The sequence below is a fragment of the Miscanthus floridulus genome, chromosome 19 (assembly GCF_019320115.1).
Source record: "Miscanthus floridulus cultivar M001 chromosome 19, ASM1932011v1, whole genome shotgun sequence".
Taxonomy (NCBI): Eukaryota; Viridiplantae; Streptophyta; class Magnoliopsida; order Poales; family Poaceae; genus Miscanthus; species Miscanthus floridulus.
The window spans coordinates 21714705-21785325 of NC_089598.1; the positions used below are offsets into that span (position 1 = coordinate 21714705).

Sequence of the window (70621 nt, forward strand, 5' to 3'; positions counted from 1 at the left end):
GAAGTCTCAGTTCAAGGGATCTGCTACCCGTGGACGTCTCAACCATCTGGACGCCGAGGAAGCACAGGCTGCCCCTGACGTTGTGTATGGTATGTTTTTAGTTAATGGCAATACTACATCAGTTCTATTTGACTCTGGAGCAACTTGTTCTTACATATCATCCAAATTTGCACGAGAGCATTACTTACCTGTAACCCCACGTGGAAAGCTTATCATCACCAGTTCACCTTTAGGAGACCTAAAGTGCACCCACATCTGTAAGGGAGTGAGCCTTACCATTGGGGGTCTTACCTTTAAAGCCGACCTAACCCTGTTACCTTCCACAAACCTAGATGTTATCTTAGGTATGGATTGGCTGACCATTCACCGAGGTATCATATCATGTTCACCTAGATACATCCAAGTGACCCACCCATCGGGCCAAGTTATTAGATGTGAACCTCAGTCCGAAAAGTCCACTTCTATCCTATGTGCCCTTGAAGCCAGTTTAGAATCACAAAAAGAGGAGAAGACAATTCATGATGTGCCTGTGGTCAGAGACTATCCTGATGTATTCCATGAAGAATTACCGGGTATGCCACCAGACCGTGATGTAGAGTTCATCATTGATCTTTTGCTAGGAACAGGACCCATTGCCAAGAGACCCTATCGCAAGTCAGTTGATGAACTGGCCGAGCTCAAGAAACAGCTAGATGAGCTCATCTCAAAGGGATATATCAGACCTAGTGCTTCACCCTGGGGATCCCCTGTTCTGTTTGTTAAGAAGAAGGATGGCTCAATGAGAATGTGCATTGATTACCGAAACTTGAATGTAGTCACCATTAAGAACAAGTACCCTCTGCCAAGGATTGATGACTTGCTTGATCAGCTTCGAGGTGCCAAGTATTTCTCTAAGATTGTTCATGGTAGTATTCATTGATGACATCCTTGTCTATTCACCCACTGCTGAAGAACACGAACATCATCTGAGAACGGTGCTTAAGAAACTAGCCCAACATCAGCTCTACGCAAAGTTCAGCAAATGTGAATTCTAGCTACAGAAAGTTGGCTTCCTAGGCCATGTACTATCAGCTGAAGGTGTCGTAGTTGACCCAGCCAAGATTGAAGCTATGAAAGAGTGGGATCAACCCCGTAATGTGATAGAAGTTAGAAGTTTCTTGGGATTGGCTGGATATTATCGCCGATTCATTGAGAACTTCTCCAAGATAGCCCGTCCAATGACCAACCTTCTAAAGAAGACTAAGGAGTTTGGATGGATGCCCGAGTGTGAGCAAAGCTTCCAGGAATTGAAACAGAAGCTTACCACAACTCCTGTGCTAGCATTGCCTGATATCAGCAAAGATTTCGTGGTCTATTGTGATGCATCCCGTCAAGGACTTGGTTGTGTATTGATGCAAGGTGGAAGAGTGATTGCATATGCTTCCCGATAGTTGAAAGAACATGAGAACCGTTACCCAACCCATGATCTTGAGTTAGCAGCAGTTGTGCATGCCTTGAAGATCTGGAGACACTACTTGATAGGCAACAAGTGTGATATCTATACGGATCACAATAGCTTGAAGTACTTTTTCACTCAGGAAGATCTAAATATGAGGCAACATCGATGGCTAGAGTTGATCAAGGACTATGACCTGGAAATTTACTATCATCCGGGAAAAGCTAATGTAGTCGCAGATGCTCTCAGTCGCAAGAGTTACTGTCACACTTTGATCACTGAATCCGTACCACCAGAGCTCAAGGAAGAGATTGATGATTTCCAACTTGAGATACTACCGCATGGCTTGTTAAATGAGCTCCACATATAGTATGATCTCACAGATCGTATCCATCAAGCTCAGAAAAATTATGAAGAGATCGAGTATCTCCATGGTCTGATGAAACTAGGCTACAAGACCAACCACCAAGAAGATGAACAAGGAACCATCTGGTTCAAGGACAGAATTTGTGTCCCTTCCGATCCAGCACTACGAGAGGAAATTCTGTCTGAAGCACATAATTCTAAGTACTGTATTCACCCTAGAAATTCAAAGATGTATCAAGACTTGAAGAAACACTTTTGGTGGAAAGGCATGAAGACAGACATTGCAGAACATGTGGCACGATGTGACACCTGTAATAGAGTCAAGGCTGAACATCAAAGGCCTGCAGGATTGCTAAAGCCTCTTGACGTTCCCGAGTGGAAGTGGGAGAGCATATCCATGGATTTCATAGTTGGATTGCCCCGTTCACAGAAAGGCAATGATTCCATCTAGGTGATTGTTGATCGTTTGACCAAGATTGCTCACTTTGTACCAGTTAAGACCAAGACCAATGCTGAAAAATTGGCAGATCTATATGTTGAGCATATTCTCAGACTGCATGGAGCTCCCTCTAGTATTGTATCTGATCGTGGTCCTCAGTTTGTGTCCCGATTCTGGGAAGCCCTGCACAAGTCCATTGGAACCAAACTTGATTTCAGTACCGCTTACCACCCACAGATAGATGGACAAACGGAACGAGTAAATCAGATTTTAGAAGACATGCTTCACGCTAGTGTACTGAATTATGGCTCTGATTGGGAGAAATGCCTACCCTATGCAGAGTTCTCTTACAACAACAGCTACCAAGCCAGTATTAAGATGTCGCCATTTGAAGCTCTGTATGGCAGACCTTGTAAGATACCTTTGTGTGGTCCCAACCAGGAGAAATATCATTCTTTGACTCCGCTAAGATTCAAGATGCCGAAGAAGGAGTTGCTCAAGTGAAGGAGAATTTGAGGATTGCTCAAAGTCGATACAAGAGCTATGCTGACAAAAGAAGAAGAGAACTTGAGTTCAATGTGGGAGACTTCGTCTATCTCAAGGTATCCCCGCTACGTGGAACTGTTAGATTCCATGTGAAAGGAAAGCTAGCCCCTAGATTTGTTGGGCCATACAAGATCCGCAAAAGGATTGGAAAGCTCGCTTACAAACTTGAGCTACCTAAGGAATTGGTGGGTGTACATCCCGTATTCCATGTCTCATAGCTACGCAAGTGTTTGAGAGTGCCTGATGAAGTAGTTCCAACTAATACACTTGACATCCAAGACACTCTCGAGTATAAAGAACATCCTATCAGAATTCTGGGCAGAGATACCAAAGAGACCCAAAGCAAAACTATTCCTATGTGCAAGATCCAATGGAGCAACCACACTGAGAAAGAAGCAACATGGGAAATAGAGTCTGACCTCCGGCTACGATGTCCTTACCTCTTCGAAGAGTACGTTACGCTTTAAATCTCGGGGACGAGATTCTGTTAAGGGGGTAGGACTATAACAACCCAAAAATCCACACACCAAAAATCACAACTACAAAAATTTTGTTGTTACCCCATGCAATGTTGAGTAACATCTATAGGAGCCAACCCTAGGTGTTGCATTAGTTGTAAACCAACTAAACAATTTCATGAGCATGGCATGTCATTTGTTAATTATGTTTATTTAAATACTGACAAATGAAACATAGCATACATTGTTAACTCAAATGGTGATTTGGATTTTCATTTGTTTTATGTAATGCCTAACAACTCCTTTAAAGAAATAAACCATAAAGTAATTATTAATCAAACCAAAGAATTGATGCTTAAAGAGAAAACTATTTCTATTTTTGTATAACAAAACTACACCTATTTTTGTTATACAAAATAGCTAAATAAAGTTCCTAATATATATAAAAGAATATTGTGGGCCTCATACCTAAAACTCCAATGAATAAGGTACACCAACTTTGAATTCAAATTCCAAAAATCAAATTTGAATTTAAACAAAGGAGAAGAAAAATAAAAACAGAAAAAGTAAAGAAAGGGAGAAGACCCGCAGCTGGCTCGGCCTGCTCGGTCTGCTAGCACGCAGCAGCAGCTGGCCCAGCCAGCCAGCCCAGCTTACGCGCGTGGCAGCACCCGGCCCCACGAGCATCCCTGCTTCGCGCGCAGGCCGGCCCAACTCACACGGCCAGCCCAGCAAGCCAGCCCAGCGCACTGCTCACGCCCGTGCGCCTTCCAGCTTCACTTGCTGCCACTGCCACCGGACCCCACGTGTCAGCCACACCCCGGCACAGTGTCGTCTTCCTCCCCACGCCAGCACCGCCTCTGACTGAGACCTGACCAAAATGACAGGCGTGGGCCCGGGGTCACGTGAATCGTCTGGCCCTGCTCCCATGGCGTCGCGATACCGTTCGATGCCAATGGCACATCGCCAGCCGTCCGCCCCGTCCGCCATAGATAGAGCTCGGACCCCAGGGCTATAAAGCAATGCCCAGAGCCCTAGGGATTCCTCAGCCACCGCCGCCGCTTGGTGGCCCAATAGCCCACACCACACCGAGAGAAGAGGGCCAAGAAGGAGTTCGAAAGAGGGGGAGGCGAGCAGAGAGAGCTCGGAGGCCTACATAAAGTGCGGAATTACATAAATTACTCAGTCGATAGGCCAACTCCCTCTCGGCACTGTCTCAAGGCCCGTAGCCCCTAGCTACGACCGACACTCTCTCACGGGGAAAGAAGAGGACTCATCTCTCTATCTAGTTTAAGCAAAGCCCAGGAAAGGTCCATAGCCGACAAGTCGGCACATGTATCGATCGATCAACTATACACTCTGTAGAGGTTTTACATAACCACAAGATCTGCCTTCTTCGCTGACCATCGTCAACTGGGCTGATTCTGGCCGCTTGCTAGCCTAGGATAATGCCACTCTACCATTCAGCCCTGGTACACCCCAAGTCTAGTCTGGGGTGGCTGAAACTGTGAGTCATGAGCCGGGTCCACAAGGTCTCCATGAAGTCTCGGAAGGGTGTAGGGGAATCCTCCGCATCCCGTACCTCCTTACATTGTCCGCTATCAACCTAGCAGTAGTGGCAATATCCTACCAAGTAGTCCGGCCGTCCCGCACCATATAGGGCGAGTGGTACGTAAGGCTTCCCGGTGAATCTAAGTACTAGTAAGTCCTTAGGGATGACCAAGCCAGAATGTCTTCATCAGGGTTTCCATTTACCGTGCCACCACAGCACCTCCACCCTAGGCTCCTCCCATTACAGGTTCACACCCAGGGCCACCTCATATACCATTTACCCACCATAGGTATCCATTCCAGGGGTGCCCAGGTAGCACCCCATGGCAAGACTTGCCCCAGGCTCGTCGTATACTCCAACTTGGTCGACACAACCCTCACCCTCCACACACCCATGTCACACACGTAGCACTATCCCCATAGTCCAGATAACACTAGTTTCCACCACGCATTAATGTAGTATAAGCATAGTAGAAGTGTAAGCAATGATATATAGCAGTAAGCGTGTGTCTAGCCTAATAGCAGGGTATGCAGGGGTAAGGTTGCGTCAAGGTAAAGGCCATCAAGTAAGCATACTACCATGCAAGTCCTATCATTGTATGATTATAACAGTAAGTAAAGCAATAGCAGTTCTATATTAGCCATGCGTAATAGGTGCTACGAGATTGGGTGGGATGTGGCACCTTCAGTGTAGTCGTCTCCGTACTCCTCATGGTACTCTCGGTCCTCGTCCGTCTGGTTCTCCTCCGAGTCTGCAAACGATCGCATTATAGTCGCGTTAGCGATGTCTATAAAATTGCACAAAGAAGCAATGAAAATTCAAAAGAGCCAAATGCACTCAAACATGGGTTCATTGCGTAAAGCTCGATTTTAGATGAATTTTGGTCCTAGTTTCGTATTTTTCTAAGGTCGTATGAATTAGTTATGAATTTCTGAAGTTTTAATCATTTCTGAAAATGGGAAAAGGCTAAATTAATCCTAGGCTGTCACGTGTCACGCTATGGCTGGTCCACGTGGCATGCTGACGTCAGCGTGACGTCAGCATGACATCATCGGCTCGGCTCTGAGCTAACAAGTGGGGTCCTGCTGACATCATCTTGACGTCAGCATGACGTCACTTACTGACAAGTGGGTCCAGAGTCTCTGTGTCGCTGACATGTGGGGCCAGGTCAACCGTCAACGTTGACCGGTCAACAGTCAACTAGGTTGGGCCTCGATTGGGCTTTGGTGGGCCTGGACGGGGCTGGATTTGGGCCAGGCCGGCCTAGACACGTGGCATGCTGTGGCGCTGCCATGTCGTAGCCATGGGCCCCCACTAGGCTTCATTCACAGCTCAGCCCACACTACGTGGTTCATGGTGGACTCATGTTCATGATCCACGGACCGTTGGCTGGTCTTCAGTGGACCGAGTCCACCCTTCTTCCCTCTGGCCTGGTCCATGTGCACCGGGTGCAGGTGTGTGCGGCCAGCGAGGGGAGTCCTCTGCTTCCATCCCCGGCGCGCTCCTGCCGGTGGTGCGCTCACCAGCAAGCTCTTACGGCGGCACTGGCGTCCAATTATGGTGGGGAAAAGCTTCACCAGGCCTCAGCGAACACGGTGGTGGGGTCTAGGTGGTGGCCAGGGCTTCCCAGGGCGTTGGCCACGGTGGTCGGTGGCTTGGTCGTGGCGGTGCTCGCCGGCAGGGTAGCTAGGGGCTGTTCCAGGGGTCCTGGTGCCCCGTTCCCTTTCATACGGCTAGCGGGCGACAGGGTAAAGTGTCGACGGTGACCAAAAGGCATGGCGGAGTCCACACGCGGTGATGGTGCACGGCAGAACTCCGGCCGAGGTCCGGTGCTCGTGGCCAGGACGCTGTGGCCAGCTAACGAGGTCTCGGTCTACGCGGCTACCCTCCGGGTGTCGCGGTGGTGCTACGACTACATCCTAGTCTGGCGAGGCGGCCGGGTGCGCAAGTGGTGGCCACGCCATGACGGCGGCGTCGTGAGCGTGGCGTGCGCATGCTCTGCTATGGCATCCAAGGGCTAGGAGGAGGTCTCAGCCAAAAGACTCATCGAGCGATGCTGGCGGCGTTCGGTGGTGGTGCGGTGGCGAGGCACGTTGTCGGGGTAGGCGCTTAGGGCGGCGCTCTGGCTTCGGTGATCGGTGCCTCCGAGCTCTCTCTGCTCACCTCCCCCTCTTCCGAACTCCTTCTCGGCCCTCTTCTCTCGGTGCGGTGCGGGCTGTTGGGCCACCAAGCGGCGGTGGTGGCTGAGGAATCCCTAGGGCTCTAGGCGTTGCTTTATAGCCCTGGGGTCCGAGCTCTATCTATGGCGGACGGGGCGGACGCCTGGCGATGCGCCATTAGCATCGAACGGTATCGCGGGCGTGGGTGTTTGGCGCGGAGGTTACGTGGGCGCGATGCCAAGGGAGTAGGGCCAGATGATTCGCGTGACCCTGGGCCCACGCCTGTCATTTTGGTTGGGTCTCGGTCAGAGGTGGTGCCGACGTGGGGAGGAAGACGACACTGTGCCGGGGTGTGGCTGACGTGTGGGGTCCGGTGGCAGTGGCAGCAAGCGAAGCAGGAAGGCGTGCGGGCGTGAGCAGCACGCTGGGCTGGCTTGCTGGGCCGGCTGCGCGAGTTGGGCCGGCCTGCGCGCGAAGCAGGGCTGCTCGCGGGGCCAGGTGCTGCCACGCACGTAAGCTAGGCTGGCTGGCTGGGCCGGCTACTGCTGCGCGCTAGCGGGCCGAGCAGGCCGAGCCAGCTGCGGGTCTTCTCCCTTTCTTTCCTTTTTCTATTTTTATTTTTCTTCTCCTTTGTTTAAATTCAAATTTGATTTTTGGAATTTGAATTCAAAGTTGGTGTACCTTATTCATTGGAGTTTTAGGTATGAGGCCCACAACATTCTTTTATATATATTAGGAACTTTATTTAGCTATTTTATATAACAAAAATAGGTGTAGTTTTGTTATACAAAAATAGAAATAGTTTTCTCTTTAAGCATCAATTCTTTGGTTTGATTAATAATTACTTTATGGTTTATTTCTTTAAAGGAGTTGTTAGGCATTACATAAAACAAATGAAAATCCAAATCACCATTTGAGTTAACAATGTATGCTATGTTTCATTTGTCAGTATTTAAATAAACATAATTAACAAATGACATGACATGCTCATGAAATTGTTTAGTTGGTTTACAACTAATGCAACACCTAGGGTTGGCTCCTACAGATGTTACTCAACATTGCATGGGGTAACAACAAAAATTTTGTAGTTGTGATTTTTGGTGTGTGGATTTTTGGGTTGTTATAGTCCTACCCCCTTAACAGAATCTTGTCCCCGAGATTTAAAGCGTAATGTACTCTTCGAAGAGGTAAGGATATCATAGCCGGAGGTCAGACTCTATTTCCCATGTTGCTTCTTTCTCAGTGTGGTTGCTCCATTGGATCTTGCACATAGGAATAGTTTTGCTTTGGGTCTCTTTGGTATCTCTGCCCAGAATTCTGATAGGATGTTCTTTATACTCGAGAGTGTCTTGGATGTCAAGTGTATTAGTTGGAACTACTTCATCAGGCACTCTCAAACACTTGCGTAGATATGAGACATGGAATGCGGGATGTACACCCACCAATTCCTCAGGTAGCTCAAGTTTGTAAGCGAGCTTTCCAATCCTTTTGCGGATCTTGTATGGCCCAACAAATCTAGGGGCTAGCTTTCCTTTCACATGGAATCTAACAGTTCCACGTAGCGGGGATACCTTGAGATAGACGAAGTCTCCCACATTGAACTCAAGTTCTCTTCTTCTTTTGTCAGTATAGCTCTTGTATCGACTTTGAGCAATCCTCAAATTCTCCTTCACTTGAGCAACTCCTTCGGCATCTTGAATCTTAGCGGAGTCAAAGAACGATATTTCTCCTAGTTGGGACCACATCAAAGGTATCTTACAAGGTCTGCCATACAGAGCTTCAAATGGCGACATCTTAATACTGGCTTGGTAGCTGTTGTTGTAAGAGAACTCTGCATAGGGTAGGCATTTCTCCCAATCAGAGCCATAATTCAGTACACTAGTGTGAAGCATGTCTTCTAAAATCTGATTTACTCGTTCCGTTTGTCCATCTATCTGTGGGTGGTAAGCGGTACTGAAATCAAGTTTGGTTCCAATGGACTTGTGCAGGGCTTCCCAGAATCGGGACACAAACTGAGGACCACGATCAGATACAATACTAGAGGGAGCTCCATGCAGTCTGAGAATATGCTCAACATATAGATCTGCCAATTTTTCAGCATTGGTCTTGGTCTTAACTGGTACAAAGTGAGCAATCTTGGTCAAACGATCAACAATCACCTAGATGGAATCATTGCCTTTCTGTGAACGGGGCAATCCAACTATGAAATCCATGGATATGCTCTCCCACTTCCACTCGGGAACGTCAAGAGGCTTTAGCAATCCTGCAGGCCTTTGATGTTCAGCCTTGACTCTATTATAGGTGTCACATCGTGCCACATGTTCTGCAATGTCTGTCTTCATGCCTTTCCACCAAAAGTGTTTCTTCAAGTCTTGATACATCTTTGAATTTCCAGGGTGAATACAGTACTTAGAATTATGTGCTTCAGACAGAATTTCCTCTCGTAGTGCTGGATCGGAAGGGACACAAATTCTGTCCTTGAACCAGATGGTTCCTTGTTCATCTTCTTGGTGGTTGGTCTTGTAGCCTAGTTTCATCAGACCATGGAGATACTCGATCTCTTCATAACTTTTCTGAGCTTGATGGATACGATCTGTGAGATCATACTGTATGCGGAGCTCATTTAACAAGCCATGCGGTAGTATCTCAAGTTGGAAATCATCAATCTCTTCCTTGAGCTCTGGTGGTATGGATTCAGTGATCAAAGTGTGACAGTAACTCTTGCGACTGAGAGCATCTGCGACTACATTAGCTTTTCCCAGATGATAGTGAATTTCCAGGTCATAGTCCTTGATCAACTCTAGCCATCGGCATTGCCTTATATTTAGATCTTCCTGAGTGAAAAAGTACTTCAAGCTCTTGTGATCCGTATAGATATCACACTTGTTGCCTATCAAGTAGTGTCTCCAGATCTTCAAGGCATGCACAACTGCTGCTAACTCAAGATCATGGGTTGGGTAACGGTTCTCATGTTCTTTCAACTATCGGGAAGCATATGCAATCACTCTTCCACCTTGCATCAATACACAACCAAGTCCTTGATGGGATGCATCACAATAGACCATGAAATCTTTGCTGATATCAGGCAATGCTAGCATAGGAGTTGTGGTAAGCTTCTATTTCAATTCCTAGAAGCTTTGCTCACACTCGGGCATCCATTCAAACTCCTTAGTCTTCTTCAGAAGGTTGGTCATTGGACGGGCTATCTTGGAGAAGTTCTCAATGAATCGGCGATAATATCTAGCCAATCCCAATAAACTTCTGACTTCTGTCACATTACGGGGTTGATCCCACTCTTTCATAGCTTCAATCTTGGCTGGGTCAACTGTGACACCTTCAGCTAATAATACATGGCCTAGGAAGGCAACTTTCTGTAGCCAGAATTCGCATTTGCTGAACTTTGCGTAGAGCTGATGTTGGGCTAGTTTCTCAAGCACCGTTCTCAGATGATGTTCGTGTTCTTCAGCAGTGGGTGAATAGACAAGGATGTCATCAATGACTACTACCACAAACTTATCCAGTTCATTCATGAAAACCTTATTCATCATGTTCATGAAGTATGTGGGAGCATTCGTGAGTCCAAAGGATACCACGGTGAACTCAAACTGCCCATACCTAGTCACAAAAGCTGTCTTCAGGATGTCACTCTCTCGAATCTTCATCTGATGATAGCTTGATCTAAGATCAATCTTGGAGAAATACTTGGCACCTCGAAGCTGATCAAGCAAGTCATCAATCCTTAGCAGAGGGTACTTGTTCTTAATGGTGACTACGTTCAGGTTTCGGTAATCAATGCACAATCTCATCAAGCCATCCTTCTTCTTAACAAACAGAATAGTGGATCCCCAGGGTGAAGCACTGGGTCTAATATATCCCTTCGAGATGAGCTCATCCAGCTGTTTCTTGAGCTTGACCAGTTCATCAACTAACATGCGATAGGGTCTCTTGGTAATGGGTCCTATTCCCAGCAAAAGATCAATGATGAACTCTACATCACAGTCTGGTGGCATACCCGGTAATTCTTTAGGGAATACATCGGGATAGTCTCTGACCACAGGCACATCATGAACTGTCTTCTCCTGTTTTTGTGATTCTGAACTAGCTTCAAGGGCACACAGGATAGAAGTGGACTTTCTGGACTGAGGTTCACATCTAATAACTTGGCCCGATGGGTGGATCACTTGGACGTATCTAGGTGAACATGATATGATACCTCGGTGAATGGTCAGCCAATCCATACCTAAGATGACATCTAGGTTTGTGGAACGTAATAGGGTTAGGTCGGCTTTAAAGGTAAGACCATCAATGGTAAGACTCACTCCCTTACAGATGTGGGTGCACTTTAGGTCTCCTAAAGGTGAACTGGTGATGATAAGCTTTCCACATGGGGTTACAGGTAAGTCATGCTCTCGTGCAAATTTGGATGATATGTAAGAACAAGTTGCTCCAGAGTCAAATAGAACTGATGTAGTGTTGCCATTAACTAAAAACATACCATACACAACATCAGGGGCAGCCTGTGCTTCCTCGGCGTCTAGATGGTTGAGACGTCCATGGGTAGCAGATCCCTTGAACTGAGACTTCTGAGCAGCTGAGTTCTATGGGCACTCAGTGGCTTTGTGACCTGGTTGGCCACAAGCAAAGTAGGTGAACAGCGTACCGCCTATAGGGGTTGGCGCGGGTGCCTTCCAGTTTCCAGTGCTTGGTGCGGAGCGGTTCTGTGCTGGGCGTTCATTCACAGAGCGGGAACGGTTGAAATGGTCCTGAGTATAACAGTCCCGAGTGTATCGATCCTGAGCAGGGCAGGAGTATTTGGTGGTGTAGCCTTCACTACCCCTACTCGATCTAGGGTTGTCATCCCTGTTGTGGTGAGAGCGTTCCCTTGGTGGTGCATCTCTGTGGAACCTCTTGCGATCACGACCACGGAAGGACTCCTCAGGCTTACGCTTCCTCTCCCTGTACTCCTCTCTAGCTTCAGCACAGTCCTTCTCGATCTGAATGCAGCGATCCACCAACGCACGTAGGGTGCTACTCTCAATACCGCCAAACTTTAGCTTGATGTGCGGGTTAAGTCCCTTGCGGTAATAGTACAGCTTCTCCTTCTCTGAGTTCACAACATAGGAAGGTGCATAGCGTAGAAGGTTGGTGAAACGAGTAGTGTACTCGGTCACCCTATCTTTTCCCATCTTGATGTTGTGGAACTCCTCAGCTTTAGCCTCCATGATACCCTTGGGAATGTGATACTCAGTGAATGCTTTGGCAAACTCTTCCCACGAGATGTTGGCAGGGTCCTCATGGGAATCACTGAAACTATCCCACCAGGCGCGTGCTGCACCTGTGAGCTGGTGTGCGGCAGCTCTGACACACTCACCGTCGGTGAAAGTAGTGAGATCAAGCTTCTTCTCCATCTCCTTGAGCCAGTCATCGGCTACAAGCGGGTCAGGGTCGGTGCCATCATAGGTAGGTGGCCTTAGCTTTAGAAATCCTTCCAGCTTCCTTTGGAAGCCATTCTGTTGACCTCCCTGGCGATGGTTTGCTCCGTTAACAAGAGCTGCCAGAAGTTGGGTCTGTTATGCCATCACCTCTGCCAGGTTCGGTGGTGGTGGTAGCAGAATGTTCTCCTCGGGTGGTGGGGTATTCTCCAGGTTGAAGGGTATCCCTCCACGTCCACGGCCACGGCCACGGCCACGGTTGTTGCCACCATGCCCCCCATTTGGTTTGGCTGGTTCGGGGGTGGGCGCATGTCCACGGTTCATTAGATGATTAGATCGGCGATTTGGCATCTGCAACACGGATCATAGAAATTTTAGTGTTTGTGTCATAAGTGCTTATAATTTAGTATGATTACGTGATTTTGACGATTTAAAGAAAAACATTTATTCTATCCAACATGGATTCCTAAAGCGGAGGCCTAGGATGCGGCTGAAGGTGGACGCGGGCGCTAGCCCTTCAACGCTGGTGAACTCATAGTTTTCACAGCGGATGTGGCCACCATGGGCCATTCCACTAGCGAGTCCACCAACGGTGTGAGGATCCATCGCTTCCTTCTCAACAGTCGAGAGTGCGTGACTGTCCCCTACCTAGCGCGACAATTGTTGGTGTTTTGTAAATCGGACTAGTAAATTTATACGATTGACGCGCTGCTCTAGGAAGACAATGGTAGCATCCAAAAGATATGAGGATTTATACTGGTTTAGGCCAAAGCCTTACGTCTAGTCTCAAAGATGATCGAGTTCATGTTCCTCGCTTGAATGCTCTAAAGTTCTTACAATGGGGGTGCAAGAATGGTGGAAGAGGTAGGAGACCTAAAGCTAGGAGATGGGCTGCCCGAAGGGAAGCATCAGGAGCCCTTCTATGGTGTAAGAATGAGTGAATGAGAGTTTGATCCCCATGAGGGGTGCCCTTGCTACCCTTATATAGAGTTCAGGGCCATGGCATACACAAAGACGAATGTTCTCCCAACCGAAGGGTCGTGAGCCTAAGGGAGGTCCTAGGTATCTTGGCTTGCAAGTTACACCGTCTTATGGAGTATGTATGGGTGTGGTTGTCATCATGGTCTTGTGGCCACGTCATGGCATGGAGTGACGTGGTGCTACTGTGCCGATTGTGGTGGCACTGTAGGCACAGTGGTGGTTCACCAGCCATCCCGTGCAACGTGATCCATACTATGGTCTTCGTCATTGCTCCCTAGTTTCCTAAGGAGTTGGTAGCCACCCCTAGGTCATCGATCACCTTGTTGGTTTGAAGAACTGAGGGACATGATCCCGATCATCGGGGTTATGGCTTCTGTCGGTCTAGATGGCCTCTAAGTCAAGGACTTCATCGTAGATCCCGTCCTGTGATGGGCAGAATCGTACATGCATCCTGTCGGACCGTATTTGGATGGTGGATCACCATACTGGTCATCACCGCCGTGCATTATTGCCTTGTCTACACAGGGATGGCGTTTGACCGAACCAAGGTGATTGTCGTCCCCTTGGTCCTTGCGGAGTCAGAGTAGCGTGCCTAACTTTGCCGGCCAAAGCGAGCAAGTTTGGCTAGGCTTGACCTCTCCCCGTTACTCCAAGGGGTCAGGACGGTGGAGAGGTCATGCATCTCTCATGCGTCATGCAGCAAAGTCCGCTGAAGGGGTCGTGGCCAACCTCTGCCTTAGCGCTTGGCCTAGTTTTCTTGGATCAGCTGGGCCTCGGTCGTTCGGGCCTTTGCTAGCTGATATATTGTGGGCTACGTGGCCCACTAACTAATTGATGTCCTAAGACACCCCGGGGTTGTAACCCCGACACATTCCCTACACTAGCATTCACGGTGAACTCCCCGAGGAAGAGAAGGAATCATCCCCCGAACAAGAAGAGAAAGTTTTGATAGCCAAATCAGAACCACTCCAATCCCAAGATTTAGCTATCAATCCTGAAGCATCAATACCCCAAAATCCTTCATGGAAAGAAGAAATTCAACCTTTGGAATTCTCTTTTGAAATTAAGGATGACCTCTTTGATGCTGATTTTGGGAGAACATTAAATGGTCATCTACATAAAAGACCTTCGAGTGAATATAATTCAAATCCTCTCAAGAAGGGATCTCTTAGAAAGCATCCTTATTCCCATGTAGGACATTGAGAAGAACTCAAGGATGGCATGTCTAGTGAACCCATAGAATGAGAGCCAAGCCATTTAGAAATCACTCCTATCCTCTCCCCTTCTATACCCCCAATAAATGTCTCATCCGAACCCATCTATAAACCCATCCTTGACCCCGATGATCCCTCTTATGCTATTTCTCCTGAGTCTCATGATGATCCTAGAAATTCACTAAGACACCCAAAGCATAGGAGTCATGGAGGCCACAAGGAAGACCAAGAAGAGCAACAACAACGGATGGAGGATATTAAGAATCTATATGCCATTGAAATGATGGACAAGGCCAAATCATTAAAGGTAGAATCTAACCCTAGTTTAGATACGAACGATGAGCTCAAGTCAATCTCCTTAACAAACATGACTCATCCAAGTTTGGAAAAGGCCTTAGATAAGATCAACCCGAGAGTCACCAATCCAAGGGAAATTTTGGACATTCATGAAGAATCAACCTTAGAGCTTGAAAAGGAAGATGACATCAATGAGTAAGGAAGCTACTTCATAAAAACCCATCGAATCCATGCTCGTATGAGAAATCTCCTGAATCAATCGGTCTCTCTAACATTGTCACACATGAGATCTTCAACCCCCTCATGCTTCTTGTTCACAAAAATTTTGAAAGGGTGGTTGTAGACGCGTTTGTTTATCATAAATATTGTAGATCTTGTTGTATGTTGGCATGAATCTTGAGATAGGTACATAAAGGTTGGTGTTGGAGGAGAAACCACTTCACTAATTTGAAGCGCAATTCAAAGGTTTCCCAAGGACGAGCATTTTGTCCTAAAACAAGCACTTTCAGGAGATAACATGAGTTTTCACCTTTTGCTATAATGTCCTTGTGAAATGAGCATAGAAATATAATTGTGAAAAATATTCATTCGGGCATTTTTGCCACTAACCATTGCTGGTTTGAACCAAACCAAACGAAGGATGACGACGCAATGTATGTCCAACCAATCATCATGCAACATTGAATCACATTCACACATGAGAGTTCTATCATTCAAACTTGATTTTGTTGCAAAATTCAAGCGGGGGATAGACTTCTCCAAAAACAATTCGTGCCTTGTAACTAAATTATCTTGTTTATCTCTACCTTCAAGTCATGCTCAATTTGCTAAATAACAACCATGCTCTTTCATCTCTATTTGAATAAATCTTTATAATGCTTTCATGCTATCTTTGTTTGCTATAGTATGCTTAAGGTTTAAAGTATGTTCTTAGTTTAGGGGTGCTGATTTTACTTTCAAAGGTTTTTAAATTAAGCATGGTGCTTAGGTTAAAATGTCTTTCTAAATCAAATTAGACATGGTATCTAGGTTAGTTTTTGAGCCGATAGTATGCTTTAGTATATGCTAGATATTTTGTTAGACTAACCCCTACAGGAAACTCTCAATTCAATTTGTGTAAGTCACGAGATGAATTCAAATTGGATTTGAAGCAAGACACAGCTCATGAAGAACTGGATGAATTAATATAAGCTACGCATGTCCATGGTTTGGCATAAATCTGCAAACCCAGCCACCATTGTAGCTATGGAACAAAGATGAAGAAGACAAGTGCCATAAAACAAGATCTACAATAAAAGCACTCACTCATAGGAAGTGGACAAACAAATTAATAGACCCAAAAGCCCTCACCAACAGGGGATCATTTATGGAAGCAAAATCAAGATCTGAGACATAAACAATGAATGGGTGAGGTAGAAGGTCCAATGAAATGTCAAGGATCAAAGAGCAAAAAGATGACATGACAAAAGAATGAGAAAGGGGTATAATCTAGGAGACAAGAAGCTCATGACCAGCTCAAGATGCGAGGCTAGCCGAACAAGGAAAACTTCAAGCAAAAGGGAAGGACCATCACGAGTCATCTACCCATCGTCATATGGTGTCATCACGCTCTAATAACAAAGGTAACATCCTAAGGTAAATGGTCATTATTTAAAGAATTTTCCTTGATTCTGGTAGGCACATAAATAAGAAACAAACATGTTCAGAGTTACAACTTACTTGATCCAACCTGATTAACTCAACATGTTTAGTTCTTTAAGCTTGTTCCTAGCACCACTTTCTTGGTCTCATAGTCTTAATCAAATGAGCTAAAAAGTGCACATCTTATCTCTAGAAGATGATGGTCATAATTATATAAAGATTGATACATTATGTAGAGATAGACAATTCTTCCATGAGTTAAGCAATTCAACCCTTTTTGCCAAATGTACTTAAACGCTACATTCATGCTCAATCTTCTGATCTTATCACTCATGTTATAGTTGAAAAAAGCACATAACATCAACTTCATCTTGTTCAATGTGCCTAAGGATAGAGAAGAATAAATAAAGTTTTTGACTCTATTGGTGTTTTCCCACCAACAGAGCCCATGCACTTGATCTTTACCTTGTCTTATGAGCAGGACACACTTCAAAGTGTGGGGGAGTTAGTCGATTCCCCAAATTTCTACAAGTTCTGAACCTATCAAACCATAATCAAACTCAGAACCAAGATGGGTTTGGTAGAAGAAGGTGAAATCACCACTAGAGGCGCCACCACAAGAATCTTCATTTTCAAAGCAAACCAAGGTGCACAGTAATGAACTTCACAAGGAGAAGTCCGGTTCGAAGGACTTACAACATCGAACCCTCACCGAAAGAGCTAGTTTGGGGAAGAAGCACTCCCGTATATCCAGGTAAGTATTCTTTCTCCTTTTATTTTTAGTTTTTTTAAATAGTTAAAAAATGATGAATGAAAACAAAATAAATAGTTATCCCTGTAGTAGTAAAATAAAAAAAGAGTGTGTATGGTAGTTTATTTTAAGAGTTGTTAAACAAATAAAGAGGACTCTGAATAATCTCTTAAATAGAAATGATGAATAGTTGCTCTATTATAATTCCTTTCAAGTACCAAGTTTTCAGCCTTAAATTCTCCCAAGTTTTGGATAAGATTGTTTTGATATAAAGATTTACTCTAAACTTGAAACTCGTGGGTAGCACATGCTTGATTTAAGTCTAGGTAATTGACGGATATGATATGAGAAGGTCTGAGCTGTTGTTTATCTTATTCCAAGTGACACTAAAGTTCTAGAGATTTATCTTTTGAAAAATACAAAAAAAATACTACATGATAAGTTCCTATATGACAAAGCTTGAATTCCCACCAGAGCCATACATGTTATTTAGGCTACAAAAACTTCCACATATATGCTGCTTGCTTTTGCATTGAGTTTTGTCAAGTTTTGTGACCCTTATGAGAGATTTGTCATGCTCTTAAAATCAAGATCACGTACACACCACCCAAATATCCACTACTGCTACACTGGGGGTAGGCACAAAAATATGCTTTTCATCTAGATCCACCCAAAAATGTTCTACCCCTACACTGGGGGTGAACACAAAAACATGCTGTTAGGTTTCTACTCAAAATAAATGCTCCAAGTTCTTGTTGCTATCTCTCTAAAGTTTTATTGCAGAAAAGAGACATGGGGCTATATAAAAGTTATTCATAAAAAAGAGAAGAAAAGAAAAGAGTTGAGAAACAAATGGACACAAAAGTGTTCGAGACATGCACATCTTAATTTGATTGTATGACTCAACTCTTTTTGGATCCGTTGTTTGACTTTACAATATCTGCATTGCAAGTATGCCCTAGATTTCTCCCTACCTCTGTACTCCACATAAAGCCTTAGTGGTAGGAAGAGAAAAGGCACAACATCATTTTTATGCCTTAGTGAGAATCCACAAATACCACATATATTAAAAGACTTGAGAGTGTCATACAAAGGAATCTCTGAGTTTTATTTTAAAAACTTATAAAAACTCTAGAACAATAGTTGAACAAAGAACTTGAGACATATTGTTTGGCTTGATCGTTCTGTCTTTCAATTGCTCAAGATCCAAGTGAATGCTAAGAAGCCCCATGGTTGAAGGTAATATGTGTAAGTTTGAAAGTCAGATCGGTTTATTCTAATCCGGAGGAGAATTCTTGTTTGAACGCATGTGTACTTTTGACGAGTGAAAACATTGTAGCAACTCCTAATTCATTGCTGAGTTTAGCTTTGCTCAGGGACTGGCAAAGGGTAAGCTTGGGGGAGCTTGTTGACGGTCATTAACATCAATTATAAAGCATCAATATAACCTGCATATATATTTAATTCCATCACTAAACATAGGTCTAAGGGTTTAAACTAATAAATTCCACGAGTTTTGGTGAATCTATGTTTTTAGCAGGGTTTAATCAGAAAACCATTAAGGAGGACCTATTCGTCAAAGCAAATCACGTTAATCTACGACGAAACTGACTTGGGAAGACTCTAGAACACTCTAGAAGGCAACCCATCGAAGATCAAGGCAAGAGGCTGACAGGTGGGGCCAGCCAACCCCACCACTAGGGTGACCAGCCTGTGGGCCCCACCTGTCAGGCTCTCCTTCGTATGTCGGTTTTCCACCACCTTGGAGATCACATCTACGCCGTTGTTTTAAGTCAGTTTGATCCGAGGGTCCAGAATTGACGTTGCCCCCTATATATAGCAGCCCCTACCTCCCTCCCTGAATCCATCCTGAAACCCTAATTCATATCCTCCTCATTAGGATCAGAGCCAGCTATCAAGAGAAGATTAGTGCTCTATAGGATCTAATCTTGTAATTAGAAATAGTGAAATAGAGAGTGAAGGAAGAGTTTGGAGGTAGTACCGGTCAGTCGGTGCTTTCTCTATGGCTTTTACCTTGGCGGATTCAAGTTCTACCTGAGCTTACGTCTGAGATTTCTCTGGTAATCAACTTCTGATTCAAGTAAGTACCATGTTTATATTGTTCTTCAGGTTTGCGACTCTTTTGAGTGCTTTTATCTATTGGTCATAGGTTAAAGTAGTATTTGTAGTGTAAGCGTGGTGTTTAGACTCGATTACTCGTGGATGTACCCTACATTTCGGATTGGTGGTAGCTCGCGAGGATGACTCATATAGCCTCATTAAATCATTTGTAGTCCACCTCCCGTTTGTAGGCCGAGCAAGACCTAGTTACTATAGGAAACATACTCTGCCTGTGTTTCTCTTGGTAACATCCCTAGAATTGAACAATACAAGACACAGCTTACCAACATTAGAATTAGAAGACCTTTGTGATCTCCTCTATACTCCTATTATCTTAAGTCGTGTTGCTACTCCTGGTTAAGTTAGATTATAGTTAATCTCACATGTTTCCCTGTGGATACGATACTTGGAATACTTCCAGATAAAAGCTACAGCGGTATCCGTGCGCTTACGGATCTTTTCTGTGTGCGTTAATAAATACCAACAGTGGCCTAATTTGTCCCCCAGTTTTTAAGTGGCCTAATTCATCCCCTCTTAGGCATCATGTTCCCTTCACTATGAACTAGAAAAAAAATAGTACCTTGCATGGACAAACAAATCAGGTCCCACCGTGGACAATTGGGTATAACCCACGGATCCATCAAATTATAGGACCATCAGTGGACAATTGGGTATAACCCACGGAATGTGTCCAAGTTCAATGGAGCATTTGACCCTCGGCAACTTGTCATGAGCTTTGAAGCAGTTGTCACTTCAGCTGGATGGGATGAATGTGCAAATTCATTTTTTATAACTGAAGGATCATTGTATAAAAATTTACAAGGTTTCAAAAAATTGTCGCTTAGAATCATAGGTATGTTTAACTGTAAGTAACAAGATAAAGATCCATTAGAAGATTATGTCTAGAGATTTGTTAAGATCAAAGCCCAAGCTCTAGATGTTGGTGATGAAACAATTATTTCAATAGTAGTTAACGGTCTTGGCATTGGACAGTGTGCTTTGCACTTCTCAAGAGAACCTCAATAATGAAACAATCTCAGAACTCTTCAGTCATAGAAAAGTGTTGTTGGTCATACAACAATTACTAAAAATAACATAAGAGAAAATCGTTTTGAGGCAATCAACGAAGCAGCTAAACAATGATGTGCAGTCGAAGCCTCAGTAAGGAAGAAACAACCAGCCTCAATAACCGTTTATGAATGTTAACAGCATTATTGATAATGAAACACCCTACTACGGCACTACCACCGCCATTGCCACCACCAAACATCAAGAACTCAAGAAAAAAATCAAATTGCAGAGGTCTTTCAAACGATAGAGGTCACCAAGACCGAGGATCGAACAACAGTGCATATTTGCAAGAGGAAAAAAGGAAAAAAAAAGGGAAAGAACTGGAATTACAATAGATGGTGTACCTATTCTGGAATTCTAGGGAGGTACTTTCTTTGCTCTATGGAATAGCGTAAGCAGATTTTTTTTCTCTGTTTTTTTTTTTTTTTTGCAAAGAGGTTATGGTTTATTTTGAAGTAATAATGATGGTGATTATAGCTGTTTTACATTGTGAACTGACAAGGTTTTAAAATCAGTAGTATTATTTCGGTGAAAATACAGGGATAGATGTTTTAGTGAACAATCAAAGTGAATTTCAAATAAGCACAAGTATCACAGATTCATTCACAGTGACGGGTACACAAACGACAAATACACAAACATTCAAACCAGACACCGTTTTACGTTCAAGTTCTACTAAGAAGGAATTGGAGAACACACATACAACTATACAAGAGGGGAAGCAGACACCTAGCTCGATGTCAGGCTCTCTTCAACGATGGCATCCACACAGGCATCGCCTCGGACCTCATCATGTTCGACAGCTCCGGCGGCCCCGTCATCCTCGTCCCCAGGACCACCTCCTGTTCCTGCTGCGCGCTGTTGGCTTAGGCCCCGGCCCCGCTGCCGGCGGCCAGGGTAACGCCGGCGGCGGCGACCCATGCCTTCATCCCAACTAGAGCTGAATCTCAGATATGTACCACAGATCGATTTGCTGCTGCTTGCATGATTAAGCTGCAGTAGTAGAAACTAGAAATTCAAATTCAAAATAAACTAATTATGCAAGTGAGCTTGTCAGGGTGTACCGAGAGTGCGCGTGGAGCAGATTGGGGATCCGGAAGCACATGAAACCGGCCTTGAGGAAGACGACCACGAGAACCCATGCGACGACTTTGCGATACATGACGGCAGCTGGTTACGTTAGCTAAGGAATGAATTTGGGAGGTTGGAAATATGCCGAGCCTGCTGTATAGTACTAGTATAGTACATGTGTACATATGCATGCCAACGGATCGATGCAAGGGTGTCGAAGTGACAAAACAATTCTCTAGCTAAGCAGCTAGCAGGTAAGGGGTAGTTCATACTTCACATGCTTTGCTGATGCTGCTGAACTGCTGGTGCAATGTACTGGTACATATGGACAATAGCTCGTGTATAGATTTTTAATCGAGACCACAGCTCGACACGGTCTCATGGAGAACTACGTGCTGTCCGTCGACCGTTGTCGGAGGTTGACAACGCACGGCAACAGGCTACAGGTGCAAGTTTGTGTAAGTTTTAATCGGGGTTGTCAATCAGTTACAAAAAGAAAAGAGATTAGAGTGCATTATTTAACCTATTTTGATGAGACTATGTTTGGGTGCATGCACCTTCTTATTGTAGACCATTCTTGCAGTCGATTTTATTTGCTTGACATTTGCTTCACATGAGTCTAAATACATAAATCATATTGAGACTAAACATATATAGATAGTCTCATCAAAATAGGTTAATTCTTTAATCGTGTTGTCATGGCAAATTAGTGCATATAAGGTACAAACATAGCTAATATGGTAGGTACTCACTAGTTAGACGCTATAATTAATGGATAATCCAACCAGTATGAACATCCCAAAACAAACTTGAACAATAATAGATTGGTTGCAATCTACAAAAGATGATCACACTTGCACTAGAAATTTTGAACCTTCTATTTCTGGACAAAGAAGATATAATATTTTCATCTAGCCTACTTATTAACAAAAGAGTAGCAATATCCGACAACAAATTATTGGTCACCTTGATTTAGTGAAAACACAAACTTATACGAACACAATATTGGACAAGAACATAGTAGTTGCTGCAAAAATAGAGAAACAACATGGTACCAGAGTCCTAAAAAGTTTATGAACTAACACTAGTAAAATCATATTCATGTTGCAACCCATTAATCATCCTCATGTGAAAAAACCACCTTGGCATGATTAGAATAGAGGGTTAAAATTCAAGAACAATAGACACTAGCTAGCTATATTCACAAGGAGCGACGACATCAACTTCTCAGTGATTCGGTTCCATCACTAGTGGCTTAGGTGATGGATGTTGTGAAGCTCCTGCTTCATGATAGCCACCTTATAGTGCCAAAAATGTCTTAAACAATTCACCATGCATGCCGCAAATCCTAGAATATAAGTACATATTTTATCACAATTGGAAGGTTTGTCCCATACATGCATTAATTTTCCAAGTAATTATAACTATTTGAGCATTTTACAATTTATTAGACTAAATCACATCCACCTGCCAAGTTGTTCTCTGTTGAATGTATTTTATTTTACCTTAAATTAAATTTTAGACTAATATAATAGGTGCTGTGCGAATGTGTACCTCATCTATCATAAATTACGACGTCCACTCTCCTACTCGAGGAGATGGTAGACAACACATCCACCATGTGCAATGTGGACCATTGATCTAGGACATGGGCCTTTTCGATCACCCATAGACCACGTCCAGGTAAGTAGGTTTTCAAGGTAGCCTAACCTCTGATTTTATATCGACGCCCACGGCTCGCATCATGTTAAAGTTTTCGTTTGGGACTAAATCCAAGTTGAAGCGTCTCAATCACGGCCTTCTAACGGGCTCCATATGGCACTATGGCAGCAGCTAGGCAGATATGGATGGCCCATCGGCATATTCGTTCCGGGGCCCATGGCCCAGTAACAACAACTGGTCACGCCGTGGTGCAGGGCCTGAAATTTTCTTCAAAATCGAGCGAACAGGTCGAAGAACTGCCGCTCCGTGGTGCAGGGCACGTCGCTCCGTGATGCAGGGCACGTGATTACACGTACGCGCTCCCTGGGGGCCACGCCAGATGGATTATTGCACGGACATGGAAGAGCCAAAACCATCTGGCGTGCCTCCGGCTTGTCAATGCCAGCGTTCAGACTTCAGAGTCGTGCGGCCTGTGGTAGAGGAAGGACCGGTCGCAGTGGAAGTGGAACGCTGAGTTCGCCTGGCTTCTGGCCTGCGCTCCTGCAGGACCAGAGTCCCCGGAGCCCGGGGATGCCTAGGTCAGCAGTCAGTCTGTGGGAGGACTGGCACTCAGTCTGCACTCTGCAGACCCCAAGTATGGTAGTGCAGACCCGCAACCTTGCCCCGTCCGATTTGTTCGGCTTTTTTTTTCAATCGGAACTGTGTTTCTCTCACCACCATTCAACCAGAACGGTGTTTTTTAATCAGTTTCAGTTAAAATTCAGCAAGCCGAACGGGGACAGAACTTGGAATCCTTTGGGAAGCATAAATTCCGCGAGAATTAATACTGCAGGAATTTTAACAGAAAAATCAGTTCTAACTTGGAATCCTGTGTGATTAGCGGGGAACAAGATCCTAAAGGGACGCGGAACAGAACTGCGTTATCTTGAACCGAGCAAACATACAATTATTAAGTTCAAAGTAACTCTGTACACAGAGGCGATTGATGTCCAAATCACACTTCTTTTTTCCTAGTTCGTCCAAACCACAGTTCTTTTTTCCTAGATCAGATGACCATTTTCACATGCGTTAGACTGACTCCAACAACGTGACCTAAATCGAATACCCATTTCACCGTTTAGGTAACGCACAGTAACGAAAGCTACGGCACCCATTCCTTGACCCTCCAACGGATGACCGAGCAGGAAGCCCCAAATCCCGCTGCCCTCTCCTCTCTCCTGCTCTGCTCTTCTTTTTTTTTCCCCTCTGCCTTCTCTTCCCCGTCCTGCTCAGCTCCTCCCGAGGACCGTCGCCGCCCAGCTGCCTCGGCCAGTTCGCGCTGGAACACCGGCCAGCCACCGGCGACCAGGAGCCTCCGCTCTGCCTCCCTGCCCTCTTCCCCTCTCTTCTCTTTCTCTCCCTTCCTCTCTTTTCTCTCTGTCTTGCTCGACTCGTGGTGGCGCCTCTCGGCGCGGCGGCGCAGAGGCGTGGTGGCGCAGAGGCGCTGATGGGCCCGGGCGCGGGCGCCCCTCGGCGTGGCGGCGCACCAGAGCAGGGCGTGCGCCGGCGGGGAGGTGGGCCGCAGCGAGGGCGCGGGCGTGGCGCAGGGCGAGGGCTGCCCCTGCTGCGGCGACGCACCGGCGCAGGGCGAGGGCTGCCCCTGCTGCGGTGGCGCACCTGCTGCCCCGCCCCTATGCCGGGCCCCACACCTGCTCCCTCTCTCTCTCTCGTTTTGCGTCGTCGAGAACGAAGACGCTTTTTTGCCTTGCGCGTCGGATGCTACGCAAAATGGCTGCCGTGTTTGCCTTCTCCCTTTGAAGCATGATTTTTGGAGACAGTCTTACGTACTGGAACCGCCAACACCAAAAACACAAGTGTGCGGCGGCGGCGCCCCAGCCGCCACAACAAAAACGCTCTTCAGTTCCTCGCGATCGAGGAGAGGACACGGCAAAGTGCAGACGGCACAACCAATGCCGAACTCTGCCTTGTGTGCGCCCAAAGCGTGCAAATCCGTCGGAGGCGCCCACGGGTTCTTCGTGCGCGTTTCGCCGTCCTCCGCTCTGCGCCACACAAGGCCAGTCACCACTCCACTAGCGTGGCAATGGCATGGCCGCATGGCTGGCGTGGGTCGACAGCGACGACTAGGCGCTCTCTTCTGGGTCGCCCCGGCGGCCCCGCGGGCAAGAGCCCCCGCCCGAGCCTCTGTCTATGCGGAGGTGCCGTGGGGATTATTACTAGCGGCGGCGGCGTCGACGGCGGCGCGGCAGAAGGGGCAGCGGGAGGTGCCTTCGAGCCAGGGCAGCGCGCAGGCCCAGTGGAAGCGGTGGCCGCAGGGCAGGTGCGCCAGGACGTCGCCTGCGCGGAACTCGTCCAGGCACACCGCGCACTCCGCCTGCTCCGCCGCCGCCCACCGCGGCCGGCTCCACCGCATCAGGCGCCGCATCACGCCCTTCTTCGAATACACCTCCCGCTGCACGCCGGACATCGCCGGAGCCAGCGCCGACCTCTCGCCGCGTTCGTCCGCGCCCGCGCCGCCGCTGGTGCTTCGGTGCGGCGGTCTGCTCAGCTTTATGCTCCCCGTGCTGTGATGCCTGCAAAGATGAGATCTTTAGGAACCTGCTGTTGTTCAGGCTGGCACGGAACAAACGACGACCTCTGGATGGATGGATATGAATGCATCGACCGACGTGTCGTGTCGGGTGGCAGGTCTACCTCTTGATGGCGGCCTCCCTCTTGCTCCTCAGCTTCTGGTCCAGCCGCTCCTTGGCCTCCCGGGCATTGCTGTCCAGCGTCCACCCGTGGATCATCTCCATCACGCCGCCCCGCTGCTGCAAACAAAAGCTCCCAATTAAGAAACCAATCACCCCGGTCTCATGCTTATCATCGTGACAACACAGGCCAATCACCAACCTTGCCAGAATTGCCGCCGGCGCCAAGGGCAGCACCTCCGTGGCCGGCCGCGTACAGGCAGGAGGAGGACCGCCTCGTGCCTCCGGCCGCCTCCGCCCCCGCCCCCGCCCCCGCCCCGGCCCCGGCCTGCCGGAGCCGCCGCCGCCGCGCGCACTCCACGCCGGGGAGCATCCCGGCCATGATGACCATTCACGCAGCACGCCTCCGGTCCTCAGTAGTCCTCTCTACCACAAGCCGCCGCTGCCGCAGCAACGATCGATTGACGACACCAGGCGGGCGCCTGTGTGTGTAATACACGCGCGGGGACGCGACGAGCCGGGGGCCCACGACGACGTGGGGTGCCGGGGGAAGGGATCGAATCATGGCATGGGTTGGGTCTGGTGCGGCGGGCCCCGCGTCGTAATGGCGAGGAAATCCACTGGTGAGTGAGACCGCGAGAATTATTGGGGTCGGATCAGCTCGGGTCAGGCCACACCACACTGATGTGATCGCCGGCCGACCCGCACTGCATCTATCTCGCGGTGAAAGAACTCACTGCCACCTCTGGAAAGATCTCGTTCTGCCGACCTGTAGGTGTTGCTGCATCTGAAAACTACTGCGTGGGATATCTATTTTGTCGACAGAAATTTGCAGTGAAACGCCATGGATGGATTTGCCGTGAGACTCGTCCATCGAGTATAACAGAGTAAACGATGGTATCAGCGATGAACAATGGAATGACACTGAAAAATGGTCCGAATAATTTCGATAGTAGTTCCATGAACGCCGGATTGGAATGTCATAAAGCGTAAACCAACATCCGTATCAAAAACCAAAATCAGAATGAACAGAAGCACGAGAAGAGCAGCGCTTTCGAGTTTCGCGTGCGTTTAGTTCGCGAAAAGTGTGAAATTTGGCTACCGTAGTAATTTCGTTTTTATTTGGCAATTAGTGTTCAATCATGGACTAATTAGGCTCAAAACGTTCGTCTCGCAATTTCCAACCAAACTGTGCAATTAGTTTTTATTTTCGTCTACATTTAATGCTCCATGCACTTTTTGAAAAAACTTTTCGCGAACTAAACAAGCGCTTGGATCTGGTGGTCAGTGCAACCGCAACAGGTAAGTTGAAAGGGGCTGGTCCTCCCACAAGACGAATGAATGGGCCAACCTGACAGGACAAAGTAGCGGACATGAGTGATGAGATGAGAGAGAGAGGGCCGGAGCGGAGCGTGTCGTCGTCCGTTCCGGCCTTCCGGGCGGGCGCCCCCGGACGGGCAGCTAGCTGGTGAGAGGGACCTTCGTCGAAGCTTCCGGGTAGCAGCGGCCGGACAGCCAGCCCAGACAGGGCATGCATGGCACCCCGCCATTATTTCCTGGCTGGTCGCACGCACCGGGCTGCCCCACGTCTCGTCGATATCGGCGCAGGCAGGACTACAGCGGTGTGCACTAGTGTTGATATCAGCGCTCGCGTTTCGCTATTTAAACGTCCCGTGCAACTCGCTTGAAAGGAACGAACGAGTTCATTTAGAGTCACACATGGTCAGTTTATTTGATACCTTTGATCTCAATGCGCTGGAAGACGAAGACGGCAATGGTGGGTTCGACATCAACGAGTTTCCGTTGGAAACTGGCAACGGTAATGTCTCATAGCATCCTGGCCAGTAAACACCCCCTTAGTTTCATGTGTCACATGGCCACTTTATTTTTTACTAGTTCAATGCTTTCTTTTTTATAGAATTTGATTTGAACTTGCCACTGGACGAATATGGTGCAGTTCATTTTGATTTTGTACAAAACCTTGCTGGTAAGATAAACCCCCCTTACTTTTTTAAAGTAAACTTTGCTCGTAATCAAAATCGTTGGATTTAGTGTGTTTATTTTTTTTTTACAACTAGAACATGTTATTGAGGCTTCCGTTCAAGTCAACCAGAGAAGGAAAGACATGACAGAAGAAGTCACAACACAAGTTTATCAAGCTTTGTTGGCTAGAAGCAAGAATGGCAAACTAGACAAGAAAGATACGAGAATTGTTGCTGATCATTTTGGACTACACATTCGGTCAGTTCAGCGCTTGTGGAAGCGAGGTAAAATACCACTTGCTCATAGCATTCCGGTTGTAAGAACAAGAATGAAAGATACAAAGGTATTTGAAAAAATGTTTTCTTAGGCGCCACTCTAGTAGCATCAACACATACCTCACAGATGCTAACAAGAAGTCTCGGTTAAAGTGGTATGTTCACATGATTGAGAAGGGTTTGCTTGGTGATCCAAGATTTAAGGGGGTTTTTTGACTTTGTGTTTATTGATGAAAAATGATTTTATCTCTCTCAAAAATCTAAGAAATATTACTTGCTACCCGAGGAAGATGAGCCCCATCGCACTTGTAAGAATAAGAATTACATCCCTAGGCTCATGTTTTTGTGTGTTTGTACTCGGCCGAGGTTTAGGGATGCGGAGTGTATTTTTTATGGAAAAATTGGTTGCTTTCCATTGATCACTTATGGAAATGCTGTAAGAAGAAGTCAGAACCGTCTTCGTGGAGCCCAAGTTATCAAGCCCATAACTTCAATCACAAGAGATGTGATTAGAGATTTCAGGGTAAACAAAGTATTACCTGCCATCCGAGCCAAAATGGCCAAGAAAAGATGTGAACAAACCAATTTTCATACAACAAGATAATGCAACTTCTCATTTACCTGTGAATGATCCGGTTTTTTGTGAGGCTGCTAAGCAACAAGGATTTGACATTCGTCTAATTTGTCAACCACCCAATTCTCCGGCTTTCAATATTCTAGACTTGGGGTTTTTTCAAGCTATTCAATCTATTCAATACAAGAAGAATGCAAAAACAGTAGAAGATCTAGTTCCAGCAGTGCAATAGGTAAATGGATCAATTGTTCACTTGTTTCATTGTTTTTTGAACAACTAATTTACCCATTGATTGATTTCTTCAACATATGTTTTGTAGGCATTCATAGAGTATTGTCCACACAAAGCAAACAAAATTTTTCTAACACTTAAGAGTGTTTTGAAGGAAGCCATGACGGTTAAAGGATGCAACAAGTTCAAGATTCCTCACATGCAAAAAGAAAAAAAAACTAGAGAAAGAAGATCGACTACCATTGCAAATCTCCTGTGAAGCGTCCTTGCTAGCTGAAGCCATTGCTAGTCTTCCTGCATGAAACCATTATCTTTGCAAATTAGTAGAAACAAATGCATATTAGCTTGAATGAATGGGACATGTAACCTTACTGTTTTTTCTTTGCATCATGCTTCATCTTCCTATGCTCCTCCAACTTCTTCAAAACGTTCTTAGGCACAAGTATGGTGTAGCCATCCATTTGAAGCTTCTTGACATCAGGAATATAGATCTCGCAATCAAATTTTTCTATGTCATCCATTATCCTTGCTGCGAGATCGTAGTCGCGGTGAACAAGACCGCAACGGGCACACCTGCTAGCGAGGCGACGAGCTAGGCGGCAGCCTTCATCGTCGTTGTCATCACGGGTCGTGTCGCAGCGAACACAGAGAGAAGGCTTGGACTCCGGCAGCAAGGAGTATGGCACGAAGGACTCTGAAGTCATCTCCATGGCGCCAGCAACGATCGTGGGTTCCTGCTCGAGGTCATCCTCCGTCGTTATCTCCATGGAGTCCGCCAGCGCTAACTCCTCTGACGTCACAGAGTCCGCCGCTGCATCCATGGAGCGATGAAGCGGCGAGCGCGGCGTCGGCGAGGAAGCGGCGAGCACGGCATAGGCGAGGAAGCAGCGAGCGCATCATCGGCGAGGAAGCGGCCAGGCCAGGATAGACGAGCGGTTGAGGACGAAGGGAGGCGAGCGGGGCAGCGCGGCATGCGAAGCGAGGCTGCGCTATTATTAGTACGTGGTGATTAAATGAGCGATAAACGGGCGACGCAGCATGCGAAGTAAGGCTGCGCTATTATTAGTACGCGGCAGGGGCAAAGCTGTCCCAAATCACGCAGGCAAGCGCTCGGCGACATCCTTTACGCAAACGAGTAGAAGTCCGAGAACGCCTTCCTTTTCCTATACGGAGGGAGTACAAAGTTTCATAATGTTTTGAGACCTACAACTTTCATTTTGGTACTTTCTCCATCCGATGTCGTTTACAAAATTTAAATTTCAAATTTGAGAAATTCAAACGTAGTTTTCCTTAACAAGATGATTTCAAATCAAAAAGTTGCAACTACAAAGTTTCATAACTTTTCGAGATCTATAACTTTCATTTTTTTTTTGTCCATCAGAGGTCGTTTAAAAATTCAAATTTTAAATTTTTAGAAATTCAAACGTAGTTTTCCTTGACAAGATCATTTCAAATCAAAAAGTTATCAACTATAAAGTTGTATAACTTTTTGGGAAATACAACTTTAGTTTTGGTTGTTTCTCCATCCGAGGTCGTTTAAAAAATTCGAATTTTAGTGCTTAATTTTTACTATTCAGCGTCTATTTGTAGGGGCGGCTGGATATAAAGCCGCCCCTACAAATTGAGCCATTTATAGCGGCGTCTGATAACACCAGCAGCCCCTACAAATGAATTTGTAAGGACGACTTGTTTGGTCACCATTTGTAGGGGCGGCTCAATATAGAGTCTTCCCTAAAAAAAGAGCGTTGCTACAAATTCTTTTTGTAGTAGTACATGTTTAGTATTTTAAGGACTAAAAATAACTAAGAGGTGGTGACTAAACTTTAGTCACACCAAACCCAACATGCTCGAGCTAGTCCTGCTTGCTAATGCAGCTGGCCTGGTGCGATGTACCGTGTGCAATAATGGTAGCTCGCGTGCACACTTACTTCAAAACTACATCCGAGTTTAGGACTCTGGCTTATGCTTGTTACAATTATATTTAGACTCTGTTTGATAGGATATCTTTTCGAACGGCTTCTCCTGTAAATCTAGAGAAACTATGTGTTTAGGTGATTTTGTCCTTCTAGAAGCAAGAGAAATCAAAGCTATAAAGTCTGTTGAGAAGCACAGTCAAAGAGAGACTTAGGTCCTGTTTACAGTGCTCTCAGAGCTGATTCTTTGTTGAATACGGTTGGAGCTCTGCCAAATAGTTTTTCAGAGCAAAGTGGTTCTTGCTAATTTTGTGAAGTGATTCTCTGAAATGATAAGAGGCTGAGAGCTAAAAAAAAGTAGCTTCTCCTAATTCTCAATTTTGTAAAGTGATTCTCCATCGTGATTTTGATAGTTTATGCTAAAGAATCAAATAGAATTACTTTCAGCCACAAAATCACTTCTTTTTCAAAGAATTAGCTTATACAGAGAATTAAAATAAAATGAAGCCTCTATTAAACAGGCCCTTACACTCCTTTGGTAACGCTTCACTCAGCTTCAGTGAAATAAAAAAATAGTGACTTCAGCCGCTTCTACTTTTTAATAAAGAGAGAAAAGAAGACTATTCATAAATAGTCATGCTATGTTGACGCGAACAGTGCACCGTTCAGTGAAACAGAAGCCCTAAAACTCTAGCAGAGAGTCTTTAGATTCATCGTATGGCCGGCCAGCCTCCTGATGCCGACTTTTATTGATAGTAGATAGATATATCACTACTACACAAACGATTTATAGCAACGGCATCTTTTTTTTTTTAAGGGCGGCTCACTCTGCAGCCATCCCTACACAGGGTCCCATGAGGTCAGCCGCCCCTATAAATGACACAGTAGGGGCGGCCGGTGATGAGCCGCCCCTACAAATATTTTCATATTTTTGAAATTTTTTAAATGTTAGTTCTGCATATTTTTTTTATAAATGTATTAAAAACAATTTACTATATTTTCCCATACACATAAAAAACAACTTGCATATATATAATGATACATTTTATTTTTTAAAAAATAAAAAAATTAAAAATTGAAAATTTGAATTTGTGAAATTTGAATTAAATTTTAAGTTAGAAAATGACCTAAAATGAAAATGTTGTAAACATAAAAGTTGTAAAACGCATCAAGATTTACAACTTTTATTTTGGTCATCTTTTCATGTGACTTAGTTTGGAAAGTTCAAATTTTGAATTTCATAAAATGGCAACTTCAAACAATATTTTCAAAGAGTAAATGATTTCAGCTAGAAAAGTCATGAATATAAAAGTTGTATAATTCATTAAGATCTAAAACTTTTATTTTGATCATTTATTCATCCGATAAAGTGGTAAGAATATTGTTCACAAATTTTACATATCTCTCATATGGTTTCATAAACTATACGAGGGTTAGTACATTAAATGGTGAAATACAATTTTGCTCTATCACTACGAGGGTTACAAGCTATCTATTCAATAATTCTAGTTGTTATGATCACTAGGCACAAACAATGGCTACGTCACTACTCACTAAGTGCTCTCAACAAGTCTACACTAAAGAGCTCCACTAGGTGATACTAAACTAGCAAGCAAGACAAGCTCTCAAAACTAATTACACTAAAGAGATTGACAACTAGTTTGTAAGGAATATAAAAAAGTAAGTAGGATGATTATACCGCAGCGTAGAGGAGTGAACCAATCACAAGATGAACACCAATTCAATCACCGGGAGAATACTAGAGGGCAAGATACAACCAATTTTTATCCCGAGATTTACCTGCTTGCCAGCACGCTAGTCCCCATTATGTCAACCATCACTTGGTGGTTCGGTGGCTAAGAGGTGTTGCAAAACCTCGTCCACACAATTGGATACCGTAAGAACCTACCCACAAGTGAGGTAACTCAATGACACGAGTAATTTACTAGAGTTGCCTTTAGCGCTCTGTCCGAAAAGGCACAAGACCCCTCACAAGCAGCCGATCGAGGCCAGAGACAATCACCAACTCCGCTCAACGACCCTCCAATCACCAGGCCATCTAAGTATCGGCAAACACCAAGAGTAACAAGCTTATAAACAGCTCAAATCATCCAACTAGTACCATAAGATGATGCAACCCAATGCAATGCACTAGAAGATCTCTAATCTCACTTAAGATGATGAAATTAAGTGAACAAATGAGTGAAGTGTATTACTCAGCTTTTAAAGAATGTGCACAAGTGTATAAGGTGCCCAGAGAGTGGCCAAAGCTCACCACACCCTCTGTTTATTAACCGCCCGGGCCCTGCCCGTCGTTTCCCATCTCGATTGTTCAGGCATTTGGCATTTCTCTATCGTTCTCTAGTCTCCACGCATGATCACGCTCACAACTTGTGGTGGCAATAGGACAGACACTGATGAGCGATGGGCCTGCACTGCGTTGAAAATGAGATTGGAATGCCGCCTCTGCCATGTTAGCGTGACCTGCCACCATTGGGAGCCTCTGCCTCTCCGTCTTTTGCTTCTATCTTTTCGCCAGACCACGTGAAATTTTTGTATTTTGGTCCCTTTTGAAAACAATTTTTACAAAAAGACCTACGCCAAAACGTTTTCTAAAAATAGACCATTTTTAGGCGTCTTAGAACATAACGCCGAGGTACGAGGGTCGGCGTCGACTGACACGACGCCGAGGTATTGCCACGTCACGGACGACCGGGGTCGTCGGCGACACAGTGGCGCGTGGGGTCCGAGATGTCGGCGTCGTGTCAGCAGACGCCAAGGGCCCAACCTCGGCGCGGCTAGACTGCGCGCCGAGCTATTGGCACCATCCGTCGCGCGGCCCAGGCGGCCCAACAACGCACGGTGGCCCAGTAGCTCAGCGCGGGGTCACTTAACGCCGAGCCACCAGACCTCAACGTGGCCCGACTCAACGCCGAGGTATGGTCCCTTGAGGCCGCGCCGAGGCCCCCTTCTTCTTCCTCCCTCCATTCTGAAACCATCGGTCTCCTCTCTTTCTCTTCTCCCCCACGCCACCACCAAACGATAGCTTCCAAAATCGACCCTAGGTGCCATGATCTCGGCTCCCGAAGCTTTCTCGAGGTAAAGGTCCCTCCCCTCCTCCAATCTATCTGCGTAGATGTGCTTACATTGTCCCTAATCATGTGGAATCATGGGTGTATGATGTTTTGGTATATTTGTGTTTGCATTTGCAAAATGTATGGCTTAGGATGATTGAGTGCATTGTTGTTTAACTGTTTTATGTGCTGAACATGTTAGGTTAGTTTGGTTTCTAGTTATTTTGGTCATTAGGGTTTTTTGTTTATTGTAGGTGTCATTAGGGTTAGTTATTTGTTGGTCATTAGGGTTAGTATGTATTTTATTTATTTGTTGGTCATTACATTTCAATTTTTTATGACTAGAAATGATTATGTTGTTGGGATTGAAAAAGATGAAATGATATATTTTAGTTTCTACTTATTGGATTGAAACTCGCATGATATATTGATATGTGACACTACTTGTTGTGTGATGGCTGTAGATGGATAAATTAGTGAGGTTGCATCATGGAGGCCGTATTGTTAGGACAAGAGATGATAGTTTGGAATTTCTGGACATGTGTGAGGAGTTGTTGATTTTTTCTGAAACGCCATCTTTGACCCGGTTAGTGGAGCGAGTGAAGGTTAAGTTAGGCTGGAATGAAGGAGACGTGCATGTTCAGTTTGAAGGTGTCATAGATGTTGAGTCATCGAAGGGTCCTCGGATCAAGCGGTTGCTCAAAATTACAAGCGAGACTGAATGGAATGATTACAAGGTAGTTGTATTAGCCTCAGAAGTGCGATCTTTGGATTTAGTAGTAAGTAAGGAGTCCGGCTTAGGAAATAATAACTTCGAAGCATGGCCATCTTCCCCCGGTCACATAGGTTATGGTCCTTTGTCTGAAGAAGAAATACTTGTCACACAACTAGGCTACGGTGGAGATGAGGAAGAGAATCCGGTTGCCGATGGTGAGGGCAATCATGATAGTGATGAAAAGGATGATGATTATGTAATTGGTGATGCAGAAGAAGGTTTAGACGACGCTAGCGGAGACTTTTCTATTGAGGATGAGCTTAGCGACGAAGATGATCTTAGTGGTGAAGAATACTTTGGTGATGCTAGGGCTACGAACCGTTTTGACATGGAGATAGCTGGAGATGATGAATCCTTCGTAGAGGAGATAGCCAAAGACTCTAATGATGATCGCCTTATTAGTTGTCTCAATTTTAGGGAAATAGATATATTATCTAGGGTCTTGCCTTGGAGAGATCCACTAGTTGGTGATTTCGAGGACCTTAGCCACGGTCATAGGACAGTAGCTGATGGTGGGCCAAGTGATACAACTGTGCCTGATGTTAGTGGTTGCCTCATCATACGAAAGGGCATATTGTTTGCTACCATGGATGAGTTGAAATCATGGTTGCAAGAGTACTCCATTGTACACAACCGACCTTTTAGGGTCATCAATTCATTCAAGGAGAAGAGGTACACTGTTGCTTATGAAGAACAACAGTGTGGTTGGAGAGTATGTGCTAGGAAGACGAAGGCAGGCAAATGGAAGATTACCTCAGTGAAGCAACCACATGTTTGTACCACTGCTGAGGCAGAAGAGAACCATCTGCAGCTCAATTCTAGGTTCATTGCAAGGCAGTTATGCCCCATGGTGAAGCATATGCCAACCATTATGGTGTCTGCGTTGGTTGAGATCATCTTCCAACGGTACAATTACTATGTCAAGTATGGGAAAGTATGGAGGGCAAAGCAGCGTGCACTGGAAATAATATTTGGAAATTGGGAAGAAGCTTATGAGCGCCTCCCTATAATGTTGAACGCAATGAGGGCTATAAATCCTAGGATGCACTTCGAATATTTACCTAAGGAGGGTGAAACAAGAAATGGTAGCCAGGTATTTGGAATAGCGTTTTGGGCGTTCAGGCAGAGCATCGAAGCATTCAAGCATTGCAGGCCTGTCGTCTCAATTGACGGGACCTTTCTTACAGGGAAATTTGAAGGCACAATGCTTATTTGTATTGGGACAGATGCAGAAGACCAGCTTGTGCCATTGGCCTTTGCGATAGTTCAGAAGGAGGACATGGATAGTTGGTGTTGGTTTCTCAGGCTAGTAAGACAAGTGGTAATTGGTCTAGGACGTGATGTTTGTGTGATATCCGATAGGCATGCTGGCATTCTCAATGCCGTAGAACAAGAGATTCCTGGTTACGGCCAAATACATCACCGGTGGTGCACCAGACACCTTGCTCAAAATCTTATAAGGCGTGATCACACAAATGACAACTTCAAATTATTTGAGGAGGTTTGCAAGCAGCAAGAGGTTCAATTATTCAAAGATAAGTTAGATGCCCTGAAGTTAGCTACAAATGTTGATGGCAGGCAATTCTTGAGCGAGTTGATGGCGTCGAAGGATAAGTGGTCACTTGCATATGACACCGGTGGTTGGAGATGGGGCTTCATGACTAGTAACATGGCAGAGATGTTCAACAGCCTTCTAAGAGGTTGTCGTGGTCTGCCTATGACTGCTATTGCCTCATTCACCTTCTACAAGTTGAATTCTTGGTTCGTTTCGAGGAAGAAGCATGCAAGGTCTCTATGGACAGCAAGCAAAGCTTGGCCACTTTTAGCATCTCAGGAACTAGCTTTCTCAAAGAAAAAGTCTAAACGACAGAAGAGTTCATGTTTTGATTCGATCAACCATGGATATGAGATTCTAGAGGGTGGTGGAACTAACATTGGTGGTGAAGATCGGGGTGCTCGAAAACATAAAGTAGTGATCAATGAGAACAAGTGTACGTGTGGAAAACTGATCATATACCATAGGCATTGCTCCCACATGATTACAGCCTGTTGCCTTAGACGTGTTGATCGGATTGAAACCTGGCGCCGAGGTTCAGCCCAAACCTGGCGCCGGCCGTTGTGATCCCTAGGGTTGGCGTGGGCTGACTCGACGCCGAGCCTCAGCCCAACTCATAAACGGCCAAGCCAAACCCTAGGGTTGGCGTGGGCCGACTCGACGCCGAGCCTCAGCCCAACACGTAAACGGCCGAGCCAAACCCTAGGGTTGGCGTGGTCCGAATCAACGCCTTGGTCATCTACCTCGGTGTCGTCCGACTTGAGGCCGAGCCTATGAATCATAAAATAGAAAGAATAAAGTATTAAAGACAGAGGTCTTCTAAACCTTTGGTATAGGTTGCAATCCTATTTGCATGATTCAAATGAAAAATCTTTCTCAACGATTCCTCTTCTACTAACACGAGTTATACTAATAAGAGTAGACATGCTATGTTTATGTTAGTATGTTTGTTCCTGCAGAAAAAACCGAATGTTGGTTCGATTTCAATCCCCTATTTTTAGAGAGAGTCAAATCTTTTTTCAGTTTGGGAATCAACCATAGTACATGAAACTTAGAGGTAGGTAAACTGCAATTTATGAAATAGCGAATGCACAACGATTACACTCACATCAAAACTAACAATAGCATGTCGCAAACTAAACCTAGCATGCCTTAGGGGATTGAAAGAAACAAGTGATACAGACATTGCAAAGGGTACACACTCACATGAAAACTAACAATGGCATGTTGCAAACTAAACCTAGCATGCCTTAGGAGATTAAAAAGAACAACGCATACAAGCATTCCACATTCGGATTGACTAACAAAGGTTGGTCCTAATAATGCTCTCACATATTGAACTGAGTTGCGCCTTCCCCATAGTATCCTCCAGTTGACGGAGGCGGTGGCGGTGGCGGTGGAGAAGGAGGCCCGTCCTTCTTATGGTACGGGCACTCATAGTACGGATTATTGCATAGTGCCTCCTCTGCATCATTGCTGTTGTCGTCGTCCAACTTGTCCCTGTTACCACTTCCAGGGCCATACTCTAGGTCAAAGATGCATCCCTGTAGATATGTGATGTACTGTTGATGGGGATAGATAGGAGGAGGGTCGACCCATCTAGTGAAGCCACAGTTATCTAGACAGCTTGAATCCTGAAAACCCATCTACCAATAAGTCTACTAGAAACCAAATGCAAATCTAAAAAAGGAGAGAGTTCAAAGGAAATACAAATCCTCGTGGGCATCTGAAGAAACGACGGCCTCCACCATCACAGTCGTTGTACATCTGCACAACGCAATCCAAACCATGGCGGCATTTTGGCCAATCTTCAATGCGCTTGTCGTATGATCTAAGAGGTCTCTCACGGGTGAAGTCACTCTTCCTCTCCAAAGGAAATTCCTCTATTGGTTCTTCAAAAGAATCAGGACCCAGAGAACCCTCCCACACAATCGGAGGTCCCTTCCTCACCCCCTTTCCTCTCCTTTCGCCGAAACCCTTTCCACTCGAGAAACCTCCGCTCGACATTTGCTAAAACTATACTAGAAAACAAGTTGTGTGGATGTGGAGCAAGACATGGACCACTATATATAGAGATGAAGGCAGGTTCACCATGAATGCTACTTGACAAAAAACTTGTGTGCGTACTCATTTATTGAATCTGCAAAGGCTAGATGCTTCATCTGAAAAGCCTACAACCATGACTAGTCATTTCATCTGAAAAGGCTACACCTGTGTTTTGTCACTTCATCTAAATGCAGTATATCACTCTAATATTAATTCACTGCGTATACGGATACAACAGTAAACGAATCTAGGCTTTTCAGTGAGTTTTCAAATAGACTTTTCATTGACTGCAACAGTACTTGTAGCCCTTTCAGTGACTACAACAGCACAAGTAGCCTTTTCAGTGATACAAACAGTAGCACTACAGTCTTAGGATAGTTAACGAAGTACAGGGCATAAGACCATCTGAAATAAAAGCATAGTGTATTACAACATAATAAAAAAAGTCCAGGGAATAAGTTCATCTGAAATAAAAGCAGAGTGCATTACAACATAGTAAAAAAGTCCAGGGCTACATGACATCGCTCGTGAATAAACTAAATACCTACTGAGTGCAACGAGGCTACTTTTCCTTCCTCTGGGCATCGGGATTCTCCTCTATCGCTGCCTTCACTCGGCGCGCACGCTCAAGCTTCTTCTCCCTCTCCACCCTGTACGCAGCAACACGCCTCCTTTCCTCCTCTTCCTTATGCTCCTTTTCTATAGCCTCATGTCTGTGTCTCTACTCAAACCTCTCCTTAACCTCCGCATCCCACTCCTTCAGGCCTTCTAGATGCTGCTTGTCCGACTCCTTGATCTCAGTGTCAATCCACTGCTCAAAGTCACACAGTGGTGGAACGGTCTGCAAGAAAAACAAATTGTTACAAAACAAATAAATAAGCAATACTTAATATCATAAGAAAATTAATTAACACACAATAAAAATTCCTCACAAACGATGCACGACGCTGTTGCTTTGTAGGTTTCCATGCATAATTGGGACACATCCAGTACCTCTGTCTATATGTTTCCTCATCTTCAGAGATGTCTACCTTGCAAGGATCACCATAAAAGCACATTGGTCGAGAAACACCTTCAGGGAGAGGCTTTAGGTCGTAGGGATTTGCCCTCTGGCGACCATAGCTACAATTGAAAGAATTTAGTCATATTAACGGAGAACCAAACCTAAACCTAGGGTTTTCTATTTGTTGCACAAATAATGAATAAACATTGGGATTACCTTGGAATACGAGCTTTACCACGCCTTGGCATCCTAACATTACGTAGAAAAAAATCAATTCAAAGTACCTTGCAACGAATGTAAAGCTACTAACACTAAATCACTATACCTCCCAAATAAGCTTTTTATTACAAACCCTAAGCAAATTTGAATCCCAACAAACACAAAATTTAACTCAATGATTATAAACCAGAACATATACAACAACAACAACCATACATTTAGGTCATTCAATCATTTGAACCACCATACATTGCACGAATGACATGAACATGAACCAAACCTATAATGCCAAGTTCAAAAACAACCGAATCTAAATGGATGAAATGAAAGAGGGGAAAGATGAGTACCTTGACAAAACGCCTTGGTTATAAAAAATTGAAATGTAATGACCAACAAATAAATAAAATACATACTAACCCTAATGACCAACAAATAACTAACCCTAATGACACCTACAATAAACAAAGAACCTTAATGACTAAAATAACTATAAACCAAACTAACCTAACATGTTCAGCACATAAAACAGTTAAACAACAATGCACTCAATCATCCTAAGCCATACATTTTACAAATGCAAACACACATATACCAAAACACCATACACCCATGATTCCACATGATTAGAGACAATGCAAGCACATCTATGCGGATAGATTGGAGGAAGGAGGGACCATTACCTCGAGGAAGCTTCGGGAGATAAGATCCGGACACCTAGAGTCGCATTTGGGGTTAGAGTTTCGTGGGAGCCGTGGGGGATTTGGGAGCCGACGGTCTTCAGAATGGAGGGAGGAAGAAGAAGGGGGCCTTGGCGCGGCCTCAAGGGACCAGACCTCGGCATTGAGTCGGGCCGCGCCGAGGTCTGGTGGCTCGGCGTTAAGTGACCCCGTGCCGAGCTACTGGGCCACCGTGCGTGGTTGGGCCGCCTGGGCATAGCTCGGCGCGCAGTCCAGCCGCGCCGAGGTTGGGCCCTTGGCGTTTGCTGACGCGACGCCGACGTCTCGGACCCCACGCGCCATCGTGTCGCCGACGACCCCGGTCGTCCGTGACGTGGCAATACCTCGGCGTCGTGTCAGTCGACGTCGACCCCCATACCTCGACGTCATGTTCTAAGACGTCTAAAAATGATCTATTTTCAGAAAACGTTTTGACGTAGGTATTTTTATAAAAATTATTTTTTAAAAAGACCAAAATACAAAAATTTCACCCAGACCACGTACTACGTACGCGCGGTGTGTTCCTTCCTGAGCTCTCGAATTGTTTATCCAGACAAGTACTAGTATGCCATGTCGCGATGATTCCCAGGTGTACCGTGATGCATTCTGTTCGTTTCGTGGCAAAGGACGGTGGATTATTTACCGCTGATCAGTTTAGTGTAAGAAAAAAATACTATTCTCGTTTATAATCTATAATCGTATACGAAAAAAAAAACATGCTGATGATCGCTGATCCCGTATTATAATCTGGTTCTGCTCACGGAATCGGAGTTAGACATCAACCGGCCAGCTCTAAACATTCAGTCGATCAGGCATCGATCGGACGGGGCTAGCATAGCATCTGAGATTCCAAAGATGAGCTGTATCGGAAACGAGCAAGCGAGCAGACCTTGGTAACGTCTCACGGAGCCGGCGAGTGCAGTGGCGTCACATGAACGTCTTCTGTGACGTTTGGCACTCTTCAGTTTGGAACTATTTTTTATTTTATAGGAGTTTGGAACTAGTTGACGCCAGAGGGAAGGGACAAATTGCAGCTCCTTTCCAATACCGTCAGAAATTTAGATCCAGATAGGCTATCTTTCTTTTCTTTTCTTTTTTGAGTGGAATCCAGATAGGCTAACTGGCCCGGCCCGTTCATGGCTATCGTACGGCCTCACAGAAGGCCCAAATTTCGGTTCTAAAGTCCACACTCCACATAGGCCACCTCTACGCTAACTGTAGCCTGTGAAAATCAGCGGACGGGCCAACGACGATGGCGCGTTGGCTTCTCTTACGAGCCGTACTATTTCTAAATCAGTGAACAGTAACTTTAGCCGCGGCGAACAGAGCCGATATCCGCAGCACGGCCGGGGGAGATCGAAAGCTCAGACTGGGCTTCTTATCGCGTCGTCGTCGTCCTAGCTATGTGGCAGTGTGGGCCGCACGGAAACCCGCCGGCTGGGCCAGGGCCACGACCACCGCCCACGCACGGGGTCGGCCATCCATGGACTCTGCTCCCCCCGCGCGCACGCCGACTGGCCGAGGCGAGCTGATAAGCTACGTACACGGCACACCGGGCACCAAGCACGCCACGGCGACGCTAGCTCCCCAACTTCCATGCAATTTCGCGCGTGGCAGTGGCACCAAGAGAGCATGTCTCCCCTGTTGGGGCCCAAGTGCAGTAGACCTGCAGTTCAGCAGACTCTCCACGTGGACAACCATGCCGATATGCTTTGGCCTCACGCCGTGCGTCCGCTCGGGTTCGAGCTCTTCCCAAGCAGGTCGGCAGTCCACGGGGCATGGCATGGGCCACCATGGCCAAGCCGAAAGCGCGGTCGGTTTCGTGGATCTTGGTTGCCGAAAGCGGAGCAGCGCATTTGGCGAGTGACGACGACTGGTCCACGAGATTTACCTGATCGGATGCGTAATTTGGACTTGAAATCGTCAGATGATTTGGGCTTGGCTGCACGTAATCTCGGTTCCGGAGAGAGGGACGGACAGGGCGGGGCTGGGGCCCGTTCCCGTCGAATGGAACACGAGTGACAACTGACAGCCTGTTCGGCTGGGGTACGATCATAAATTTTTAGCTGCAACAGTATTTTTCTCTTACACAAATCAGCGAACGAATAAGCCCGGCCAAACAATCAGGCTGTGAGATGTCGGCGGAGCGGTGACGTTATGTCGGCCTACCTATACGTCTCGGTTTTGGGGTGACACCGAACTTTACGGCCTACCTATACTCCTATTCTTTATTTCCGGTACAGTAAACAAGAATATGTTGTTCAGTGACGTCAGCAACGGAGCTCATGTTCGTCTGCTCGGTCTCGTCTGACCAAAGCTCCGCGGCCATGAGCCTATGGCCTTGTTTAGTTGCTAAATTTTGGAGGTGCAAAGTTGAAAAAATATACTGTAGCGATGCTGTAGTATTTCGTTTGTATCTAGTAATAATTGTCCAACCGTTAACTAATTAGGCTCAAAATATTCGTCTCGCAAAGTACAATCAAACTGTGCAATTAGTTTTTAATTTCGTCTACTTTTAGTATTTCATGCATGTACCGCAAATTTGATGTGACAGAAAATCTTCTTTTTTATAGTGCCAAAGTTGAGAGTTAGGAAGAAAAAGGCCCATCCAACATGCAGGATAGCTGGTCAAGGTCGATTATCGCGGAAGGAAAAACGGGCACAAATTCCTCGTCTTCCCCTAGGAACGCCCAGTCCGTCCGAAAGGAGATGTGAAAGGCGGAATTGGGCCTTGTTTACATGCCACTAAAATTCAAGTTTTTTCACTCTCTTTCCATTACATCAATTTTTAGCCGCTTGCATGGAGTATTAAATGTAGGTAAAAAAAATAACTAATTACACAGTTTAGTTGGAAATCACGAGATGAATCTTTTGAGCCTAGTTGGTCCACGATTGAACAATATTTGTCAAATAAGACGAAGGTGATACTATTCATCGGGTTGAAATTTTTTCAGCATCTAAACCAGGCCTTGCTCTGCTCATTTGCCCAGCACTGACGAACCGTCTTGCTGCCGCAGCCGTTGTTGATACCTGGAACCACACACCGGCACACCCTCCACCGACTCCACGAGTTGTCGTCAAGCGCACGTCGGGGAGGCGCGTCATCAGTGACACCCTCGTTGCGCTTGCGCCGACGGCCGAGCCACACGGCGCGCACGGCAGGCGGCACACCATCCAACCTGTCCTCTGCAGCAGCCGGGCCGCGACGCGTAGCGGAGATGGGGGCGGGTGCCGCCGGCTCAGCTTGCCACGCGCCGGCCGCTCCGAGCTTGCCTTCGCGCCGAAGCACTTTTTTCTACTGAAAATGAAAGTAGGAGTAGTGCACTTTCCTTCGATTTTGATTAATGGACGAACGGGAGATGTCCAGGTTCTCGTCTGCGGGTCCGGGGTCACCGAGGCGTGGCAACCTGGCAGCGGCAGGCGTTGGGTAGTGCTGCCGGGAAACGGACGCCTTGTCGCGACGCCCGGCGCCGTCGCGCGCTCCCAGGGCACGCCCTGGTTGGTTCGGGCGTTCCTAGGCGGAGCGGGTTGGTGCAGCCTGTCTGTCTGTCTGTCACCGTCGACCGCATCGGGTTCAGTATGTTTGACCATGGGGAGCAGTCGGTTAATGTGGCACTGAAAGTGCTGCTCGCATAGAAAACAGTCGGATAATGTGGTGTTTAGGAATAGGAAGTTAGGAAATGCTCCTTGACCGATTCCGTCTCTGAGGCTGTGAGCCCAATTCTAAATTCGCATGTTCACGTGTGCAGAACTTACAGATGATGGCAACATTACTCATCTTCCTATGTGTATCTAACGTTTCTCTTGCGATCTGGTATTTTCTTAACTTGCTATTGTTGCTTAAAGCCTCCCTGAAGTCGAGCGTTTTATGTATAGAGTTGATCTTATAACTTGCTTAAGATTCTCCTTTTTTTCTCACATACTAGATGCCGTATGGAGCAGAACGTAACATCCAGCGGTCCCAAGTCCGAACACACTGTGGAGTAGGGGAAAAAAACACAAAAAAGAAAAACAGTGTCGCCGTGTCTGGCCATTGGTTTATCCCATCGTGCTCACGCGCAATGACACGAACCAAACCATGTCGGCCGAATTTGGTTTCCGTACCGTAAATTTGATCGAATTTGTAGAAAATACGTGTAATATTTGTATCTTTAATAAATTTATTATGAAAATAGATTCAACAATCTATCTAATTATAATAATTTTGTACCATAAATATTAATATTTTTCTCCTACAACTAAAAAGAACAAAGTGTGGACATTTTTTTATGCGACATTTGTTTTAGTTCGTCCGTCTGCCCACGCCTGCGATCCCCGCCTGCTTTGAAGGAAAACATATCGATCACCTGAGGCCACATGCATGGAAGGAAACAATAATCATGCACCGCGCGATAGAAAAAGAAACTGTCATCCCTGTGATCCATGCCTGCTTTGAAGGAAACAAATCGATCACCTGAGGCCACATGCATAAATAGAAACAATAATCATGCATGGAAGAAAATAATCATACGGTGCCCCTCTCTCGCTCGGTCAGATATCTTTCATCTCCACGTAAACCGGATCACATGGTATTGTCCATAATTTGGAGGGTATTAAATTTAGGCTGAGTGCATAGTAGGCCACCTAGCTTTATTCTTGCAACTTCTACCTCTTTATGTGTTAGTCTTTGTCAATGGTATAATTTGTCCGCAAAGCTCAAGCAAGACAATTGGCAAAGGTCAAGCAAGACAACTCAAAGCTGTCTAGGAGGTGGCAACCTCCAAGAGTAACAAGCATCACCGGCTTACAACTCGATCACCTAGTGTCACTCGATGCAACCTCACGATGCAATCGCACTAGAATCACTCTCTCACACAATCGGATGATCACTATCATGCATATGTGAGATAAATGGCTCCCAAGCACCACCACATAAGCCACCCAGGCTCTAGTGTGCTCAACTCTTCTAAGCTTATGGCCAAAGACCGACCAACACTTCTATTTATAGCCCCACGGGCTAAAATAGCCGTTACCCCTTCACTGGGTAAAAATCGTAGCGATCGGACGCGCCGATCGAATCGACCGGACGCACCTTGCCAGCGTCCGATCAACGGATGGCTTCCACATCATTCCTGGCTTCAAATACTGAGCGCCTAATCTCAACGGTTAGGTTGCGACCGGGCGCACCGCCAGGATGACCGGACGCTGCTATGCCTGAGTCCGGTCGTTTCCACGGAGCTCCCAGAGCCTCTGTTTTGCGACCGGACGCGTCCGGTGCTGCACAACTGGACGCAGATCAGCGTCCGATCAGTTCTGCACCCGCGCGCCAACTCTAGCGTCGCCTACGTCACCATATTGAAAGCTCTAGTTTGGTTTTGGTGAATTGATGAAACCCTAAGTGCTAACCTAGTTTATCAAGTGATCATGAGATAGGTAGCACACTCTAAGTGGTGAAGCAAATAAAGATCATAGCATGATAAAGATGATGGCATGGTGATGATCAAGTGCTTCGACCTATAAAGAAGAAAGAGAAAAATAAAAAGCTCAAGGCAAAGGTATAATTTGTAGGAGCTATTTTGTTTTGGTGATCAAGACACTTAGAGAGTGTGATCACATTTAGGTTTGATAGCCGTACTATTAAGAGGAGTGAAACTCGTATCGGAATGCGGTTATCAAAGTGTCACTAGATGCTCTAACTCATTGTATATGCATTTAGGATCTAGTGAAGTGCTAACACCCTTGAAAACATTTGTGAAAATATACTAACACATGTGCACAAGATAATACACTTGGTGGTTGGCACATTTAAGCAAGGGTGAAGAAAACAGAGGAGATGCCAGCGTCGATCAAGTGACCGGACGCTGGATCTGAATGCACCGGACGCTGACTACCTGCGTCCGGTCACGCTGACCTGGCGGTACAGTAGCTTGGGTAATCCACCGGACGCTGGGCTATGTTCGGTCGAGGTGGACCGGACGCATCCGGTTGAGGAAAAACGGATTTGAACCCTTACTGTACTCGATCGGACGCTGGGGTTTCAGTGTCCGGTCAATTTTGTTGGAGCGTCCGGTCAACACTTAGCCGTTGTGATCTGGCGATTCTGTTTTAACTCAAAGTGACACATGGCAAAGATCAGTGGACCGGACGCTGAGTCCAGGGTCCGGTCAGTATGACCGGAGCGTCCGGTCAGAGCGTGTTTTGCCCAGTGAAGGGGTATAACGGCTCTATTTTGTGGGGGCTTCTATTTACGCCCCATTACCGGTTTAAACTCACTCTCTTGGCCATTTACATTGACATAGTAACCTTGTGAGCTTAGCCAAAGCCCTTCCACTCATCTCCATCATTGATTCATCATCATAGTGAGATTGGGAGTGATCCAAGTGCATTGCTTGAGTGATTGCATCTAGAGGCACTTGGTGTTCGTGTTTCGTTGTGGATTTCGCTTGTTACTCTTGGTGGTTGCCGCCACCTAGATGGCTTGGAGCAGCGAGGATCGTTGAGCGGAGGGTGGTGATTGTCTCCGGCTCCGATCATGGTGATTGTGAGGGGTTCTTGACCTTTTCCCGGTGAAGCGCCACAAGGTACTCTAGTGGATTGCTCATGGCTTGTGTGATCCTCATCTTGTGTTGGTTGTGCGGCACCCTATTGAGGGTTTGGCGTGTGATGCCAATTAGCGTGTGAACCTCCAAGTGAGTGAATCGCCACAACGAGGACTAGCTTGCCGGCAAGCAAGTGAACCTCGGTAAAAATCATTGTGTTCATCATTGATTCCGAGATGATTGGTCTTCATTGTTATTCATCTTTGTGATTGATTGGTTCTTCATCTACACGGCGGTATAACTTTCTTGATCACTCTCTTTACTTTACCGCAAACTAGTTGACAAGCTCTTTAGTGTAGCTAGTTGTGAGAGATTGCTTGGTTAGTTGGTGTGGCTCTTTAGTTAGCTTTTGAGAGCACACTAATATAGGGTAGTATCATAGCTATTGTGTGAATAGACACTATCTAAACTAGAACTATGGTAGGTGACTTGCATTTTGAGTAGGCTAGCGCAACACTTGCTTCGCCTCATAATTGTCTAATCATTTTGTTAAGTGTTGTTATAGAAATTTTATTAGGCTATTCACCTCCCCCTCTAGCCATTAGGACCTTTCACATACGTCACACGTGACCAGACGCATCTGCTCCTGCACGATCGGACGCAGACAAGCTAGAGTCCGGTCATTTCCAGAGAGCTCCTCGAGCCTCTGATTTACGACCGGACGCGTCAGGTTGGTCACGATCGGACGCAGCACTAGAGTCTGGTCCTTCCCCGCCTACCACGTGTTAGAGCTCCTCCTCGTGCCACGACGTTAGTGTACGTCAGCACTGACCGGATGCACTGTCGTTGAGTCCGGTCACCACTTGGACTAGAGTCTGGTCAGTCAACTCGCGCCCAACAGCTGCCACTGACCGGACGCGTCGGTCCTGCCGAGACCAGCGTCCGGTCACTCACAGTGACCTCCTTTTGCCTCCGTTTCTTCACCGAGTTGATCCTCATCAACTCTAACTTCTTCTCCTTTATAAATGTACCAACACCACCAAGTGTACACCACTATGTGTATGTGTGTTAGCTTTTCACAAAAATTTTCTAAAGGATTAGCCACTCAACTTGCCACACTACTCGATCCTAGCAATGATGCAAAGTTAGATCACTCAAGTGGCACTTGATGACCGATATGCAAACAAGTTTGCCCCTATTGATAGCACGGTCATCTATCCTAAACTCGGTCATCAACTTCTCTACACACCTATGATCGGTGAAAAGAAATGCCCTAGGTTATACCTCTGCCTTGCGTATTCCATTCCATCTCCTCCAATGTCGATGCAACACATGCACCAACACGATCAATAATGATGTGATCCACTCTATATAATCACGTGATCATATTGGTTCATCGATCTTGACTTCACTTGCTTTTCATCGTTGCCTTCGTCCATCGGTGCCAAGTCTTGCTCAAGCTTCACCACCATGCGGTCCATCGCTCCAAAACCTCCAACTTGCCCTTCACGCTTGCAACCGGTCCATCAAGCCAAGTCATGTCTTGATCTTCTCCACCTTGATCGCATGACTCAATGTCATGTCTCATGTGCAATGAGCTCCTTCAACATCACATATGTGAGCTTTGCAATATCTCCGAACCATTTCTACCTTCATGGCATATGTTGCTCACACGCATGTATCTGTGGACTAATCACTTGTGTATCTCATATAAACACAATTAGTCTACCTAGGTTGTCACTCAATTATCATAAACCACACAATGACCTTTCACTCGCCCATGCCGCTCGCGGTGGCTGGTCCAGAGTTTGCACGTGGCCGGACCGGAGCTCGCACACGTTGCTCGGGCCGCCTCCTCGCATCATGACTGCTTGTCACCGAGGACCAGCTACGGCAGGCGTGGCCCTGTTCTGACCTCGCCCGCCTCGACAACCCCTCCCGATGCATCCATGGTGGGGACGGTGCAGGTGAAGGCAAGGGAAAGGGGATTACTGCACGCTGCTGTTGCTGCAGTAGCTTGCTGTGGTGACGGAGGTGGCGAGGTGCAGGTGCTCTCAAGGGCGGCGACAGCCGGCCCCAGGGTTTCGCCTTCGTCGAGTACCTCGACGACGAGATGGCCCTTAGCACCTGCCGCTACCTGCACGTCCAGGTCCTCCGTGGCCACGACCTCCATGTGGACCTGACGCAGCGCCCGCCGCCGCCCTCCGACCAAGGGCGTGGGCGTCGACGGCTCCATGCACGCCACGTCGCTCCTCACACCTGGCGTCCGCCCCTACGGCGCCATCACGTCGTACCTGGCCAGGCTGAGCCACCGGTAACTACGCGAGCTGCTGGACGCTCTAGACTAGGAAGACGCAACGCTCATGGAGCATGACAAGCGAGAGTTCGCCGGGCTGAACACGCTGATTGAGCAGGCGTGGGTGCTGCTCGACATGGCTTCGGTGCTTGGCGTCGCCGTGGGGTGCTCTTCTCCCTAGATCTTGTGCGCCCGCCCTTCCGAGAAGTTCACGCACAGCCCGCGGAGCTCGCCATGGCCGTGCAGCGCTGCCACGCTCACCATGGCCGCCCAGCTCGCACGTGGCCGCCAAGCGCCATGGAGCTCGCCGTGCGCCGACAGCCCGTAGACCGTGCACGTCGCTGCTCGAGCCGACTGCCACCCACGCGTGCTCTAGTGGAGCTCGCCGCGGCCGCCCTGCGCGCGTGGATTTGTTCCCGCACATTCCTACACGCTCCAGGCGATGGAGTCCCACGCGTCGTCGTCGTGTCGAGTGCGCCTGACTGCCCTCCTCGCCAGCGACATCGGCGGCGGCGAGAGCATGGCTCTTGTGCTCGGTCACGCTGGTGGAGGAGCTCAAGAGCTACCAGCGACTCTCTCTATGGTGGACACCATCACTACTCCATCAGTGTCATCGTTTGGATCGTCGTCTAGGACCGCGTCATTGTGCCCTCCTATATCGGGCGACCCCATGGGTTCACGCAGCTGCAGCGGATGGGCATCGGCCTTGTCGTTTCCATCTTCTCCATGGTCGCGGTGGGCATGCTGGACATCGTTCAGCCGTGCGACATCACGCGGCATGGCTTGTATGCCGAGGACAACACCGTGTCCATCTCCATCTTCTGGCAGATACCGGCATTCGCCCATGCAGCCGGGCTAGCTGCGCTGGGGAGGCGCGACATCGGTGTCGTGTGGCACGATGCAGACTTGGAAAGCCTGGAGTGGGTCAACGACCTCGGATCACGCTCGTGCTCGTGCTCGCCGCATCGGTCCTTGGCTACGCAGCCGCCGCCAACCCCTTCGCGCTGGTGCACATGGGGTTAACTGTCCCTATACATGTCCGATGGTGGTGGTGTGGACATGCAGTAGTCTGGAGTTAGCTTGTGCATGCGCTGCTGGCCCGTGTGTGTGAACTTTCAGTGGCACTAGAGAAACAAGAAAATTTAACATGGCGTTCAAACATAAAGGGTATTCTAGATTTTTTTCAGCGCAGTTTGATACCGTTAGGGGCAAAAGTGAACGGAATGGCACAGAGGGCAGAGAAGTTCCGACCGGTGGTACCTGCGACCGCTTAAACTTTTTAATGGCATATGAGTAATTACAATATTTTATAATGCCAGCCAGGTAAAACCCTTGTAGCAAAGCGTTTAAACCGATGTTAACGCCATATTTAGTTCACCCCAAAATCCAAACTTTGGCACTATGAAAAAGAAGATTCTCTGTCACATCAAACTTGCGGTACATGTATGGAGTACTAAATGTTGACGAAATCAAAAACTAATTGCACAGTTTGGTTGTACTTTTCGAGACGAACGTTTTGAGTCTAATTAGTCAACGATTGAACAACTATTATTAAATACAAACTAGATGCTACAGTAGTGAACAGTATGTTCGGCGGCGCCGATTCCGGCAAACTAAACATGGAAATCACCCAGCGCACGGGACGGCGAGGTCAGTGGGTCACGGTCACGGGCTCACGGCCAAAGCAAGCGCGCCTGTCAGGCACGAAGTTGCAGACTTGCAGAGTGGAGGTCGCGGGAGGGCCCCGGAGAACTTATCCTCCGCACCGCCCGTTTCCCACCGCCGATTCCGCGATTCGTTTCGGTGCCGCCGCAGTGGAGCGGAGCCGAGCCGGCCTCCTGCCGTGCCGCGCGCGTCCGGGGCCGACCGAGCGAGAGAGTGGCGAGGCAAGTGGGGATTGCGGGAAGGAAGGAAACCCCCCCGCGCCAGACTCGCGTCGCGCCTCCGGCCTCCTCCTCCTCCCCTCTCCCCTCTCCCCTCTTCCCCTCCCTGCGTTTCGGATTCTGTTGCGCGGCCCTCGCCAGGGCCTCGGCGAGCGAGGGGAAACCCTAGTCGGCGGCGGTGATGGCGATGGCGAGCAGGGGCGCCGGGGTGGCGCCGGCGGGCGACCCGAGCAGCCCGAGCGCGAGGGCGTGGGGCGGCGGCGGCGGCGACGACGAGGCGGCGTCCGGTGGTGCGGGGAAGGTGAAGCTGATGTGCAGCTACGGGGGCCGGATCGCGCCGAGGCCCGGGGACGGGGCGCTGCGGTACGTGGGCGGGCAGACGCGGCTCATCTCCGTCCCGCGCGCCGCCTCCTTCGGGGAGCTCCTGCGGAAGGTGGAGGCGGTGGACGAGGCCTCCGCCGCCTCCGGCGGCGGGGTGCTCGTTAGGTACCAGCTCCCCGGGGAGGACCTCGACTCGCTCATCTCCGTCTCCGGCCCGGAGGACTACGACAACATGATGGAGGAGTACGAGAAGCTGGCCGCCGCCGCGCCCGACGGCTCCGCCAAGCTCCGGGTCTTCCTGTTCCCGGCCTCCGGGACCGACGCGGCCGGCGGCTCGGGGCCCCACCACCTCGCTGCCGCCGCGGTGGACGAGTCCGGGCAGCGGTACATCGACGCCATCAACTGTGTCTCCGCGGAGGCCATGGCCGCGGCCATGCGGCGGAAGGACAGCGTCGCGAGTGCCGGTTCCTCCGCGCACAACTCCGAGGCATCCGAGTACAGCGGGCTAGTGGAAGGTATGTCGCCGCGGGCGGTGCCGCCGCCTGCGTCCGTTGCAACTGAGTATTCGTATTCAGGTGGGGGCCATTACCTTGGTGCTTTCCCGGAGTCGGTTGGGTTCACTGCAGTCTCGGTGTCACCTTCGGCGATGGGCATCCCGGCTCAAAATCCCATCCTGGTTAGGGCAGAGCCGTCAACATTGCAGCCTCATCAGGTTGCTTCTGCTTATGCAACACCGCATCAGCCGCCTCAAGTAACCACTTATGTGCAGCAGCAGCAGCACCAGCAGCAGCCTCAAGTCGCCCATTATGTACCACACCAGCAGCCTCAGTCTGCTTCTTATCTGCAGCAGATGCCGCAGTCGTATATAAAGCCGCAGCAGGTACACTACATCAACGCCCAACAATTTGGTGTGCATGGGGTGCCACAATCTGTCAATTATGTGCCTGTGCAAATGAGCCAATTCATGCCCAGCGTTCCTGTGACGGGTTCTACGGCGACCACTGCTGCTCAAGTCGGTACGTTCAGGCCTGCTTCCGCAGGTGCAGAACCTGTTCTGGAGACCACGCAGTTCACAAGGCCAGTGCAAGCTCAGGTTGATCAGAGTTACCGGGTGGTGCAGACTCCACTGTCGCAGCTTCCTCCTTTGTCTTCTGTGCATCTGCAGACAAATGATGCGCAGAGGCAGAGATTTGGTGTTCAACAAGCGATGACAAGCGCAGTAAGCATGCCAGTAGTGACCAGCTCTGGCACAATTCCTGTGGTGGTTAGCTCGGCCACTGTTCCATCGTTGAGGTATGATGATTGCACAATGTGCCAAAAAGCATTGCCGCATGCCCATTCGGATAATATTATCCGGGAGCAGGGAAATTCTCGTGCAACGGGCAACCTTGAGGCAGCTCCAATGTTTTACAGCCCGCATCAAGACAGTGCATCCAACAAATCTAGTCCAGGTGCAAGCTCAGGAACTCCTGCAAACTATCTGGCGGAACCAAGAGCTGGGAACACAGCAGTGATGGCACAATTTGATCCGACTCTTCCTGCCAGAAAACCTGCAGTCCAGGCAACTGTACCTCCGGATACAGGTGTGCCGGTTCAACCCACCATGATTGCTTTACCAGTGTCTAGTGCTCCTGCTCCAAATGGAGTATTTGTGGGTCATTCTCCTCCGGCGGGGGCTGAAGATCATGTCAGGTACCAGCAGCAACCGTTCTCTTATAGCATGCAACCACCACAAGTTCCATTGAATGGCCCACAAGGTATTGATGCCAGTGCATACAAGGATTCAAATCATCCAGGAGCGGAACCGCTTAGAGAATATGCACATGATCTTCCTCATGACTATGCCAGAGCTATTGATGCACGAATGCAAGCAGTTCATTTGGGTCCTATTGCACCACCAGAATCTAGTGTGCATGGAAAGCCTTCTATTCCTCATGGTGTCATTGATCATGCCAAAGTTGGGAAGCCACCTGTAAATATTGATGGTAGTTCTATCTACAAATCTCAAGCTGGAGGGTATCATATGGGGATTACAAATGCCTTTACTGCTCCTGCTTTGACCCAAGAGGACAACATTGCCAGGCACAGTGAGCAGCCACCTTATGCTTTTGATGTTGGTGCACAAAATGTCCATCCTGACATAATCCAGCGACCACCCAATCTGCCTGTCCAGAGCAACCTTAGAGTTCCGATTGAACCACCTGTTTCTAATGAAAAGTTTACTGTGCAACCTCCTAACTCTGGTGCTCAGGTTCCTGCTGGGCCTCCTCTACAGCATCCCAAGGAAATGCCCAACCACTTGGTTTCTGCTCCTCCCAATGGCAGCAGTAAATTTCCATTGCAGGCTACTGTTGGTATTGATCTTGTTGAAGCTACACAAGAACCAGCTTACACAGATTCACTTTTCTCAAATCAGGATCCTTGGAAAGCAGTGGGCAATGCTTCTTTAGTGCCTCCAAGACCAAGCAAGTTAACTAAGGAGCCTGTTGTTTCTGGAGGTCAATATACTGATGGCCATACACCTGATATGAACACACATGCTGCCGTACTCTTTGAAGAAGACCCAAGTTTTAAGGATATCCACAAAGTTAAGTTGAACAAAGGTTGGTACACTCTGTCATCCTATACTATTTGGGCAGTATTACTTACTATCATATTATTTCAAAATCAAAATGGACTAAGCAACAATTCCTCTGCCTCTCTCTTTCATACTCTTTTTTTTTACTTCTGAAAGGATTTGGAGAAGATAATGTTAAGCGACAATTACAAGCTGTTGCTGAAGGGGTAGCAGCATCAGTTCTTCAGCCACCCTTTCCTGAAAAACCAGCTGCATTCTCTGGGGATCACATTGATTCACATGGAGCAGTAGTTGATGCGAAAGTTCAGGTGGGAGATGTTTGTATTTTCGCTGGCCTAAATCATTGTTCTTCGGTTGGTTGTAATCTTTTGGTTTACTTTTGGGTTCAGGCTGAAGGGAATAATCAGTCAGACAAAACAAGCCAGGGGGTTCAAGTTTTAGATGATATCGATAACCTTCAGGTTTTTGTCTAGCTATTATTTATTTCCACATTTTATGCGAAATTTTAAACGCGTTATCCTTATTTTCCACTTTGTTGATAACAGATAATAAAGAACAGTGACCTTGAAGAATTGCGTGAACTGGGTTCTGGAACCTTTGGTACTGTTTACCATGGAAAGTGGAGGGGTTCGGATGTTGCTATAAAGAGAATCAACGATCGATGTTTTGCTGGGAAGGCATCTGAGCAAGAGCGTATGGTATGAAATGTTTTGTTTTAAATTGATTCCACCATGTTCTAACTTTTCTTTTGTCTGTAGAGGACTGATTTCTGGAATGAGGCAGGCAAGCTTGCATCTTTGCACCATCCAAACGTAGTAGCATTCTACGGTGTTGTTCTAGATGGACCTGATGGATTTGTTGCAACGGTAACGGAGTACATGGCTAATGGCTCACTCCGACAAGCATTGCAAAGACATGAAAAGTATAGTACTCTTTTCAATGCCAACATAATGCTTTTCATATGATGCAACTCTAAGTTCATCTTATTCTATCAGCAGGATCTTTGATCGGCGTAGGCGTCTATTAATTGCCATGGATGTTGCATTTGGAATGGAATATCTCCATGGGAAGAATATAGTGCATTTCGACTTGAAGAGTGACACTCTGCTTGTCAACCTAAGGGATCCTCAACGGCCTATATGCAAGGTGCTTATCTTCATAAACACCCTCCCCCTAATTGTGATAACCCTTAATAACTTATGCCGGTGAAGTAATGCACTTGTACCTTATGCTTATACTTTGATGCGTAGGTTTTTTTATTTGTCTTTAAGGCAGCAAGTGACTAAGTAAGGTCCAATCTTTTTTTTTCACTTGTATTAATTAATCAAAAGCACACTCCCACTCATATGGACTAATGTGTTTATGGAGCATAATATTATATTTATTTTATAGAGTGTGCAATCTTTGAATGTGAGAAATGTCTTCGACTCTTGCCATACCAAGGATGTAATTCTTTAGAGAATTGTTGGTTCCAGCACTAGCAGAACAACATGCAAGGTTTTAAGCATCTCTGATATTCTTGGTTGCGTTATGGACATGAGGATGGCCTTCCTATTTTTGTAGGTTGGTGATTTGGGATTATCAAAGGTCAAATGCCAGACACTAATCTCTGGTGGAGTAAGAGGAACACTTCCTTGGATGGCCCCTGAGTTGTTGAATGGCAGCAGCAGCCTTGTCTCTGAAAAGGTTTGGTTCCGATGCACCCTTTGGCCTAATGTGTGCACTCCTTTTTCTTTGACCTGCGTCTGGAGGAATATGTTCCTGTTCCCTCTGGGTGATCTTCATATCTTTGGATGTAGGTGGACGTTTTCTCATTTGGCATTGTGATGTGGGAGCTACTTACGGGTGAAGAACCATACGCCGAGCTGCACTATGGTACCATTATAGGTACGCACATAACTTATGATGATCTTATATACTTGGGGAATCCAATGCCTTTCTTGTCCCTGAACTTTCTGCCAACTTCACTCAGGTGGAATTGTGAATAACACGCTGCGACCTCCGGTGCCCGAGTCCTGTGATCCCCAGTGGAGGTCACTGATGGAGCAGTGCTGGTCAGCCGAACCGTCGGAGAGGCCGAGCTTCACTGAGGTCGGCAAGAGCCTGCGCGCCATGGCGGCTGCTCCTACCAAGGCACAACAGTCGAAATAGATGCTTAGCCTTCTGTCTCTTGCGCCCTTCTGTTTAGCAGACTGTTTCAGTCTACAAACCGAGGAGGTGCCACCATGGCTAGTCTGGCTTTTGTACATGAATAAAAAGTTCAAGATAGGAAAATGTGGCATGCTTATAGAGTCGGTCGATGGTTGATGCTCCTGTCTGCTTTTGGCATGGATCGTGGAAATATGGTAGTACAGCGTAGTGTAAGAGCGAGCCGTGACCCGTGAGCATGTAGATCAACCAGTACATGATGTGTTATAAGGAGCGGTTGGCTAGTGATTCTCGTGCGCTCTCGTCCGTTACGATTTCTAGGAGGAGAGAGAAAAACGGCTTTGGGGAATAGTGTCGCTACAGGAGATGAATATGAGAGGAGTCAGAGGAGCCGGAGCCGCTCGGAGCCCGACCAAACAGGCTCTAACTTCTTCTGCACCTCCACGTGAGAAGGCACAAACAACACTTCTTTTCCACGGCACTGGTACATTGACACGGACGAAAAAGAAACAAAAATGCTATACAACATACATGTGTTTTAACGTAAAAAAAACATATAGATTTTTTTCTCTCTTCTTCCCTCCGTTCTGCTGATGCCGTGCACGCATGCACACACGTCCTCTGATCTCGCCCGCGCCGTCGCTATGTCCAAGCGAAGCGACGTGTTCTCTGACGCACGCACGCACGCGTTCTCTGACGCCACGCAACGTGCAGCTCGGTCTATAGCGGATCCGGCTCCAATAGCCTCTCCTTCTCCTCCTCTACCCAATAACCATGTTTTATACAGTTTCAACACATGAATTTTTTTGCATCATAGAATTAAGATTCAACAGCCTTCACCCTCCTATCTCTAGCCTCCAGTCTTTTTTATCTTCAAATAATCACAAATCACAAGATCCACAGATCACAAGAAATAATTTTTTTTTCTATGAAAGAACAAATCACAGCAGAGGAGGAGAAGGAGAGGCTACCAGAGCCGGATCCGCTACAGACCGAGCTGCACGTTGCGTGGCGTCTGAGAACGCGTGCGTGCGTCAGAGAACACATCGCTTCGCTTGGACATAGCGACGGCGCGGGCGAGATCAGAGGACGTGTGTGCATGCGTGCGCGGCGTCAGCAGAACGGAGGGAAGAAGAGAGAAAAAATCTGTGTTTTTTTTACGTTAAAACACATGTGTGTTGCATAGCATTTTTGTTTCTTTTTCGTCCGTGTCAATGTATCAGTGCCGTGGAAAAGAAGTGCTGTTTGTGCCTTCTCACTTGGAGGCGTAGAAGAAGTTAGAGCCTGTTTGGTTGGGCTCCGAGCGGCTCTGGCTCCTCTGACTCTCCCTGTTCATCTCCTGTAGCGATACTGTTTACCGGAGCCGTTTTTCTCTCTCCTCCTTTCCTCTCTCACTGGACAGCGTCGGAGCCAGAAAAACTCGTTTTTTTTCTCCTCTGACTCCAGCTCCTGTGTGCTACAGTTACGCTACAGTGACAGAGCCGGCGGGAGCCCGGCCAAACGCGCCCTTAAAGTTTCGTCCACAGTGGAGCATTTCAACAGAAAACAAGCAGAGTGACCGCACAGGTGTGAACTTTCTGCAGTACAATCCAAAGGAAACCCGCCACGTTTGTACTCTTTGGACTGTGATGGTTGTCTGCAAATGACAAAATTATGGTACGGCCTCTTTGGACTGTGATGGTTGCCCGCAAAATGACGGTACGGCGTTTTCTGTTTTGTGGTTGAACTGGAACCGGACGTGTCCAATGCGACGTAATGCCGTGTCAGTCTAGAGGAACAAGACAGGCGTCTTTTGTTTTGTTGTGGCACCGGACGTGTCTAACGCGACGTAATGCCGTGTCAGTCAAGAGGAACAAGACAAATGAATGAACTTCGAGTTGGTTACCACATCCAAGCAGCCTAGTCCAGTCGTCCTAAGGGCCTGTTTAGTTCCCCTCCAAAACGTCAAATTTTTCAAGATTTTTCGTCACATCAAATTTTTAGACGCATGCATAAAGCATTAAATATAAATAAAAAATAAAACTAATTACACAGTTTAAACGAAATCCACGAGACGAATCTTATAAGCCTAATTAGACTATGATTAGACACTATTTGTCAAATAATAACGAAAACACTACCGTAGCGTTTTGCCAAAAAAAAAAAACTTGGCATCCAAACGGTGCCTAACATAAATAAAAGCGACGAAAACTACGGACGTGAAAAAAAGGCAGGCTAACTGAAGCGTTGACTGTCTGTCATTTTTTTTGACTGGCCTGTTTCTATTGATGTAGCAGAGAGTATAGGTGGGTAACACTATTTTCATCACTCCCTCTCAAAAAGGAAAAAAAAGTCAAAAGTCCATATTACTTCTCTCAACTTTTAAGAAAGTCTGTTTTTCCTTTCTGAACTCTAAAATCGGGTAAACTATTTCCCTGAGCTTTTAAAACCATTTGTTTTACCTGCCTGACCGGTTATAAGTGGTTTGCAAAGTTTGTTTTGTCTTTTTCTTTTTTATTTAATTTGGCTGAATCTTTGAAAAATCATAGTAAACCACATAAAAATAATAAAATAAAAATCTAATTTTGTTAGACTCCATACGAGTAGATATACACCGTGAACATATATATATAATATGGTATGTGTTAGTACAAATTTTTTGTTGTAGTTTTAGATCTATGTTTTCTGTAATTAATTTATAGTTGCAATTTCTATGGTTCAATTCTGGTGAAATTTTTATGGTGGGATAATTATTGTATGCTTGAACTATAGTAAAAATTTCATACTCATTGGATCATGTATAACTTAGTTATAAATTTATAAATACTTATAAATCTATAACTAAGTTATACATACAGTTCAAGCATACAATAATTAGCCCACCATAAAAATTTTGCCACAATTGGACCATAGAAACTGTAGCTTGATTTTTAAAAAATTCAGCCGAAATAAATAAAAAAGACAAAGACAAAACCGCCTTTAAAAACCACTTATAATTGGTCAGGGACGTAAAACGAATGGTTTGAAAAGTTCACGGAGGTGGTTTACCTGGTTTTAGAGTTCAGGGAGGAAAACAGACTTTCGCAAAAAGTTGAGGGAGATAATGTGGACTTTTTCCTCTCAAAAATATCTCTCCCACCCCCTACCGAGTCATCCCCTTCACTCTAACAATGCATGCTCTCTCTCAAAAATATCTCTCCCACCCCCTACAGAGAGTCATCCGTTTCACTTGTCTTGTTCCTTTTGAAGCAGATAAGGCCTTCCACTGTGCCCGTGCCCGACCACGGCCGGCCCTGGTCAGTGTCGTTGCAGGCTTCGCCTCGTGCCGACAGTGTCCCACGTGTCTTTCCGACCTGGCGCCGCCTTCCACGCATGGGGCCCCTCCTCGTTGGTGCGGTTCCCGGCCAGGCCGTGGGCGCGGGCGCCGCTGGTAAGGCTCATGGTGGTCGTGCGGTGCTTGCCCTCGTTCGAGAGCGAGGAGGAGGGGATGAGGAGGGGCTTTGGAGGCGGCAGAGGATGGGCAAGGAGGGACCACGAGCTTGCTGGCTACCGTAGTTCCGCGCTAGGTAGACTGACGACGTTGTGTTTCATGTGTTTCAGGCGTTTCACACTCATGTTTCAAGTGTTTCATCTGGATGTTGCATAAGTAGATCCTGGGATGTTGCAATGACAATATACGCATGTTGTAAGCTTATGTTTCAAGTGTTTCAGTTGTTTTCCAACGTATGTTTTAAGTGTTTCATCTAGATGTTGCAGAAGTATATCTGGATGTTACATAGAATGCATGTTTCATGTGTTTCATATGTATGTTGCAAGTGTTGTTTCGTCTGGATGTTGCAAAAGTAGATCTGGATATTGCATATGTTGCTATGGCTATACACGCATGTTTCAAGCGTATGCTATAAGTGTTTCATCTGTTTTTAGTCGTATGTTGTAAGCATTTCAACTAGATGTTTTAAAAGTAGATTTGGAGGAGCACATGCTGCAATGGCCCCGGTGGCTGGGGGACAGCGGCCTGTCGTAGCCACCTGCTACTGCTGTTGGGGCGTCGTCGTGGCTCACTGTGCGGCGCCTGTGGCCGGCAGACTCCTCCGCGGCTCACATCCGCAGGCGAGGTGAGGCGTGCGCGCTCCTGTCTGTTACAACCCTATTACGCGGGCGAGGCGGGTGCGATGCATTCGAATGAGGAGCAGCATCTGGATGCCTCCTACAGCCGGACGTTCGGGCGCTAGCACTTCCGTATTTTCATTGTTATTGTGGTTGACGTTGATTTGGGTCACACACTGGTGGGGGCTAGACCATTCGGAGTCCACAAACGACCAAGCATGCAACGAGAGGGAGGTCCTAACAGTGAAGTCGGCTAGTAGCCGATTAGATGCTCGTTCTTCGTCCGATAAACCCATGGACGCCTCCCGGGTAGACCCGTCGAGAAGACGCACGACGAGGGTGTTCTTGGATCGGCAAGGCAACCTAGAACGCCCACAAATTCTGTCGAGAGACGTAGGACAACAAGGGGTTGGAAGAGATAAGGGTAAAAGTGGATATAAATTGATAATAGATTGATTGTGTAGTTGGATACCTCAATCGTCCTAGTACTCCATGTTTTATATGGAGCGAGGGTAGTCTTATCTCGTTGGAAAATCTATGCGGTACTATTTTCATACCGTTTCATAGAATTTTCCATAGATTGGGCCAAAATCACATGGGCCGATTCTAAAACCCGCCTAGACCCAATTTGAGTGTCGACTATTGTGTCTGTCAATATGTGTGTTGTTGCATTGCAATGTCTGCTACCACTGAAATTATACCGCACAAAGCATCGTTTTTTTTCTGTAACTTAATGGTAGCTTGTTGAAAATCGTTTTTTAGACAAAAGCTTGTTGAGAATCTTGGAATGAAGCTTGTTTGATGCACACGATTGAAGATTTTTTTTCTTCTGATGGTTGGAAGATAACAAATAAACTCGACTGGTGTTGAGGAAACTTACAGTTTTCAGCCGCTGGTAGCTGCTGCTGGCAATAATTTGGCTTGTAGTTGTAGGATCGATCGTATCAAATTGGAAGAGTATCCAGCATTTCTGGTGATACCACAATCAGATTGAGAAGGGAATGCACACCAGACATGTAGAGAAGGCCCGTATAGCAAATTCAGATGTCGTTGGAATTTGAGAGACGTTCAGAACTCCAAACTACGCTTTCAGTGCTTGCATGAGAAGCACTTGCTGACTTGAGACGATCCAACCATTCCACCATTGCACCGCGTGCAGAGGACACAGGATATATCATATGCTAAGGATCCGAAGAATCGATTGTTATGACAGGATAGAGCATGAAGGTGTTTTTGTGTGTGTGTGTGTTGGGGGGGGGGGGGGGGGGAGGGGGGGGGGGGGGGGGGTTGGGGGCCGTGCAAGAAGAGCATGAAGTTATTATTACTCCTATAGACTACCAATAATGACCTGGAGCTCTTGGATCTGCCTGGTGGAGTAGCCAGCTGATCTTGGCTCTGAGCAACCTAAATCCTTGTTTCACTTTGTAGCATCGTGCAGTTGCTTTATCGTCGTGCTGCACCGGAGGCCGATCTCGTTGTCAGTAGTTCAATCCACTTTGGACTACTATCGGGTCTAATCCACGACGTAACATCCACGGAAATCCCACTATATGGCCACCTCCATCATGGCATGTCCCAACCGTGGTTGATCATTCTGTCAAGTTTCTGATGTCGTTAGCATGCGTGAAGATGGAAACGCACTCCTTTTCTAATATAAAGGAAAACGCAATCTGGTCTTTGCACTCATCGCTAGCTGAGTGTATGCAGCCCAATAATGTTACAGACGAAGTAGCACTTAGGCAGTTAGGCTACAACACACCCACATAAAGAAAAGATTTACAAACTAGCAACAGAAGGAGATTAATCTGAGCTTCAATTAGATTGGGAAACATATCCAACCAAACCGCTAAAAGGCTCCATCTTATGAGACGTACTTTTTCAGCAAAGGAATAGTGTTTTTCTCTCACAACAAATTAGCGAATAATACTTTTCAGCTTATCTTTTTCAGCGAAGCGAACAGGGCAATAGCCTGAACCAATCATTACATGCATTACAAAGCGGTTGAAAAATGGTATTCCAAATGATCCTAGACACATGGTAATTTTAAAAAACAAGTGATGAATAGTTTATTAGCTTTGCAAAAACAACACACTTAAGGCTTCCTTGCCGGTGTCTTTTAGCCAAACTATCTTTAGTTACAATCACCCCGTAATTCAAATACCATAAGAAAACTTTAATCTTGAGAGGAACTCTCACTTTCAAAGATTACATTTCCTTGGTAAAGTATTGTTCTGAATAAGTGCATTATGCATTGATCAATTATGAATTTGCTGTTATTATGCAAATCACACTTAAAAATGTCCTCATCATTCAAGCTAACCTCAGCACCCTTGAAACTGGTTCAAACCAAGTTGCTAGATTGTCTCCTACCAAAGTTCTCTGAAAAGAGACATTATTAAGAGGGACTGAATTTAGCACAATACCCACTGTTGCAAACTTCCTTCTAACTTTCTGCTATATATCAATAGAAATAGGCATTGTCAGCACCAGTTCGTTCAAAAAAAAAACTTCCATCTTACAATTATGTATAATATGGGGGTAAGCCAACATCAAAGGTTTATCACCAATCCAAAAAATAATCTTCCCAAAATCTAATTTGTTTTAATTTCCATTATGAATCTTGAAACTACCAAAAGATAAGAAATAATCCTTTACATGCATAAGGCCGAGTGCTTAATTGAGCCTGAAGGCCATGGCACCTGTTTGGATTAAGGGTATCTGTATTTTATGCAAAATTTCTACACCTTTTTTCATATACAAACCATAAGAAAAGGGATTGTTTTTAAAAGACACATATCTTAGTATTACTACTCGGAGGTTCCAAATATTCCTCCACATTAATCCTCAATTCCTCATGAAAAGCCAAAAAAGGTAAATCTTATAAATTCTCTTAAGTTACAAACATTATGCTCTAAATATTCCTCTACATTAATACTCAACTCCTCATGAAAATCCAAAAAGGGTAAATCTTATAAATTCTGTTAAGTTACAAACGTTATGCCATCTATTCAGTAGTGTCTAATCATCTTGACAATGATAGCCATTAAATCTACCGTTTTCTAAACTATTATCCACCACCATAATTATGGAAAACAATCTAAAGTAACTCTATAACACTCAAAGTTTGAGAGATACTCCCTCCGTCCGCAAAAGAATGCAATTATAGGAATCGTGCTAGTCAAACTAGTACAAGTTTGACCAAGTTTATAGTAAATAGTATTAATATTTATGTCTCTAAATAAATTTATTATAAAATATATTCTATAGTTAATCTAATGATACTTATTTTGTATCATGAATGTTATTACCTTTTTATATAAATTCAGTCAAAGTTTAAATGGCTTGGCTTCTTGAAAAACAAGAATTGCATTCTTTTATGGACGGATTGGAGTATCTATAGAGATCTTCTTCATGCTAAGGTCTTGTGGAAGCCGCAATAATTCAATTTTTTTTCTAAGTAATACGTGCATGCTGCCTACCCTTTTTAGCTAGTGGTCAACGTACTGAAGACCAGATAATCTGAATTAGATATCACCCACGACTTGCGCCCTATTCGCTTAAGCTTATTCAGAACTACTTTTCAACCATAAAACAATGTTTTCTGTTGGTTTGACCTCCACCAACGACCAATTGGGCCCTTGGATCTGCGCCCTGATTGGGGGTGCCTAACCGCTCCATGGTTGGTGGGTCCCCGTCGCACAGCACCATAAAAGGGAGGTGGGGGCCGGGGCACAACAAACGAGGTTGACCTGAGCCACCGTAACCCGCCTACAGAGAAACCCTAACCTGATCTAAAGAGAGCGTGCTGCCAGCAATGGAAAGCCGCCACCGACTTCACCATTGCCTCTCCATCGCCACTACTACACCGGACTTCACCGCCCGTACTGCGTACCCGCTGCCATGGCGGCCACTTTCTCCTCTGCTAAGCCCGAAAGGTATGGCCCTCTACTCCTTTTCTCTCTCTCCAAGTCTTCTCAGTTTTCTCATGGATTATACACTTGTAATAGTGAAGTAAACTCTTAAGATCTACTCCCAGTTGTTCCTAAGAAACTATCAATTGTACCAGAGCCAGGTTTTCTAGGGTGTAGATCTAAGTCTTGGGGTAGAAAAGAAGAAAAAATTTAGAAGGAGATGAACATGTTTTCAAATTTCCCAAATCCTAACCCTAACCCTAGATCAGAGACGGTGGGATTTTGCCTTGCCATCACCGCCGGCTTTTCGCCACAGGATAGAAACCACGATGGCTCACCGGATCTGGACCGACAGCCACCGGTAGCAAGAACGAACCCTAACCCCAGATCACAAAAACAGAAGTAGCCCTAACCCTAATCCGATGAATGATGGACGGAGGGGATAGGGGCCTACCTGGGGCTCACCTGTCGCCATCACCACCGCCGACATCACGCGGGAAGCAGCTCTCGGGCCGTCGTCCGGGGAGGCCACACCACCGCGGAGCCTCTGCCTTAGGCTCGGGGGTCAACAGCAACATCACAAGGCCGCTCAACAGTGGCGCGCTCAGCCTCAGGCGAGCGCGCTCGGCGGCAAGGGGCCCCACAGCGGCGCCACCACCTTTTTTTTATCCGGCCGCCACGAGCGGCCGCCGCCGGGTTTCTATCTCAGAACTAAGAGAGAAGGGGAGGGAGGAAATGAGGTTTAGGGTTTTTGGGGTTGACCGGCAAGGAGGCCCGTGGTGGCGCCATCTTCCTCCTCTGGACAACTGGGCGGCCGCCGCTCGGCGAGACCACCGCTCAGCGAGAGAGGGTCGAAGGGGAGAAGACGGTGAAAGCATCTAGGCCCCTAGTTGGGTTTCAATGATTAATGACAATACATGATTACAATGACTAACGTGTGTTTTGTAGAGGCAATTAAGTTAGGTCACGGTAATGGAGATCGATTGGGCTATCATGGTGGTCATGTCCCTACGATAGAAATCGTTTCGATTTTCAAAGGATGGACGACAAGGTTGAGGATGGACTAGTTCTAAGTGTCGTTTGGTGTTGAGGAGATACTTAGAGTTGTTTAGGACTTTGTTTTTTCTTTGGTCGTACTATTAAGGGGGGGTATGGATGGGTAGCTTAACCTAGGTGAGTCTAGTGAGTTAGGTGTGGTGTACACTTGCTAAATCTAGCACTAGGTAGCTCCTAAAAAGCCCTTAGATCCATTGGAGCAAACTTCATTCACGTATGATCAAGAGTTGGAAGTGAATGGAGGGTCAAATGCTGACCGGACGCTGGTTCCGGAGTGATCGGACGCTGGCGCAGAGTCCGGTCAGTTCATTTGATCAAGGTGATTTCGTCTGGTGCGATCGGACGCTGAGAGGTGAGTGACCGGACACTAGGTCCCAGCATCCGATCGACTCTAGTAAGGTTCCAGAGAGGGAAAATCGTGACCGGACGTGTCCTGTCAGTGCTGACAGGACGCTGTCCAGCGTCCGATCACAACTTAAACACTAGAGTTCGGGGAGAACTGACTGGAGCGTCCGATCAACATGACCGGAGCGTCCAGTCACCCCGCAGAGGCACATAACGGTTCGTTTTTCAACCAAGGTTATAAATACTTCCTCCATTCGTGTGAGGGGGTACTTTTGCTCATTTCAACAGCTAAAAACACCTTTGAGAGTGCCAAGAAGAGCAAGGTCCTAGTGAGGCGATTGAGAATTGAGAATCCCAAAGAGAGCCCTCATTAGTGAAAGCAAGAGTAGCAAAGTGTGCATCCACCCTTCTTATTAGGCTTGTCGTGGTCAAGTGAGAGTTTGTGCTTGTTACTCTTGGTGATCGCCATCACCTAGACGACTTGGTGGTGATTCGGAGCTTGGTGATCATCCGGCGGAGCTTGTGGATGACCCAACTCAAGTTGTGAGCGGTTGTGGGTGATTCACTACGACGGAGTGTCAAAGAATCAACTCGTAGAGAGCACTTGATCCTTGCATGGATCAAGGGGGAGATACACCCTTGCGTGGGTGCTCCAACGAGGACTAGTGGGGAGTGGTGACTCTTCGATACCTCGGCAAAAACATCACCGTATTTCTCCTTCTCTCTTTACTTTGGGCATTTACTTTGAGCAATTCAATTATTGTCATTTACATTCATAGAATTGTCATGCTAGAGTAGGATTAGAACATAGGTTGCTAAACTTTTGTGCGATAGATCAATAGAAACACTTTCTAGGCACAAGGGGTTAATTGGGCTAACTGTAGGACTTAATTATTGCAAAGAAATTTAGAATTAGCCTAATTCACCCCCCCTCTTGGGCATCTTGATCCTTTCAATTGGTATTAGAGCCTCGTGCTCACGAATTAGACTTAACCGTCTAGAGAAAGATGACTCACAGGGATGGACCTCCTCCTATCTTTGAGGGGGATGATTTTCCATATTGGAAAATTTGCATGGAGGCATATTTTGAAGCTCTAGATGTTGGAATACTTAGAGCCTCCTCACAAGGCTTCCCAAAACCTCGGGATGCTACACACCTATAAGGCGATGAGGTGAATTATGAGAAATAGAATGCAAAGGCTCGAAACACCATCTTTAGAGGCTTTTGCAAAGATGTGTTTAACCAAGTGAGGAATCACAAGGACACCCATGCACTATGGTCGGATGTTTGTGCGCTCCATGAGGGAACAAAGAGTGAGCGTGAGGAATGCTATCATCTTGTCATGAAAAAGCTTAACTTTTTAAGATGCTTCCTAAAGAATGTGCAAATGAGATATACTCACGTTTGAATGTTCTTGTAGAGGAAGTCAATGGGCTTGGACTCACTGAAATGCAACCATCCGATGTTGTAAGAAAAATCTTGAGTGTCCTCCCCATTGATAAATATGGGCATATTGTGATCGTGCTTCATCAAGGTGATCTTTCCACCGCTACACCAACACAAATCTTGGGAAAGATCAATGCTCATGAGATGTACATGCACATCACACCATAATATGGCTCATCCTCTACTAAGAAGAAAGAAAAATACTTAGCATTCAAATCTAGCCAAGAGAAGGGCAAAGCAAGGCTTGAGTATGAGAGCTCAAGTGATGATGAAATTGATGATGCAAGTCTTGCTCTCATGGTGAGAGAAACCGCCAAGATGCTAAAGAAGCTCAACAAGAGTGGCATCAAGTTTGATGGCAAGAAGAAGTTCTTCACTAGCTCTAGAAGGAAGCCAATCTCTGAGATGGATTGCTACAATTGTGAAGAACTTGGTCATCTAGCACACCAATGCACCAAGCCCAAGAAAGACAAGTTCAAGAACAAGTACAAGGGCAAGAAAGATGACTCAAGCAATGAATAAGAAGATGAGAAGAAGAAAAACAAGCCATACAAGAAGAGAGATGGTAAAAACAAGGACTTACACAAGAAGAAGAAAAGTGGAAAGGCATACATCGTCGGTGATTGGCTCACGAACATTGATTCATCTAATGGCTCATCTGATGATGATAGTGACAATGAGAAGGTGGCCACCATTGTTATTGACTCTTCATCATCTTCACCACCACCGCCACCATCATCCCTACACACCTATGCCTTATGGCCAAGGGTGATCGCAAGGTATCAAATGATGATAGTAGTGGTGATGAACATGCTAGCAATGATGATAGCGATAGTGATGATGATGAATATGAATCACTTTCTTATGATGATCTTGTTAAATTACTAAATCAATACACTAAGATCATTAGAAAGAGTAGAGCTAAGAATGAAAAACTAGAAGCTAAGAATGATTCTTTTTTAGCTAAATGTGATATAGGCGAAAAGGCTAGTGTTGAGCTTAGAGAAGCAAATGATGCTATATCATCCAAACTCAAGGAGCTCAAATCTTCTAAGAAAGAGCTTAAAGAAAAACATGGTAAACTTGAGAGGATACACAATGAGCTCACTCTTAAGATTAATCATGATAATATTGTCATTGCTCAAGAATATTTATCCAATGAGCCACATGATGCTACTAATGATGTTGTTAAGATTGATATAGCTACATCATATGATGATTTGATCATTGAGAGCATTGAGTAAAGTTCTAGTAGCAAGGGCAAGCAAGTGGTTGAGACCGATAATGATGATGAGTATGTCAAGCTCAAGAATGACAATGAAAAACTAAAGAAAGATCTTGAAGAGCTCAAAACCACCAACATCATAGTGCTAGAAACTTGTGATCATGATGGTGATTTGATTCTTGAGAATGAGAAGCTCAAAGAAGAAAACAAGAAGCTCAAGGAAGAGAAAAATAATGATGCACTCAAGGAAGAGAACAAGAAGCTCAAGTTCGAGAAAGAGCATCTCAAGATTAGATTGAGCAAGTTCACAAGAGGAAAGCATCTTCAAAGTGAGCTACTAATGAACACCGCCATGAAGATGGATAGAAGTGGCATTGGGTACTTAGCAAACCAAGAGAAGAAGGCTTAAGCTCAACAACAACACAAATCAAAGCCGAAGCCAAAGAGATGTTTTGAGTATGGACAAGAAGGCCATTTTGCCCATGAATGCCAAACTCCACCACCACAACCCTTGCCCAAGCATGCTAGACATTTTGCCTTCAATGCTCATTATATGCTTAGAAAGGATTCTAGTGAAAAGATGAAAGTCATGTTTTTAGGACCTCCCAACAAGAATATGCCTAAGAAAATTTAGATAGCAAAGTAACTTGTTGAGAAGGTGAAGGGCCCTCAATAAGTTTGGGTTCCTAAAGCTTGATCTCTTGTGTGTAGGTGAACTACAAGACCGATGGAAGTCATTGGATTATTGATAGTGGTTGCACACAACATATGACCGGTGATCCTTGTATGTTCACCTCACTAGATGAAGAAGTAGATGGACAAGAAAGAATCACATTTGAAGATAATTCAAAGGGCAAGGTTAAAGGATTGGGAAAAGTGGTAATATTAAATGATCATTCTATCTCAAATGTGCTATATGTTGCTTCATTGAGCTTCAACTTACTATCCATTGGACAATTGTATGATCTTAGCATCCAATGCTTGTTCACCAAGAAGGAAGTTGTTGTATCTAAGAAGGATGATGATCAAGTGATATTCAAAGGATTTAGATACAACAACCTATATCTAGTGGACTTTATCTTCGAAGATGCTAACTTGAAGACTTACCTATTCACCAAAACAACACTTGGGTGGCTATGGTATAGAAGACTTGCTCATGTTGGGATGAGCTCACTCAAAAAGCTAATGAAAAATGATTTGGTGAGAGGGTTGAAGGATGTGAAGTTTGAGAAGGACAAGCTTTGTAGTGCATGTCAAGCCGGTAAGCAAGTTGCAAATACTCATCCAACAAAAGCTTTCATGTCAACCATAAGAGTGCTAGAACTCCTTCATATGGACTTATTTGGACCAACAACATACAAGAGTTTGGGAGGAAATCTTTATTGTCTTGTAATTATTGATGACTATTCAAGATACACATGGGTATTCTTCCTTCATGATAAATCTAAAGTTGCATCTTGCTTCAAGAAGTTTGCCAAGAGTGCACAAAATGAATTTGAAGTGAAGCTCAAGAAGATTAGAAGTGACAACGGTAAAGAATTTAACAACACAAATATAGAAGCCTATTGTGATGAAGTTGGGATCAAGCATGAGGTCTCCGCAATATATACTCCTCAACAAAATGATGTAGTTGAGAGGAAGAACCAGACATTGATCACTCTTTCAAGAACAATGCTTGATAAGTACAACACTCCCGAAGCTCTATGGGCAGAAGCTATCAACACCGTATGCTATGCATCTAACTGTCTATTCCTTCAAAAGTTTCTTGGCAAGACACCTTATGAGTTGCTCAATGGGAAGAAGCCGGACGTCTTCTTCTTTAGGGTGTTTGGTTGCAAATGCTACATCTACAAGAGGCGGCAACACTTAGGGAAGTTTTAAAGACGTTGTGATATTGGTTTTCTTGTTGGTTACTCATCAAAGTCCAAAGCATATAGAGTATTTAATCATGCCACTGGCTTGGTTGAAGAAACATCTGATATGGAATTTGGTGAATCTAACGACTCCTAAGGAGCACATGAGAATCTTGATGATGTAGGTGATGAACCATTGAGGGAGGCTATAAAGAATATTCTGGTTGGAGACATCAAGCCTAATGATGATGAAGATGATGTACAAATGATCAATCCACCTTCTTCATCAAGTGTGCCACAAGATGGTGAAAAAGATAGGAGAGTAGAAAATGAAGACACTCATGCCTCCCATGAGCAAATGGTGGTACAAGCATAAGATGTTGATGCTCCACAACCTCCCCCTCAAGTGGTTGATAGAAGAAATTCACCTCTACTTCAAGCTCTACTTCAAGCTCATAGGGAGTCCATCAAGGGAATAATGACTCGTTCTCAAAAGCTTGCTTCATTTATTGAACATCACTCTTTTATCTCTTGTTTTGAGCCTACCAAGGTAGAAGAAGCTCTTCAAGATCCGGATTGGATCAATGCCATGCATGAAGAGTTGAACAACTTCACCCGCAATGAAGTTTGGACTCTTGAAGAGCGACCAAAAGGTGCAAGAGTCATTGAAACAAAGTGGGTGTTCCGCAACAAGCAAGATGATCAAG

The 70621-nt window shown here is 46.1% G+C and overlaps 4 protein-coding genes and 1 pseudogene across 11 annotated transcripts; 2 read left to right on the forward strand and 3 right to left on the reverse strand.

The window, feature by feature from the left end:
- Positions 1–23074: 23074 nt before the first annotated feature.
- Positions 23075–23225, reverse strand: LOC136530105 (U1 spliceosomal RNA; annotated as a pseudogene).
- A 928-nt stretch (positions 23226–24153) lies between these two features.
- Positions 24154–26637, reverse strand: LOC136528770 (uncharacterized RING finger protein P32A8.03c-like). Of its 3 annotated transcripts, XR_010777141.1 has the most exons (4): positions 26086–26634; positions 25888–26003; positions 24673–25766; positions 24154–24638 (listed from the first exon to the last, which is right to left on the reverse strand). XR_010777141.1 is itself a non-coding variant. In XM_066521753.1 (3 exons), exons 1-3 carry the CDS (start codon positions 26272–26274, stop codon positions 25382–25384), a joined length of 687 nt encoding a protein of 228 aa, XP_066377850.1. In that variant the 5' UTR covers positions 26275–26637; the 3' UTR covers positions 24154–25381. The 3 variants fall into 3 exon arrangements, 2 of the variants coding, with proteins under 2 accessions (XP_066377850.1, XP_066377849.1); XM_066521753.1 differs by having other exon boundaries at positions 24154–25766; positions 25888–26000; positions 26086–26637; XM_066521752.1 differs by having other exon boundaries at positions 24154–25766.
- A 953-nt stretch (positions 26638–27590) lies between these two features.
- LOC136528772 (uncharacterized) lies at positions 27591–44215 on the forward strand. Of its 5 annotated transcripts, XM_066521755.1 has the most exons (5): positions 27591–27702; positions 27802–27870; positions 27962–28150; positions 28862–28947; positions 29035–29336. In XM_066521755.1, exons 1-4 carry the CDS (start codon positions 27603–27605, stop codon positions 28945–28947), a joined length of 444 nt encoding a protein of 147 aa, XP_066377852.1. In that variant the 5' UTR covers positions 27591–27602; the 3' UTR covers positions 29035–29336. The 5 variants fall into 5 exon arrangements, with proteins under 5 accessions (XP_066377852.1, XP_066377855.1, XP_066377854.1 ...); XM_066521758.1 differs by lacking the exons at positions 28862–28947; positions 29035–29336 and adding an exon at positions 44174–44215; XM_066521757.1 differs by having other exon boundaries at positions 28514–29336.
- Positions 29113–30219, reverse strand: LOC136528771 (uncharacterized). The gene is made up of 2 exons (XM_066521754.1): positions 29319–30219; positions 29113–29240 (listed from the first exon to the last, which is right to left on the reverse strand). Exons 1-2 carry the CDS (start codon positions 29765–29767, stop codon positions 29216–29218), a joined length of 474 nt encoding a protein of 157 aa, XP_066377851.1. The 5' UTR covers positions 29768–30219; the 3' UTR covers positions 29113–29215.
- Positions 44216–50647: 6432 nt separating the features above from the next.
- Positions 50648–56154, forward strand: LOC136526917 (RAF-like serine/threonine-protein kinase PRAF). 2 transcript variants are annotated; one of them, XM_066519486.1, is made up of 9 exons: positions 50648–53868; positions 54000–54151; positions 54233–54304; positions 54389–54541; positions 54602–54765; positions 54839–54989; positions 55407–55529; positions 55643–55730; positions 55816–56154. In XM_066519486.1, exons 1-9 carry the CDS (start codon positions 51126–51128, stop codon positions 55992–55994), a joined length of 3825 nt encoding a protein of 1274 aa, XP_066375583.1. In that variant the 5' UTR covers positions 50648–51125; the 3' UTR covers positions 55995–56154. The 2 variants fall into 2 exon arrangements, with proteins under 2 accessions (XP_066375583.1, XP_066375584.1); XM_066519487.1 differs by having other exon boundaries at positions 50653–53868; positions 54842–54989.
- The last annotated feature ends 14467 nt before the right edge of the window (positions 56155–70621 follow it).

Coding starts and splice junctions, on each gene's coding strand:
- LOC136528770 (XM_066521752.1), bottom strand. CDS start 26,274: ATGGTCATCATGGCCGGGATGCTCCCCGGCGTGGAGTGCGCGCGGCGG. Junction 26,004..26,085: donor CCGGCGGCAATTCTGGCAAG/GTTGGTGATTGG, acceptor TTTTGTTTGCAG/CAGCGGGGCGGCGTGATGGA. Junction 25,767..25,887: donor AGGGAGGCCGCCATCAAGAG/GTAGACCTGCCA, acceptor TCATCTTTGCAG/GCATCACAGCACGGGGAGCA.
- LOC136528772 (XM_066521755.1), top strand. CDS start 27,603: ATGGTCAGTTTATTTGATACCTTTGATCTCAATGCGCTGGAAGACGAA. Junction 27,871..27,961: donor TTTTGTACAAAACCTTGCTG/GTAAGATAAACC, acceptor TTTTACAACTAG/AACATGTTATTGAGGCTTCC. Junction 28,151..28,861: donor TCAGCGCTTGTGGAAGCGAG/GTAAAATACCAC, acceptor TCAATATTCTAG/ACTTGGGGTTTTTTCAAGCT.
- LOC136528771 (XM_066521754.1), bottom strand. CDS start 29,767: ATGGATGCAGCGGCGGACTCTGTGACGTCAGAGGAGTTAGCGCTGGCG. Junction 29,241..29,318: donor CATGATGCAAAGAAAAAACA/GTAAGGTTACAT, acceptor GGTTTCATGCAG/GAAGACTAGCAATGGCTTCA.
- LOC136526917 (XM_066519486.1), top strand. CDS start 51,126: ATGGCGATGGCGAGCAGGGGCGCCGGGGTGGCGCCGGCGGGCGACCCG. Junction 54,152..54,232: donor TAGTTGATGCGAAAGTTCAG/GTGGGAGATGTT, acceptor TTTTGGGTTCAG/GCTGAAGGGAATAATCAGTC. Junction 55,530..55,642: donor GCAGCCTTGTCTCTGAAAAG/GTTTGGTTCCGA, acceptor CTTTGGATGTAG/GTGGACGTTTTCTCATTTGG.